This window comes from Scyliorhinus torazame, chromosome 15 (genome assembly GCF_047496885.1).
Source record: "Scyliorhinus torazame isolate Kashiwa2021f chromosome 15, sScyTor2.1, whole genome shotgun sequence".
NCBI classification, from domain to species: domain Eukaryota; kingdom Metazoa; phylum Chordata; class Chondrichthyes; order Carcharhiniformes; family Scyliorhinidae; genus Scyliorhinus; species Scyliorhinus torazame.
The window spans coordinates 42,309,507-42,381,595 of NC_092721.1; positions in this window are offsets into that span (position 1 = coordinate 42,309,507).

Genomic DNA, 72,089 nt, shown 5'->3' on the forward strand with positions numbered 1-72,089 from the left:
CAGCACGTCTTTCGGGACTAGTGGGAGGAAACCGGAGCACCCGGAGGAAACCCATGCAGACACGGGAGAACATGCAGACTCCGCACAGACAGTGACCCAGCTGGGAATCGAACCTGGGCCCCTGGCGCTGTGAAGCCACAGTGCTAACCATTGTGCTACCATGGAACTTGTCACCCATTGCAAGTAGCTACTGGATGCTTATGACCAGTATCTAGCCACTGCTTACTTTAAATGAGCGATACTGACTACCCTCCAGCCAACCAGTTTGGCAAATCCTTCTTCAGGATAGTCAACATTGATGGAACTCATTCAGTTCATCCATCGCTTTTCTTTCAACACCAACCAAAATATGACATTTTGGTTTTCTGTGCCAGTGCTTCTGACTTCACTCATATTTGCACGTTATTTTGTCATATTCACTGCCAACATTCCTTTCGGGGACCAAAGCTAATAAATATAAGATCACCACCAATAAATCCCACCGGGGTTGTTTCCCGGGGTGTTTATTTGCTGTAACCTACTTTGATACAAATTTGAATAAAATGTGTATTTTTAAAAAATTAAAATTAAATAAATCCCACCGGGGATCCAGGGAAACGTCTTTTCCCAGGGAATGTGGAACTCGCGATCACAAGGAGTAGTTTCTTGGGTAGTTTCTTGATCACAGGGTGAAGATGCATTTAAGCTAGGTGAACATATGCAGGAGAAAGAAATGGAAGGTTATACTGATAGGGTGCAGAGCATGAACAATCCCATGAATCAGCCAGGCCAAAAATGGCCTGTTTCTGTGCTGTGCACTCCATACAATTCTGTGAGGAATGCCTTGTCACAAAGGTTCTGCGTTTAATTGTGAACCTTTTAAACTGTTGCATTGCATGTTGCATTTCATAGTCGTTTAACTTGTCGCTGATGGCAAATTACCAAGTGAGAATTCTGAAACCAGCAGTTCTGCTGATGTTTTTCCCATTTTCTGCTTGATTTCAGGCACGTGATAACATTCTAGTGCATGGCTACGCAAGCACCCACTGCCCTCCAGACCATCAATAGCCGTTACACATGTGTGAACCGAGGGATTGAGTAACAGTCAGCATTGTGGGGCGTTACTGTTCTGGTCAAGTATCTGTGCAAATGCAATTTCAAGCAGTGCTTGGAGGTAGCAGCCCTACCTGGATTTCTTTTCCGTATACCAGGATTACTGAGACCAATCGCAACACCAATGCTGAAATGTACCATATCCCAGAGCTTTTCCGACCCACATCGTTCAATAGCACATTTACACCACCAACTAAGCAATTAACAAAGCCCTGGAAAAAAGAGCATTTTCACATTTTCACAGTTCATTAACTATTGTGTGGAGTTCACTCGGAATTAACAATCAAACTGCCTTTCTTCCAAAAGGCACAATGATCCAGCCAAGTAGCCACAATCCTTGTTTTAGAAAGGAGCTCTTATTTTTTAACTAAGTGGACATTTTGAGATGGTTACTCTAAAATAAACTTGCTGTAATATTCATAACTGTGTTAAATATTCATTTGGAATATAAAAGGCTCCAGATATAAAGGATAAAAATTGCTGAGCACATCATATATTATATATTGATTTTTATTGTCACAAGTAGGCTTACATTAACCTGCAATGAAGTTACTGTAAAAATCCCCTAGTCGCCACATTCCGGCACCTGTTCGGGTACACAGAGGGAGAATTCCGAATGTCCAATTCACCTAACAAGCACATCTTTCTGGACTTGTGGGAGGAAACCGGAACACCCAGAGGAAACCCATGCAGACATGGGAGAACGTGCAGACTCCACACAGTCACCCAATTCGGGAATCGAACCTGGGACCCTGGTGCTGTGAAGCAACAGGGATGCCCACTGTGCTACCATGCTGCCTACCCTCATCTTCGTGCCAGAATGTGACAACCTGGCAGCCCTTTACCACTAAGAGTACCTCTTGGGCATGCGCTAACATAAGGAGATTAAATAAGGCAATATAATGTTTCAGTTCTCGGACAGAGAGGGGTATGCATCACCTCCCGTTTCCCTACTCCCCACCCCACCAAAAGTACAGTAGTCTCTTGCTATCTTTGCATGGAGTCTGGAAACTCAAAACAATAAAACTTTTCTGCCATCTTCAGAGGTCCAGGCTGCAATCCAGGTCCCTCGCCATGTGCCAGCTCTTACCTGATGTGTCAGTCACTGATGGTCCATCTAGTAAACATGAGGCCAGGTATGTAGGAACTCATGGCATGTGTGTGCCTATCAGGCTACCAGGCTGATGGTCTTGTTTGGATCTGCAAAGGGTCTGTCCCTTGTGTGACCATCTCGCAACTCTGACATAAGTCCAAGACCCAGTTTCAGCATTATTTATCACGTTCCACAACAGTTTTGCTGGTGTAACCATGGAGGTCCATCAGAAAGGTTATGAGGCTTTGACTGTGTAATTTTTTTAAAGTATTTTTTCAGAACATAATTATTGTAATGAAAAGGAATATTCAATTTTTGGAACCCATTTGTAATTGGTCCACATCTTTAGCTATTTATTTTGGTACAAATTCAAGACTGCAAGTGTTATTTTGTATTTAAAACAATCGTGTGATTTCGATGCATATTATATTCATCACAACATGTATATCATGTGAGACCTGTAGATGTTCAGTGACATATTTGCGCATGATAGGGTGAAATTATGTATCCATCCCAAATCCATAATAAGACATTAGGAAATGTGAGAATCAGAAAGCAGTAATCGATAATGGAAATCAGAATCCAAGGACCAGCTTTCATTGTCTCTATTGGAAGAGGCATCAAAATAAAAATGGGGCTGGATTCTTCGCTTCAGCGGTGAAGTGCCGGCGCCTGTGGAGCATGTGTGGTCATTTAGGACCGAAAACCCTGACCAATTCCAGCACCGGTGAGGGTTCTAGCACCGGCGGCAATTGGAACTCCCTCCTCCCGTGCTGAAAATAGCCAGAGAATGGCCGGGACCCGGACCGCGAATGTGCACGGCTGACGACCTGCAGCGGTCGTGCCGTACAACATGGCACTGGCCGTGCGAGAACCCAACCCGCCATCCGCGGCCACACAGCCCACCCCCAGGCCACCCCCTGGCCATCCCCCACAAGTCCCCTCAGTCCTAGCAGAAGCAGAAGCCCCCCCCCCCCCCCCCCCCCCGGCCAGCGGCATGGATCCTGGACCAGTGTGGCGGCGCAGGACACGGACTGCAGCCGGCACCCCGGATTCCCGACCGCTGGGATGACACTTGTCCTGCGCCGTCGGGCACTTGGCCCATCGGAGGCAAAGCATCGCGGGTGGGCCGACCAATGACACACCAAAGGCATTGAAGTGGTGTGCGCCGCGCGTCACGATGATGCCAGTTTGGAGGTGGCGGACCGGCGTCAAACCGATGTTGGCCTTGATTTCGACAAGAAAATCCATTCTCCGCCCGATCACTAGACAATATTTTGGTGTCGGGCTACGGAGAATCCCGCCCATGATCTCCGAACTGAGTGGCAGGATCGCCCCTCTGTTCCCACGCTCAGTTACTTTGACAAGGGCCGTGTGGTAAACCACTGTTTCACCTGAATTGGTGATGTAAGGTAGGACCTGTACTACAGGTTCGCCGGTAGTCCCTGCCTGCTGGCTCCGCCCAGTAGGCAGAGTATAAATATGCGTGTCCACCATTCAGCAGCCATTTCGCCAGCTGCTGTGGGAGGCCGCATGTCTTAGAGCAATAAAGCCTCCGTTGTATCCAACTCTAGTCTTTGTTCAATTGATCGTGCCTCAGGCAGTAGAGCACAGGCTGCCTGCTCCTGTAAAGGATGAAACTGACAGCATTTTGGCCTCATTGAGAGGTCATTCCATGTACATCTCATTTTCAATTTTCATGGAGACATCCAGCCTTTAGTTGCTGTTGGGTTTCTCAGTAGCTGCATGGATGGATGAACACTGGATTAGAGGGCGAAAAATGTTCAATAGGCCTGCAAAATCATTTCCCCTCCTTTTCAGTCATCATTAAACATGGTAACATAAGTTGTATCTATGTTCAGTGACACTGGTTATAATGGTGCTGTGATTGGAAGGTGTAGCTACCCCTTAAACAGTGTGTTTGCCAGATTGTTACTTCTCTTAACTGGCAGGTTGCTAAATAAAAGTTCAACATTGTAAATGGGAGGGCAGCATATGGTGTAGTGGTTAGCACTGGGACTGCGGCGCTGAGGACCCGGGTTTGAATCCCGGTCCTGGGTCACTGTCCGTGTGGAATTTGCACATTCTCCCCATATCTGTGTGGGTTTCACCCCCACAACCCAAAGATGTGCAGGTTAAGTGGATTGGCCACGCTAAATTGCTCCTTAATTGGAAAACTAAATAATTGGGTACTCTAAATTTATTTTTAAAATATATTGTAAACAGGGAGAAATGTTCAGAAGATTTGTTTTTAAAGTTAATCTAATGGATAAAAAGGTTGAATATATTTCACACTATGGAAAGGGTAGGCTAGAGTGATAACCAAGGTCGGCATTTTAGCAAAGACCTGGGGCGTCATTCTCCGAACCCCCAGAGGGTAGGAGAATGGCCGTTGGCCGCCGTGAATCCCGCCCCCGCCAGTTGCCGAAGTCTCCGAAGGGAGAAAAGTCGGCGGGGCGTTAATGGCGCCGCTGACGTCGGAGAATGGCACGGGTGTGCGCAAGGCAGCCGATTTTGGGCCTGCCGATATTCTCCCTTCCGCATGGGCCGAAGTCCCGTCGACGTGATGACCGTTCACGTCGACGTAAATCAAACCTCCTTTTCATCGGCATGAACCTGTGCTCCAGGTTCACGCCGACCAGCGTGGAGGTGAGTGACGGCCTGGGGGGTTGGCCGCTGGGCAGGCGATGGCGTGGCCGCAGTCTGAATGTGTGGGGAGAGGTGTGTCTCGGGTTGTGTGTGTGTGCGGCGGGGGGGGGTGGTTAGAGTGGGCTGGGCTCCGGGGGAGTGCCGGGAGGGGGGTCCGTGCCGTGGAGGAGGATGGGGGGTCCGTGCTGGGAAGGAGGTTGGGGTCCGTGCCGGGGAGGGGGATGGGGAGGGGGGTCCGTGCCGGGGAGGAGGATGGGGGGGTCTGTGCCGGGGAGGGGGATGGGGGGTCCGTGCCGGGGAGGAGGATGGGGGGGTCCGTGCCGGGGAGGGGGATGGGGGGGTCCGTGCCGGGGAGGGTGATGGGGGGTCGGTGCCGGGGTGGGGGATGGGGGGGGTCCGTGCCGGGGATGGGTATGGGGGTCCGTGCCGGGGAGGGGAATGGGGGGGCAAGTGAGTTGGTCCACCTGGCCAGGTGCCAGCCTCCAACAGTTGGACCCATGCGGTCCATGCCACCTGGCTGGGGGGAAGGAGGGGATATGGGCAATGATGACATGTCGTCGTACCCGCCCCCCCCCCCCAACCAGGCGGTCATGTTTTCCGATCATCCAGCGATGTTGGCCGCCGTGGCGGCAGCCGCTAATGTCCATGTTGCCCTGGATGAGGAGGAGGAGCGTGCCAGAGAGGCGGCGCAGGCTGCCGCAGAGGGGCAGGCGGCAGCCGCCCAGGCTGGAGGGACACCTGACTGACAGGACGAGGAGGGGGAGGAGGACGTCGCGGCCCCACGGCAACGGAGGCACCCGAGGGCGCCCCGTGTGTACCGGCCCCGGCAGTCATACCAGGACCTCACGGACCGGGAATGCAGGAGGAGACTCCGGATGAGGCGGGAAACTGTGGCACACATCTGCCACCTGCCACCTGTCACCGCGTGGCACTGGCGGGGGACACCCTCTCCCCGTGTCCGTCAAGGTTACGGTTGCCCTGAACTTTTATGCAACGGGGTCATTCCAGGCACCGAGTGGGGGCCTGTCTGGCATCTCGCAGGCATCAGTGCATCGGTGCATCCGGGCAGTGACAGATGCCCTATATGCCATGGCGCACCGCTACATCCGCTTCCCTGTGGACCGGGCCAGCCAAGATGCCTGGGCCGTGGGCTTCTCTGCCGTGGCCGGGTTCCCCATGGTCCAGGGCGCGATCGATGGGATGCATGTCGCCGTGCGGCCACCTGCAGATAACAGGGCCGTGTTCACCAATAGGAAGGGGACCTATTCGATGAACATACAGGTGGTCTGCGACCACCGCATGATGATCCTGCAAGTCTGCGCCCGTTACCCAGGCCGTGTATATGACTCATACGTGTTGTCACGGTCATCCATCCCCGGCATGTACGAGGGACACCATCCCCGGCTGAGGGGCTGGTTGCTGGGCGACAGGGGCTACCCATTGCGATCGTGGCTGATGACGCCTGTACGGAGGCCACGCAATGAGGCGGAGAACCACTACAATGATGCCCATGTAGCGACAAGGGGAGTGATAGAGAGGTGCTTTGGCGTGCTGAAGATGCGTTTCAGGTGCCTGGACCTCTCTGGGGGCGCCCTCCAGTATCGGTCAGATAGGGTCGGCCGCATCATTGTGGTGTGCTGCGTCCTGCACAACATAGCCCAACAGAGCGGTGATGTGCCGCAGGCAGAGGAGGGCGGAGTGGAGGAGCAGCAGGAAGAGGCGCATTCCTCCCCAGATGAGGGGGATGGGGGCAATGGTCAGGGCAGACGGGCTAGACACAGGCGGGTGGCTGTCCACCGTTACCGGCTGGCCCAGCGGGCACGGGACAGACTGATATCCGCCCGCTTCACTGACTAGATGGGCGTGGGAATCGTGTGGTATGGCCACAGACCGCACACCATGGCAACAGCCGCCCACCCACACCCCCCACCCATCCACCCACACAGCACCCTCACCCCCCTCCCCAACCCCACCCACCCCACCCGCATGCACACCACCCCCCCCCATTGCCGATCCACCTGCGGCACAACGGCCGGGCTCACACTGTTGCGGGTGGGCGCGTGTCTATTGCAGGTCTATTGCGGGCCCTTTGACTACGTCTACGTGGTTCCCCAGACGTTAAAGCAGAACTGGAGGTGGACTCCTGTGATTCCTGCCCTCTGACACTGGGGGCGTCATTCTCCGACCCCCCAGAGGGTCGGAGAATGGCCGTTGGCCGCCGTGAATCCCGCCGGGACCAGGCGGTGTGGGCGGCTCCGGGGTCCTGGGGGGGCGCGGGGCGATCTGACCCCGGGGGGGTGCCCCCACGGTGGCCTGGCCCGCGATCGGGGCCCATCGATCCGCGGTCGGACCTGTGCCGTGGGGGCACTCTTTCCCTTCTGCCTCCGCTACAGCCTCCACCATGGCGGAGGCGGAAGAGACTCTCCCCACTGCGCATGCGCGGGACACTTTCAGCGGCCGCTGACACTCCCGCGCATGCGCCGGGAAACTGTAAGCGGCCGCTGATGCTCCCGCGCATGCGCCGCATTTCCGCGCCAGCTGGCGGGGCAACAAACGCCATTTCTGCCAGCTGGCGGGGCGGAAATCCCTCTGGCGTCGGCCTAGCCCCTCAATGTTGGGGCTAGGCCGCCAAAGATGCGGAGCATTCCGCACCTTTGGGCCGGCGTGATGCCCGTCTGATTGGCGCCGTGTTTGGCGCCAGTCGGCGGACATCGCGCCGTTGGGGGGAGAATTTCGCCCCAGGTGTGGACGGCGCCGGGGGGAACCCGCCGTTTTGGCCTGGCCGCTCGCCCCATCCGGGCCTCAGAATAGCGGGGGTGCCGGAGAATCGCCATTTTGGGTGTCTCCGGTGATTCTCCGGCCTGCGGTCCGCAAAACTCGACCGGGCCGTTCCCGCTGCTTGGGAGAATCGCGGGAGGGCCTCGGACCGGCGTCCCCGGAAATTTTGGCGGCCCAGGCGATTCTCCCAACCGGCGTGGGAGTGGAGAATCGCGCCCATGAGGGGGATTTTTATAACAATTTGAATGCTCTATTTTTACGAATGGATCGGATTTATATTTAACAATGATGAATGCCAACCAACAAGTCTTAGAATCAGATTTGCATGAATTCCAGTTTTCATTGTCTCTATGAGTATTGATGCACTCACTATTATCCAAAAAGTGGAATAAATATGAAAACAAAATCATGCAATTATGTACTATCATAATACTTTACTGACAGTAATCACATATACCATTAACTGTCGTATTGTGATGTTGAGATATTTTTGCTGCATGAGAGTTTTTGGGAAATCGAGATCTCCTTCGCCTTAATGTATAAAATCCAACAACGTATCTCTTTAAATTTACAATTTGAAGGAGCTGCATTAAAGCAACCTGATTAAGATTTATTGCATAATTGTGAATACACTGAACCCTTTCATTTACTTCCATCCGGGTGTTACTTTTTCTTTTGTCCTTGCAGATTCCTTGTCACCATACATCTAATTTCAGTCAGGGGTAGGATTATCTGGGACAAACCTCCTAGTTGACTACCATGACGCTATATATAATTTAAGTTGCACTCATCAAAGGAGGGAGAACGTCATCTCAGGCAGTCGTGCATGAAAAACAAGGCAAGGCACAACACATTATTTTTCAACAAGTGCTTGTTTGATATGTTCAAGTTTCATTTCTCCAAAGAATGATTACTTAAAAAAATTCAACTGCTAATGCCAACATATGTTTCTTTAAATAGATAGTTCACTTAATTTTATACCTCTAGCTGCAATAGATTTCTATTTTCCAATTACTTTAGTCGAGCATTAATATCTTATCAAGACAATAGGTACTTGTTGTGAGCGGATGCTATGTAGTTTATAGGTATGCAATCCCATTTTACACAATTATGTGAAACTGCCATTGTTGACTCATTTATTCCATTGATAAATACTAACAAGTGTTTAACTCTGAAAGTTGCAATTAAAGACTCAATTTTATAATTATTGCATTACTGATTGGTATAAGCAGAGGGACATGCATAAAACATATGCTTTGCAGTAAGTAAGCAGTAATGGATATCAAAGAATAATGAAGGTAAGCTTAGCCAAAATTAGTTTTGGATTTTCCCACAAGTAAAACCCACATCTACCTAATCTAACCCATTTAGAATTTTGAGCACCTCTATCAGACCAGCTACTCTCAGGAAAAAAAACCCAACCTGTTCAATCTTTCCTGACAGCCTCATCTCTTGGTTCTGGTATCAGCCTTATAAATTTTGTTTTGCACTTTCTCCAGCCATCTACATCCTTTTTATGACATAGGGAGCAGGACTGTACACAGTGTAATACACGGTTAAAATAACTTCACAACTTTTGAATTCTAAGTAATGATTTGATTGAAAGAAAGAGAGTCGTTATGTCTGTCAAATGATTTGAGCGAAGTCTCGGTCAACATTTTGGCGTCTCTGGGTGGGTTCGACTAAAGTAGGCAGTTTAGCCATGGTCTAATCAGAACCCCAATTATTGACAGACAGAAATAATCAATAAATAAACTACTACAAGTGACAGGGAAAACAGTATAGACATTTTAAAAGTTGACTGTGAATATTTTTGATGTGAGAAGGGAGTATTTGGTAAACACGGACACAGGCTGTGTCGGATTGCAGCTTTGTGGTCAGTCAGGTATTTTAGGAATACCTAAATCGTATGTTCAGGAGCCGCACGGTTAAGAATAAGTAGACTAGTGGATCGTCACAGAGAGCCAACCTTGAGGGGTGTCCAAAATAACATGTCTCCTGGAACACCGGAAGAGTGTATAGGGTAACACATTTCTGGTGTGCATGACTTAAAGGGACCGGATGGGAATTTAGCGAGGGAAGACTGTCAGTAAGGGTATCTTGGGTGGAACAAGGTAGTAATATGGGAACTGCCTTCTGAACATGACCTGCCGCAAAAAGCGGATTGCTGGAGCCCACACCTGGTAAAACATCCTGTGTCATTTGGCTAGATCACAAAGTAAGTGAAATCACTGGGAGGACCGTGGGTATGAGGTACTTGAGAAATATTTACAGGGTACGAGTGTACAAAATCTCTTAGAGTCCAGTTCGATGCCCAAGATGACGTCTATGTCAGGGATCCTTAGGGAGTCAGTTATGAAAAGAAATGCTGAGCCTGTCTATACAGTGACTATCAGTCAAATACAGATTAGCCACTTAACAGAAGTCCAGTCGTACAGTTGCCCCTTAATGGTCAACTTCATTGAAGTCCTAAAACTAAATTTAGAATGCCCTGAACAAGAAGGGGATCCTGAAAATGGGAGATTCACGTTAGGAGAAATGGATTAATCAGATTATTGATCAAGTCCAGAAAGTAGAGCACAGAAAGCAGAACCGAACGCTTTGTAGCATATATGGAAATCGTTGAAAGATCAAATGCGGGAAAATTTAGAAGAAGTAGAGCAGGGGATACTACCATCATGGATTAACAATGAACAATGAGGACATTTGACTAACTGAAGGAATAACGTAAACATCATTGTGTGTCAGTTAAGAGAATTAATGCGTGCCTGGTTTAGTAAGGATTGTACAGGGCCCACTGACAGATCTATAGGAATGGCACTGGGAATGTCTATTGTACCCAAAGGATTGAAAATCTTCACTGTTCACAACATAGCTTAAACTGATAATGAACAAACAGAAGTCTTGAAGCAATTCTACCATATGGGATAGAAAAGAATGGGGAACTGTTCGGATCCTGGCTTGCTCAATGCCAGAAAACTGACCTGGGGGTCGATAATATTTCCCAACCCTATATATGATGCTGACAAGGCAGAAAATGCACTTTTAAGTCAGATAGGGATTTAAACTGCACTTGGCGGGTGGAAAGGAGCAGAAAATGTATGTGAAAATAGGAAACATGGGAAATGAGATGTACTGTGCAAACACCAATGAGCAGATATGCATTATGGTACAGGAATAGGCTGTATAGTTTACCTGATAGTCTGCTTTAAACCTGAAATTCCAGCCAGAATTAGACAGGTCGATTTTATTGATACCCATTCCAGAGAACAAGTCACAGTGAACGTAACCAAAGAATTAAAAGAAACCATGGGAAATATTGGGAGATTGGAGGAGTTAAAATGAAAACTAGGGAAAATATTTGAAACGTATGTAAAGGTCAAACAGGAAACAAAAAAAGAGATTAATGAAGAAATCCAAGTCCTAAAGGAAACTACATGGTAGGATAATGTATTGAATTGGGGAAATAATGTACAAATATGCACATGGGTTCGTTTGTCGTCCTTTGCTATCTTCAATTGTTTGAAATTTTAATGTAATGCTTCGCAATTTTGATAGAAGGTAGAATTTGCCTCTTGAAATCTAAGCATAATAATGTATTATTACATACTGGTAGCAATTGTAAAGTGAATCAAGGATAGTTTAACGGTTGCAGAAAGGTAGTTTGAAGGGGATCTTGCTACTGAGGTAATATGGGCCGAAGTTAGAAATAGGAAAGGAGCGGTCAGGTTGTTAGGAGTTTTCTATAGGCCCCCAAATAGTAATAGAGATGTGGAGGAAGAAATTGCAAAACAGATTATGGATAGGTGTGGAGGTCTCAGGGTAGTTGTCATGGTTGACTTTAACTTTCCAAATATTGATTGGAACCTCTATAGGTCAAACAGTTCGGATGGGGCAGTTTTTGTACAGAGTGTGCAGGAGGGTTTCCTGACACAATATGTGGATAGGCCGACAAGAGGGGGGGCCACATTGGATTTGGTACTGGGTAATGAACCGGGCCAAGTGTTAGATTTGTTTGTGGGAGAGCACTTTGCAGATAGTGACCACAATTCGGTGTCTTTCACTATTGCAATGGAGAGGGATAGGGCCATACGGCAGGGCAAAGTTTATAATTGGGGGAGGGGTAATTATGATGCGATTAGGCAAGAATTAGGAAGCATAAGATGGGAACAGAAACTGTCAGGGAAAGGCACAAATGAAAAGTGCAGCTTGTTCAAGGAAAAAATACTGCGTGTCCTTGATAGGCATGTCCCTGACAGGCAGGGAGGAAATGGCCGTGTGAGGGAACCATGGTTCACAAAAGAGGTTGAATGTCTTGTCAAGAGGAAAAAGGAAGAGTATGTAAGGATGAGAAAACAAGGTTCAGTAGGGTCGCTTGAGGGTTACAATGTAGTAAGCAATGAGCTGAAAAAAGGGTTTAGGAGAGCGAGGAGGGAGCATAAGAGGTCCTTGGCGGGTCGGATCAAGGAATACCCCAAGGCATTTTACTCTTATGTGAGAAATAAAAGAATGACCAGGGTGAGGGTAGGGCCGGTCAAGGACAGTAGTGGGAACTTGTGCATTGAGTCAGAAGAAATAGGAGAGGCGTTGAATGAATACTTTTCTTTGAGGAGGTAACTAAGTGTGTAGATGAAGGGAGAGCAGTTGATGTCATATATATGGATTTTAGTAAGGCATTTGATAAGGTTCCCCATGGTCGGCTCATGAAGAAAGTAAGAAGGTGTGGCATAGAGGGAAATTTGGTCAATTGGATAAGTAACTGGCTATCACATAGAAGACAGAGGGTGGTGGTGGATGGAAAACTTTCAGACTGGAAACCAGTTACCAGCGGTGTACCACAGGGATCAGTGCTGGGTCCTCTGCTATTTGTGATTTTTATCAATGACTTGGAGGGAGGGGTTGAATGGTGGGTCAGTACATTTGCTGATGACACCAAGATTGGTGGAGTAGTGGATGAGGTGGAGGGCTGTTGTAGGCTGCAAAGAGACATTGATAGGATGCAGAGCTGGGCCGAAAAATGGCAGATGGTTTTTAATCCTGATAAGTGGGAGGTGATTCATTTTGGTAGAAAAAAATTAAATGCGCATTACAGGGTCAACGGCAGGGTTCTGAGGAACGTGGAGGAACAGAGAGATCTTGGGGTTCATGTCCACAGATCTCTGAAGGTTGCCACTCAAGTGGATAGAGCCGTGTGTTAGCGTTTATTAACAGGGGGCTTGAGTTTAAGAGCCGTGGGGTTATGCTGCAACAATACATGACCCTGGTGAGACCACATTTGGAGTATTGTGTGCAGTTCTGGTCACCTCACTATAGGAAGGATGTGGAAGCCTTGGAAAGGGTGCAAAGGAGATTTACCAGGATGCTGCCTGGTTTGCAGGATAGGTCTTATGAAGAAAGGTTGAGGGAGCTAGGGCCTTTCTCTTTGGAGCAGAGGAGGATGAGAGGCGACTTAATAGAGGTTTATAAGATAATGAGGGGGATAGATAGAGTGGACGTTCAGAGACTATTTCCTTGGGTGGATGTAGCTGTTACAAGGGAGCATAACTATAATATTCAGGGTGGGAGATATAGGAGGATGTCCGAGGTAGGTTCTTTACTCAGACAGTGGTTAGGGTGTGGAATGGACTGCCTGCTGTGATAGTGGAGTCGGACACTTTAGGAACTTTCAAGCGGTTATTGGATAGGCACATGGAGCACACCAGAATGACAGGGAGTGGAATAGCTTGATCTTGGTTTCGGACAATGTTCGGCACAACATCGAGGGCCAAAGAGCCTGTTCTGTGTTGTACTGTTCTATGTTCTATGAACCTATGGATGGTGGAACACACAAGCACATTGATACGTGTGATCCAATATTCTAACTTGAATAATGGATTGAAGTGGGGACTGTAGCGAGACCAAATTGCATGATGGGAATTTTGGCCAAGTAAAAAGATGTTTGGACTCAAGTTTAAACAAATGTGCACATGAAAAATAACAGGTGTCCAGCCAGGAGACATGTCGTGGTAAACCACAAAAATATCATAAGTGAGAGATGGCAAGTTCATAGATGGGAAGGGCGAAAGGACAGTTGAAATTAAACAACTGCAGACCTTTATCTGACCAAATCAAAAGAGGAAGTGGGACTAGTTACGTGCAGAAGTGTATGCGGACAGCTGGGACACTTGGAAATAAGAAAAATATAAACACGTCACAGAGAAGGTTGAGGTAGCGACAACCTGGTGACGACCTGGGTACAACCATCACAGAAGAAGACCCTAAGCACAGAGTGTGAATAGAGAATCCAATCATTGTTCATGCTCGGCCAGTGTGATTAGGTAGTGACACCTCTTCACAGGTTTATCAGATAAGTTTCATAGTCTGGCTCATACTTGTGGACTTGCTTACAGTAGTAGTCTTAGTGGAGGACATTACTTCTTATTTGTTATCAAGACAATGTGAAATGAAAATGAAATGAAAATGAAAATCGCTTATTGTCACGAGTAGGCTTCAATGAAGTTACTGTGAAGTATCCGGCCCGTCGAGCCTGCACCGGCTCTTAGAAAGAGCACCCCGCCCAAGGTCAACACCTCCACCCTAGTCCCATAACCCAGTAACCCCACCCAACACTAAGGGCACTAAGGTCATGAGGCAGCAGTGCTAACCACTGCATCACTGTGCTGTCCAGAGTTGTTCACTTGTATCCCTAGATTCCTCTGTTTTTCTGCCCCATTCAATAATTTATTTTCTCCTGTGTTGGTGATGTTCCTATTTCTCTTACAAATTTGAAATGTATCTGTTTAGGTTTTTTTGCCACTTAGCTGTACAGTCAAGTTTTCTTCTATTATTAGGATTTAATTGTCTTCTGTTGCATTCTTTCTCAGTATTAGCTAAACCCACAGATTGATATCATCTGCAAAGTTTGACATGAGTGTTTTGTCCAAATCATTCATGTAAATTATGAATAATAGTGGTCCGATGACAGATTCTTATGAAAACCCATTTTCTATCTTCTAATCTCAATAAGTGCCCTTAACCCCCCTCAAATGCTTTCTATTTTAGCCACTTTGTTATCCATTCAGCAATGTGTCTCTTGACTTCATGTACTCTAATCTTTGTCATGCGCCTACCGTGTGGAACCTTATCAAAAACATTTAGAAAATCTAAGTGTAAGATATCTACCACGTTGCCCTTTGATCCTCTTTGTGGAATTTTCATTCTGTCACCATCTTTCAACTTGCAATAGATCCCATTTCCACATATATTACTTATAGGAACATTGGAGCAGGAGTAGACCATTCAGCCCATCAAGCCTGTTCCGCCATTCATTATAATTATGGCTGATCATAGACTTCAATGCCTTTTTCCCACGCTATCCCCATGTCCTTTTACATCATTGGCATTCAGAAATCTGTCAATCTCTACTTTAAATATACTCAACGACAGAGCTTTCACAGCACTCCAGTATATCCCAAAGATCCCTTTAAGTATTCTATACGCTTTATTGATATCTCCTCGCATTCTTCAAAAATCTAGACAACGCTGACCCAGTTTCCCCAACCTCCCTTCATAGGACAGACCCACCATCCTGGGACCAAGTCTGGTGAACCTTCATTGCACTCTCTCTATGGGAACAATTTCCTTCCTAAGGTAAGGGGATCAAAACTTCACACAGCACTCCAGGTACGGTCGAGCTAAAGTTCTCTCGAATTTACGCAAGACTTTGCTACTCCTATATCTCAGTTGCAGAGTGCATTGCATGACTTTGATGTTTCATCTTTTTCAGATAGATCCTGCTAAGGAGACTGCCCACCTCTACAAAAACAAGATGTGGAAAAGCGTAAAACCGAAAGCAAGAACTGATGACTCTTTAATAATTGAGGGATTGACTCCTGACCAATGGGTCAGGTGTCTCGATTAAGGTCTCCCATGTATTCCAGTTCACCAGGATTTTGGAACATCTTTTTAAACTCTTGGTTCTACCACATGAATGGGTCACATGGTTGTTAATTAGTTCAATAGGGTAATAAGGAGGCATTGCTTTACTCAGAGAGGTTGGAACATGAAACTTGCTGCGACATGAAATTGTTGAGGCAAATAGCTTGGTTGCTTTCAAAAGAAAACTATATGAGAGAAAAGCGGACAGAAATATATGCTGGAAGTCAAAGGTGAGATAGATAGAATGTGAAGGGTTTTGTGCGCCATGTAACATCAGCACATACTGGTTGAGCCAAATGGCATGTTTTATTGCCTTATCTTCTGTGTAATTCATTGTAGTTTCACAGGCCTCTTACATATGTCTATGAGGAGCCTATTGTCTACCTTAAGGCACAAGAAGGAAATTGGACTGCTTTGGGCAAAATAGGCACTGGGTATGGCCACCAATGTTCCAGGTGTGAATGTCAGTGAATAAGTCGCCACCTCTCAGGATACTTCTTAAAAAATGAAATGTAGAGTCAGTAACTCAAGTAACAGGATATGCTGTCCAGTGTGTTGCTGGATATTATTGTACTCTTAATGTAAGTTTCATGTGCATGAAATATTTTATTGAGCCATTAGCTTTTATGAATCTGGGTGCACCCACGGTGGCACAGTGGTTAGCATTGTTGCCTTACGGCGCCGAGGGCCCAGGTTCGATCCCGGTCACGGGTCACTGTCCGTGTGTGGAGTTTGCACATTCTCCCCATGTCTGCGTGGGTCTCTCCCCCACAACCCAATAAGATGTGCAGGGTAGGTGGATTTGCCACGCTAAATTGCCCTTTAATTGGAAAAAAAGAATTGGGTATTCTAAATTTATAAAAAAGAAAGCTTTTATGAATCTGCAGTGCTGCACCTACTTGACATTTGTGGATTTGATTATTTTGTAGTGAATCATCTCTGAAGTTCAAACTCTAGGCTACAAAGTAGTATGCAGTGGGTCCCACCATAATATTTAGCTGGCGAGCTACAATGATGTGAATAAATGTAGCAACTTCGGAAAATTATGACATTGAAGGAAACCATTAGATTTATTCTGTTGCCAACCGGCACCGGAGACGCCAATAATGTTGCTCTTTTTAACTGGATACTGATAGTTATTAATGATAATATTGCTTTTCAGAGTCGCCAGGTATCAAATGATACCTCCACAAGGCTTTACCGGGTATCGATCAAAGACCAAACAACCAGTTAGTTAGTTCAAGTTCAATGATAGTTTATTTACACACAAGAATTACTTCGACATGCAACATAAAACACTACAAGCTAAATTACACCGAACGCGACAACATTCTGTACTTAACTTCAGGCACCCGGCTTTATGCAGAGGAACAAGGCCTTTGTTCGGATCTTGCGTGGCTGGGTCTGGAGAAGTTACTTCATTTCTGCTGGGCTCATCCATCCGGTAGTGATTGTTGATCTTGAACTTGCTTCTGGTCGTGATGCTGCAATTGGTATCAGGCATAGGCCGGGCCAAGAGAGTGCCGGGGCCAAAAGAGACTGAACACATGTGTCTCTTTTTATCCTTCAGGGGTTTCACGATCCTTTGGGCGGTACTTAGCTTTGGACCCAATAATTTAGCGGGCTTCGATTACTGCCTTCAATTTTAGCCAATAAAGGGGCGAGTGCCTTGATGGCTGGGCGTGTCCTGAGCGGTCATTGACCTTGGTTGTTTGGGCTTCCTGGGTGAAGGGAGTGGCGCTGATGAGTCTGTATCTGTATCTGATACCTGAGTACAAGTCTTTTGTTCTGGCGAAATGGGCCATTAGAATGCAAATTGGCTGGGGGTTTCAATAGTGTCTGGTTATCTGGTGGCCAATATACACTTACGTTCTGAGTTCATCTAGATACTGCATTGGCCATATTTCCCGTGATTCTTTGCAAGTGGCCATACTTCCCTTGTACGTGGCTATGTTTCCCTTTGTAAGTGACCATCCCAAATGGCTACATCCCGTCCTTTTGATCCCAAACGCGAAGCATGGTGGATCACACTATTGGTCCTTCATCCGTCTTTGGTGCCGTTAACCCTTGGTCAAGGACAGGTTCTACACTACTCTGTCCTATGTTTTCGGAGCATTTACCTAAGTTTTTAATACATCACGCATTCATAAATTCGAAGGGGCCACTATAAACATTTAATCATACATTTAACTTATTTACACCAGAGAACCTCTAACTGACATTACCTAAGCTACACTCATGCTGCTGGCAAATATCAAACGGAACTTATGTACAATGCAAAATTTTAAACAACAACAGCAGCATCACATCTCTACTTAATCCATCACAATCATAGAAAAATACAATCTTTATTTTGTCAGAAAAAAGGCTTAAAAGGTTTGTGGGGTTTGGTGGATTCCAAGGAAAGGGGCTCGGAGTGTGTATATCGGGGAGCGGGAGGCTCTCCTTTGCCATTTGCGGAGTCTGAGTCTCTGAACAACACTGCAGAGTATTGCTATTACCAAGAGGGCTTCTACTGTATAGGAGAGGGAATACCACTTTACAATGTTTTCACACCATGTAGGGGTATCAGTATTTATTTTCATGTGAGGTGTGGTGTCCGGGCTAGGGTTCTCATATTGTATGGTCATGTCCGAGGCCGGTGTGGTGCGGGGCACAAAGGCTGTCAATGCGCGCAACTGTAGAGATCCAACGATGATCATAATAGAGATCATCAGTTCTGTCTTCATCTTCTTTTCTTTGTGCTCTTCGTTCTTCGTATATTCCTGGGGGTGCAAGCATAATATCTGTTATACTCTTGGTTAACATCTTGTTTTGTTTGTCTTTGTCTCTTTAACTTCAATTACCCAATAGAATCGTCACCACGTGTGACTCTGTAATTTAAAAAAAAAACCATTTTAGAGACAAGACATCTGAAAAAAAAATTCTGTTTACGTGCAAGGAATCCCGCAGTTTGTGGTCGATACGGTGAGTGGGCAGACACTTTCTTCGACCAGTCTGTCTTAAAGCACAACCATGGGAGGTTGAGGCTTATCTTAACCAGCCGAAATTTGGGGCGGCCAGTTTTATATATTTGTTATCCGCAATCACATTTGGCCTGGGGTGTGACTAGCATATGGAGGGAGTGCAGCGTGACCAAAGAAGAGAGGAAGGAGGAGAGAAACAAAAATGAAGTGACATTGCTGGGGTGTCCCTGCCATGAGAGGTGGCGGGTAAGCGCTCACAGTTTGCCTGGGGCAGCGGGAGCTTTGCAGCTGCTGTGGGTGGTGTTCTCTTTCATATCTTGGGGCTAGTCTAGCTGGTGGTGGGGGTCTCCTGCAATCTCGGGCGAAGTGTCCTGACTGCCCACAGTTGTAACATGACCCCGGGGCATGTAAGGTGGAGCTCTCCGGGGTATTGCTCCCTTGGGTATGGTTCCCTGGGATATTGGACTTCTCCTTTACCCTCGTGTATCCATGCGGGTCCCTGGTTAGTTCTAACTGGATGCATATTTGCTTCTGCCTTCTCCAGATCTGCCTTTCTATGTAGGGATTGTTCCCAAGCTCTGGAGAGTCTCTTTAAAACCCACACTTCATTATGTGTGGCGTCTGCGGGGTCATAATTCACACAGGCTTTTTGACCTGCTTCTGTGGCGTGGGAGACTAAAGTGCGGGCCCATTTGGTTATGTTGTCGTTATCTAAGTGTGCGCGAACTAAATCCCCAAAGACTGTTTTAAAGTGTATCCAAAGGCGTCCTGCGTATGCAGTCGGATGCTAGCCCTTTTGTCTACATTGGTTTAGACCTTCTACAGGGTCTCCTCTGCTATAACCAATCGCGTCTAAAAGAGTTGCCTTCATTCCCTGGAGGCTTCCTCCTCCTACATTCTGTGGATCTGGTAATGCTGAGCTAACGGACGGGTCAAGGCTCATGACTATAAGCTTACCTTCCTCCCTTTCGTCCAGACCGTACATAACCATTTGCTGTCTTACCCGCTCAAAGAAATTATGCGGGTCTGCTGTGGGTTCAAATGGTTCAATTTTGGCGCAGGCATCTCTCAGTTGTGTGACGGTTAGTGAGGTGGTGCAAACGAAACGGGCTCATCATCAATCGGTGACTTGTGCTGCGTGGTGACTGGTTTCATGGGGTTGTGTGCTGCCTGTGCAATCGGTGGTGCAGGTGCTTTCCTTTTCGGGAACTGGGGGGCTCTATTCTGATTCTCAGTGTCTTCTACATATCTATGAGCAGTTTCATTGAGTTCCTGCCAATCGGGGCCATTTTCCTGATCTAAATTCGGCCCAAAGGTGTCTCTGAACCCGTTGTGCACTGAGAGCAGTGACTGTAACCTGGCTATTTGTTGCCTACATTTGGCGTGATCTACTGAACTTTGCCTTTGTTCCATTGTGGAACTATGGAGAGCTCGTAAAGCTGCCTTCAAATCTGCGCATTGCTTCTTTAACTGTTCGACCTGTTGTTCCGTCTCTTCTCTTACCAAAACAGTGCATTATGTATCTTGGTAGGCCTTATCGTATTGTGTCTGAGAGCTGCTTCGGTGAACTATACAAGATTGGTGTGCCCGTGTGCCATCTCCTTGGATTTAGCTGCTAGCTGCTCTCGGAGTTGCTCATTAACTTTCTTACATTCACTAAAGTTTCCCTCACTCTTCTCCTCTTTCTCTACAAGCTGTCTGCGGAGCGTCCTCATGACCTCCTCTGTGCCTCGCAATTGTGCCAGACAGGACACGATTGCCATCGGCTTACGAACTTTCCTCCATTCTTTTTATGTATCTCGGTTAGGTGATCTCACCAGGTTTGTCCTATACTACCTGGACCTGACTCGTCATTCGAACAAAATTCGAACCAAAGGGGCCATCCTTTCCCCTTCAAGTACTTTCTCAATTCCTCTTCCCCTATGGGGCACTGCTCTGCTCTACTGGTCACTGCGAACTCGGGTTCCTGTGGATTCATTAGGCGTTCCATTGCCTTTGCTGCCATTGCTATTAGTATCTCTTTTCCTCTACCGTACATTTGGGACAGGGGGAATAGGGCGGCGATTCGAACAGCAGGTATGGCCTCAGCTATTTTCAAGTTCACAATACTTCCGATAGTTTTACGCAACAAAATCTAACGAGTTTACCTTATATCCCTGTTAGTACGCATGCAAGTTAATACACATTTCCGAATCTTGGAGATTTGATCGATATGGGCCTTACACTTGTGGTTCCTTGCACTTTTCTCAATTGGATTTCTAATTCAATGTTTTGTGGGTTCTCTCGGAGTGACAAAACCACTTCTAAGTCGAGTCCCACCAGAGTCGCCAATAATGTTGCCAATCGGCACCGGAGACGCCAATAATGTTGCCCTTTTCCTGGATACTAATTGTTATTAATGATAATATTGCTTTTCAGAGTCGCCAGGTATCAAATGATACCACCACAAGGCTTTACCGGATATCGATCAAAGACCAAACAACCAGTTAGTTAGTTCAAGTTCAATGATAGTTTATTTACACACAAGAATTACTTTGACATGCAACATAAAACACTACAAGCTAAATTACACCGAACGCGACAACAACCTGTACTTAACTTCAGGCACCCGGCTGTATGCAGAGGAACAAGGCCTTTGTTCGGATCTTGCGTGGCTGGGTCTGGAGAAGTGACTTTGTTTCTGCTGGGCCTATCCGTCTGGTAGCAATCGTTGGTCTTGAACTTGCTTCTGGTCGTGGTGCTGCAATTGGTATCAGGTGTAGTCCGGGCCAAGAGAGTGCGGGTACACCGGGGCCAAAAGAGACTGACCTTGGGTAGTGTGCTCTTTCCAAGAGCCGGTGCAGACTCGATGGGCCAAATGGCCTCCTTCTGCACTGTAAATTCTATGATGACATGGCAGTGTCTCTTTTTATCCTTCAGGGGTTTCGTGCTCTTTTGGGCAGTCCTTAGCTTTGGACCCAATAATTCGGCAGGCTTCGATTACTTTTTGCGATTTTAGCCAATAAAGGGGCGGGTGCCTTGATGGCTGGGCGTGTCCTGAGCGGTCATTGGCTTGTTTGGCTTCCTGGGTGAAGGGAGTGGCGCCATGAATCTGTATCTGTATCTGATACCTGAGTACAAGTCTTTTGTTCTGGCGAAATGGGCCATTAGAATGCAAATTGGCTGGGGGTTTCAATAGTGTCTGGTTATCTAGTGGCCAATATACACTTAAGCTCTGAGTTGGTCTGGATCCTGCATTGGCCATATTTCCTGTGATTCTTTGCAACTGGCCATATTTCTCTTGTAAGTGGCCATCCCAGATGGCTACAATTCCCCACAAGCAACTCAATTTTTTAAATGTGCTTTTCAAAATGTATGATTTTAGAAAAAAAAACATTGGTGCTATTCTTTCCATTGGGAAAAATATTCACATTTTGGGTTTATAAAATCAGCATTGCAAATGCCCTTCATTCTAAAAATACCAGCAAAGCATTAACCATTGAAAATTAAGCCTTTATTATTTTAGGTGTGAAGGTTTGTCAGCACAGAATCTAATAATGTTTTATTCAACGCACAGAGTGACAATGCCTGATGCTTACATTAATAATTCTAGAACAGTCATCTAGTTATTAATCATTAATTGCCTAAATTAGACTGTGAAGAAAGCTCAATATTTATTTTAAGCTATTCCATCTTCAAAACAATTCAATCAAACTTGTAACAACTTACTACGAAATCCCGTGAGAATCAGGAAATGTGACTCTCGCCGGTGAGATCACGCTTCCCGATTTTCCATGCCCTTCGCCGATGACAAAATGAGGTTCCCATCCAGGTAGGTCCTCCCCCCCGCCACGGAGGGGTGAGGGGGTGTGTGATCCTGCCCTGGGTGGAGGGTGGGGGGGCACATAAACCTGTCATGGGTGGGAGCTTGGGGTGGGGTCCGCACCAGGAGCAGTGGGGCATTACTACCCCATCAGTGTTGGAGATGGGAGATCCATAGCACTGCCATTCTCTTACTGCCAAGAGAGGAACCAGCAAGTTTGCGCAGGATTGGTGGACTATGACATGAGAGAATGGAAGCTCTTTATGAGTGATCAATGTTATTAACTTGGTGACATATCTTCACTAGTGCCTGGGTTCACCTGATTCCACTTGGTGCCTATTTTTTTTTAGCCTTCCTCCTGCTATTTCTAGGTGTACCCCATGATCCACAACTGAGGATGATGCGACCTGCTGTCTTCCACACCCTGTTGCCTATGATGAACTTTGCAGCCCTTTCCTGGACATTGAGAGTCCGGGCCTGCTTTTGGATAGCACAGTGTTGCCTTCCTTGGTGTGCAGACTGCAGTTGTGTCGCTCACAGAGAAGGGGATGTCAATGAGCTGGACACTCCCAGGTTCTCCTGGGTGGAAGGCCCCAGGCTGAACTCCTGCTGATCGTCTTACCTTTGGGTGCTTTGGGGCCCCTGGGATCCTACATGGGATAGAGGGAGCCCACGCAAACACTCTGCTGATGTCACTACATGTCATGTGACGCGGAACCAGCAAGAATGTATTCCCAGATACATAATACCTTCCCTCTTTACTTCATTGGTGAAATGAGACAAAGTAACGTTTGTACATCCGATCCCCTGATGTGTTATTTCGATACATATATAGAATTCAATAAGACAATCTCTGTGATGGGCACCTTTTCCTTTTTGGTAGAATTTGGCAAACTTGAAATCTGCGACTTACCATAGAAGTGTCCTCATTCCTTTCCGTAGATGGTACTACTTGAGTCGTTATTTCAGTATTTGTCACTCTAGGCACTGAAAAGCCCTCAGAAACAGAATCTGAACTCGTCTTGGTCTCTGGTCTCCATTCCAAAGTATAGCTCTCTCCACCTTCTAAAGGTAGAACCCCTTGAGAGGTTTCTGCAAACTCATTTTGTGCAGCGAGTCATTGATTAGCATGACGTTGCCAAACACCTTTATCATCTGTCTGTATGGTGAATGATATTGGAGCTGTCTCTGCTAGAATCATAGCTAGTACCCATTTTCCATTGGTGGTGAAACTCCTTGCTAGCACCCTCACTTCCTGGTTGAATACTCCTTGCCTTTTAGAGATTTTCTCCTTTACGAACAATTTGTGCTTGTTGTTGTCATTTGACAATCTCTGAAGTATCAGGTGGAGTTAACAAATCAAACTATGTTTATAGTTTCTACTTAAACAACAGCAGTGCTGATGAACTTGGCGTGGTAGCATGTACAGTGTTCTGAAAAGATATAGCAATCTTGTTTACTCTTCTTGATAATGTCCACCGATCCTTCGATGCTCTGATAGAATGCTTTAATGATTGCACAAAATGTTCACCCAATCCATTCATTGCTGGATGATATGGAGCTGACTTGATATAGTGTATTCCATTCCCTTTCAAGTGCTACTCAAACTGCTTCAAAGTAAACTGCGTACCGCTATCACTGACAATCTGCGCCGTGGTTCCAACTCTTGGGAATATTTTGTCTACTCTTTCAAAGGTCTGCTCCATCGTCATTGACTTAATTATCGCCACTTCTGGCCATTTTGTGTGCCGTCCACAATCACTGAGAACATATGTCCTTCCAGTGGACCAGCATAATCGATGTGTATTCTTTGCCATGGCTGTGTCAGCCATTCGCATGGATGTAGTGGTTGAGTGTTCCTTAATTTTGCACAAGATTGGCATTGTCCAACTTCCTCTTCAATTTGAGCATCTAATCCTGGCCACCAAAAATAACTGTGTGCCAAGTCATTCATCCTCACCACACCAGGATGTCCCTCATACAGTTGGTCAAGAACTTCACTCCACAAGCAAGGAGGAATAATCAGATTCCCCATAATAGAACTCTATTCTGTACTGTCCACTCAAGTCATAGTGTGATGTAGGGCTGGATGTCTGGATTTTCGTTGTGAACACCTGGGGCGGGATTCTACCCCACCCGGCGGGGCGAGCGATCTCGGCGCCGAGGAGTGGCGTGAACCACTCCGGCATTGGGCCTCCCGGAAGATGTGGAATCCTCTTCACCTTCAGGGGCTAGGCCGGCGCCGGCGGGGTTGGCGCATGCGTGGGAGCACCAGCATGTGCTGCCGTCCTCCCAGCGCATGCGCAGGGTGGTCCGTCTCCGCACCAGCCATGGTGGAGGTCCACAGCCGCCGATGCGGAGGGAAAGAGTGCCGCCACGGCACAGACCCGCCTGGCGGGACCGGCCTAAAATGGGCAGCCATGGGCCGGAGAATCGCTAGGTGGGGGGGCTGCTGCTCACGGCCGCCGACCGGCGGGGTGCGATTCACTCCCTCGCCAAAACCCTGGCACCGGAGAATTCGGCAGCCGGCAGGGGCGGGATTCACGCCGCCCCCCGGCGACTCTGGCCTGGCGGGGGGTCGGAGAATCCCACCCCTGAAAGCTTTCCATTTTAGACCAAGTCCATCACCTTCTACCTTACTGGATCGGTTTATATCTCCTTTGTTGAACTTGAGATGAAGTGACAGGAACACTATCCACAAGTGAGAAATACAAAATATTGACCAACTTTTTTTCTGGATGATGCTTGACTTGTAACAGCAATCGTGATAAATAATCAACATTGTATGCTGCTTGGCCTTGCGATACTGCATATCCTATGTGTGTGCCAACAATATCAATGACCATCTTCGCAGTCTAGTTGCTGCCAAATAAGGATTACCTCGATACGGCCTAAAAATTGTCTTCAAAATTCGATGGTCCACCTGAAGGGTAAAATGACCCATAAAGATAATGGTGGAACCTTCTTACACCGAAAATAATGCTTAAAACTTCTTTTTTAGATAAGCGTAATTCATTTCTGCGCTGGTCAGTGATGGGCAACTATATTTGCAGGAAGTCTATCTAATTGCAGCTCCTCACAGTCCACATGGATCAGTTGGAGCAGCAGTTGGATGGACTGAGGAGCATGCAGGTAGCAGAAAGCATCATTATCAGAAGTTTAGAGACATGGGGTGCGATTCTCTGATATCGGAGCGATGTCCGCTGACCGGCGCCAAAAACGGCGCGAATCAGTCCGGCATCGCGCCGCCCCAAAGGTGCGGAGGTCTCCGCATCTTGAGCGGCCGAGCCCTCACCTTGAGGGGCTAGGCCCGAGCCGGACTGATTTCCGCCCCGCCAGCTGGCGCAAAACTGACTTTGCCGGCCGCTGCATGCGCGGGAGAGTCAGCGGCCGTTAACGGCATCCCCACGCATGCGCAGTGGAGGGGGTCTCTTCCGCCTCCGCCATGGTGGAGACCATGGCGAAGGCAGAAGGAAAAGAGTGCCCCCACGGCACAGGCCCGCCCGCGGATCGGTGGGCCCCGATCGCGGGCCAGGCCATTTGGGGGCACCCCCCAGGGCCAGATCGCCTCCCCAGGACCCCGGAGCCCGCCCGCACCGCCTTGTCCCGCCGTCCCAAAGGTGGTTCAATCCACGCCGGCTGGCGTGGGTTGACAGCGGCGGAACTTCGGCCCATCGCGGACCGGAGTATCGCCGGGGGATTCCCGCCGTTGGGGGGTCGGAGAATTGCACCCATGGTAACACCCATCGTGCAGGCAGATAGACGAGTGACCTCTAGAAGGGGCAGTGAGTGCAGGAATCCCCTGTGGCTGTTCCCTTCTCTAACAAGTATACCATTTTGGATACTTTTGGGGGGGAATGGCCTATCAGGGGAAAACAACAGCAACAGCCAGGACGGTGGCACCAGGGCTGGCTCTATGGTTCAGTAGGGAGGGTCAAAGTGCAGAAGAGCAGTAGTTACATGGGACTCTCTAGTCAGGGGCACAGATAAGCACTTCTGTGGCTGAGAAAGAGGCTCCAGGATGGTGTGTTTGTTACCTGCCTGGTGCCAGGGTCAAGGATGTCCCTGAATGTGCACGGGGCATTCTGAAGGGAGAGGGTGAACAGCCAAAGGCCATGGTACACATTGGTACTCATGAGATAGGCAGGAAGAATGAGGTTCTGCAGGGGGAGTTCAGGGAGTTAGGTAGTAAGTTATAAAACAGGACCTTTAGGGTTGCAATCTCAGGATTACTCCTTGTGCCACTTGCCAGTGAAGCTGGGAATAGGACAATAGTACAGCTAAAAACATCGCTAAAGAGCTGATGTAGGAAGGAGGGTTTCAGGTTTCCAGATCATTGGGATATCTTCTGGGGAAGGTGGGACCTGGACAAGAGTCTGGGTTGCACTAAACTGGAGAGGCACCAAAATCCTTGGTGGGAGGTTTTCTCGCGTCACTTGGAAGGATTTAAAATAGTGTGGCAGGGCAGTGGGAACCAGAGCAATAGGTCAGCAGGTGAAATAACTGAGGGAGAACTAGGGACTAATGCCAGTAAGACTAAGGATGGGCAGCAGGGAGAGGTTGCTGAACACAGTGGGACTGGTGGTCTGAAGTGCATTTGTCTCAACGCGTGAAGTATACAGGTAAGGCAGAGGAACTTAGAGCTTGGATTAGCTCTTGGAACTACAATGTTGTTGCTATATATTGACTTGGTTTGGGGAGGGATAGCATTGGCAGCTAAACGCTCCAGGATTTAGATGCTTGAGGCTGGATGGGGGTGTGTAAAGTGGGGGATGCAAAAGGGGTGCGGGAGTTGTATTACGGGTTGAAGAGAATATCACAGCTGTACTGAGGGAGGACACCTCAAAGGGCTCATTCAGTGATGCAATACGGGTAGAGTTCAGGAATAGGAATGGTGCAGTCACAATGTTGGGGGGTCACTACAGGTCTCCCAACAGCCAACATAAGATAGAAGATCAGATTTTGGAAAGATGTAAAAACAACAGTGTTGTTGAGGTGGGTAATTTTAACTTCCCCTACATTGACTGGGACTCACTTAGTGCTAGAGATTTGGATGAGACAGAATTTATCAGGAGCATCCAGGAGGGTTTCTTGAAACAACATGTAAATAATCCAACGAGGGAAGGAGCCATTCAGGACCCGATATTGGGGACAAAGGTGATCAAAGTTTCAGGAGGGGAGCATTTCAGGAACAGTGACCATAATTCCGTAAGTTTCAAGTTACTCGTGGATAAGGATAACAATAGTCCTCAGGTGAAGGTGCTAAATTGGGGGAAAGCTAATTACAACAATATTAGGCAGGAACTGAAGAATTAACATAGGGGATGGCTATTTGAAGGTAAGTCAACATCTGACATGTGGGAGTCTTTCAAACGTCAGTTGATCAGAAATCAGGACCTGCATATCCCTATGGGGAAGAAGGATAAGTATGGCAAGTTTCGGGAACCTTGGATAACAAGGGATATTGTGAGCTTAGTCAAAAAGGAAAAGGAAGTGTTCGTAAGGTCTAGAAGAATGAGAAAGACAAAGCCCTTGAAGAATATAAAGAAAGTAGGAAGGAACTTTAGCATGGTGTGAGGAGTGCTAAAGGTGGTCATGAAAGGTCGTTGGAAAACAGAATTAAGGAGAATCCCAAGGCATTTTATACGTATGTAAAGAGGATAGCCAGAGAAAGGGATGTCCACTCATGCATGTCAGAGGAAATGAGTGAGGTACTAAATGAGTACTTTACATCAGTATTCACCAAAGAGAAGGACTTGGTAGACGATGAGACTAGAGAAGGGTGTGTAGATATTCTGGGTCATGTTGATATAAAAAAGGAGGAGGTGTTGGGAGGTGTCTTAAAAAGCATTAGGGTAGTGACATCCCCAGGGCCTGATGAGACCTACCCCAGAATACTGAGGGAGGCCAAGGAAGAAATTGCTGGGGCCTTGACAGAAACCTTTGTATCCTCATTGGCTACAGGTAAGGTCTCAGAGAACTGGAGAAGAGCCAATGATGTTCCTTTGTTTCAGAAGGGGAACAGGGATAATCCAGGAAACTATAGGCCGGTGAGCCTTATGTCAGTGGTAGGGAAATTATTGGAAACGATTCTTAAGGACAGAATTTACTCACACTTGGAAACAAAAGGACTTATTAGCGATAGGCAGCATGGTGTTGTGAAGGGGAGGTCGTGTCTCACTAACTTGATCGGGTATTTTGAGGAAGTGACAAAGATGATTGATAAAAGAAGGACAGTGGATGTTGTCTACATGGACTTCAGTAAAACTATTGACAATTTCCCTCAAGGCACACTGGTCCAAAAGTGAAATCACACGGGATCAGAGGTGAGCTGGCAATATGGATACAGAACTAGCTTGGTCATAGAAAACAGAGGGTAGCGGTGTAAGGGTGATTTTCTGAAAGGAGGGCTGTGACTAGTGGTGTTACACAGGGATCAGTACTGGGACATTTGTTGTTCACAGTATATATAAATTATTTGGAGGAAAATGTAGTTGATCTGATTCGTAGGTTTGCGGACAACAGAAAAATTGGTGGAATTACGGATAGTGAAGAGGATTGTCAGAGGATACAGCAGGATATAGATCAGTAGGAGACTTTGGCGGAGAAATGGCAGATGGAGTTTAATCTGGACAAATGTGAGGTGATGCATTCTGGATGGTTTAATACAGGTGAGAATTACACAGTAAATGACAAAACTTTAGGAGTATTGACAGGCAGAAAGATCGGGCGTACACGTCTACAGATCACTGAAAGTGCCAATGCAGGCGAATAAGGCAGTCAAGAAGGCAGAGGGCATGCTTGCCTTCATCAGTCAGGGCATTGACGTATAAAAATTAGCAAGTCATGCTGCAGCTGTACAGAATCTTAGTTAGGCCTCATTTGGAATATTGCGTACAATTCTGGTCGCCACACTACTGGAAGGGTGTAGATGCTTTAGCGAGGATATAAAAGAGGTTTACCAGGATGTTGCCTAGTCTGGAGGTTATTAGCTCTGAGGAGAGGTTGGATAAACTCAGATTGTTTTCACTGGAATGAAGAAGGTGGTGGGACGACTTGATAGATGTTTACAGAATTATGAGTGGCATGGAAAGGGTGGTAGTCAGATGCTTTTTCCCAGGGTGGAAAAGTCAATTATTAGGTAACATGGGTTTAAGGTTGAGGGAGAAAGTTTAGAGGAGATGTGCGAGGGAAGCTTTTTACACAGAGGGTGGTGAGTGCCTGGAATGCGCTGCTGGAGGAGGTGGTGGAAGCAGATACTATAGCAATGTTTAAGAGGCGTCTTGATGAATACATGAATAGGATGGGAATAGAGGGATACGGACCCCAGAAGTGCATAAGATTTTAGTTTTGAGAGGCGTCATGACCGACGCAGGTGTGGAGGGCCGAAGGGCCTGTTCCTGTACTGTACTCTTCTTTGTTCTTTGTGCGAAGTGAATGCTCTCAGTCGATCCCTCTCCTGAAGGCATTATGTACGAGGCGACTGCACCATCCCCATAGGGTGAGGCAATGTGAGCTTGTTGCAATTTCATTTTTGGATTATGATGAACCAACAGCTCTGACTTAAGTAAAGCTTCTTTGACTTCATTGTATGCATTTTTACATTCTTCTAATCAGTGCCATGCCTGTTTGACACATAGCTTTGACACATACTGTACACATAGTATGTAAAGGATTCAATCATGTTGCTAAATTCGGCAAAAATATATTATCAAATTGATCAATCCTAAAAACGACCTGAATTGTGTCACATTTTGAGGACATAGTGCTCATAAGGTTGCTGACAATTTCTTTGGTCCTTTATGTAAACCTTTCTTGTCGATGACATGACCAAGTTAATTTGTGGATGCCTTGAACAAATCACACTTTTTCTTCATAACTCGCATGCTGTTGCACTGTAATCATTGCAGGGTAGCTTCCAATTCTCCAAATGTTCCTGTTCACTCAAAACGGTGAGTAGAATGTCACCTAAATAACATTGCACTCCATTCAATCCACTTAGAATTTGATCAATGGATCTTTGAAAGAGAGCAAGCGCAGATTGCCTGAGCCGTCCCATTTTAATACAGGAATGATTGGTGTCACCCAATCATTTGTAGCGACAGGTTCAGTTACCCATGTCCTTACTAATCTGTTTATTTTTTTCTCCAGCTTTAGGCTTGATGGCAAATGATACGGTTCTAGCTTTAAGGTGTGCTACCTAGCTTGATTTTTAAGTGCACCTCAACTCCTCTCATAGAGCCCAGCGAATCTTCAAACTCCTCAGACGTCTTTAGAAATGTTGCAAGTTGCTCTTTGAATCCACTAATTGATTGACTGTTTCCCAGTTAAGCCAAATCTTCATTGACCGTGCTCTGACAAACACGGACAACATGAAGAGGCAACTTCGTCGTCTGACATTTGCTTCTACTTTCACCATAATGCATCATTTTGATGATACAATCTCTTCAGTGTACATCTTTAGGATCACATTTGATGGTTTTAGAGGCAGATGCCTCAACTTTTGACGATAAATTGTCTCATGTACCAGTGATACTGCTGTGTCTGTATCCACTTCCATTTTAATTTGTGTTCTTCAAGTTTTGGATATGCCCCAAAATGTTGTTGATCTCCCTGCATTGGCAAGACACTTAGCTTTAACTCTTGTGGTGGTTAGCTCTGTTGCTTCACAGCACCAGGGACCCGGTTTGATTCCCGGCTTGGGTCATTGTCTGTGTGGCGTCTACACATTCTCCCTGTGTCTGGGCGGGTTTCCTCCCACAAGGCCCGAAAGATGTGCTTGTTAGATGAATTGGACATTCTGAATTCTCCCTCAGTGTACCCAAACAGGCACTGGAGTGTGGTAACTATGGGATTTTCATAGTAACTTCATTGCAGTGCTTGTGTAAGCCTACTTGTGACACTGATAAAGTTTATTATTCTTGTTATTTTGAGCGATCATGAGCTTCATCCACTGATTTGTAGACACGACTAAATTTGTACTTGTGTGTTCTTCTTGTACCTTCTTGGTATAAGAGAGGTTTACTGAACTCAACATGCTTTGGCAATATGGCTCTTCTTGCCACAGTTCTTGCATGTATTCTAGTTATTCCAGCATTTCCCCACTAAATGTCCAACCTGTGTACAACGGTGACATGGTTGCACCTTTGCAGCCCTGTTCCTTGAGGTATTTATTTTGTGGATCTTCGCTGCAGTCCTTATCTGCAAAGCTTCTCTCGTAATAAGCTGCGTAGATGTGGAGACTGCCACAGAACTTTTCGAGTTAAAACACTTATAGTAAGCAGCTTCCACTGAAATCCTTCACTGTAGAGCCCACAAACCAGCGGTCTTGATGAGTTTCAACAAGTGTTGTACCAAATTCACAATAGCGAGCTCATCTTCGTAAAGACGCTATAAGCTGTAAAATGGTTTAGCAACTTGCTTACCGACTCTTTGAAAATGGCATGCAAAACCACCTCATCACCCATTTGCTCAAGTTCTCTTTGATTTTTGAAAATATTTGTAAAAATCTTCTTTCAATTTCTTTTTGTTAAATTGCATTCATCTCCTTGTTCCACTTACACTTTCTTCCATATTTTCTATGGGATTCTGCACTGTGATCAGAAAACTATTGTAGTGAGCCACCCTCTTTAGGTGATCTGAGAATAAGGTAGCCAAGTGTGTATTTTCTTAGCCAATCTGATTGAAAAATCGATTATGCGCTGTATTTGAAATTATTTAGATGACAAAATATGGAGCCATATTTCTAATTTTGCTGATGACACCAAGGTATTTATCATTTCAAGCAGTGTAGACAGTAGCACGACTTATAGAGATATTAATAGATTAAGTGAATGGACAATGCAGTGGCAAATGGATTCAAATGTAAGACAATCTGAGATGATTGATTTTGGACCAGAAAAATGCATTCTAAAAGGTGAAAATCTTGAAACAGTACTGGTCCAAAGTGACTCAAGAGTCCATGTATATGAATGATTAAAGCGATAAGGATGGGTACAGCAAATAAGCAAAGAAGTTTATGGAATAATGCCCTTTATATAGATAGAAATAGAATATAGTTGAGTAGAAGTCATGCTTGAGCTTTACAACACACTGGTTAGACCACATTTGAAATACTGTGATCAGTTCTGGACACTGTACCCTAAGATGAATAATAGAACAAAGAACAAGAAAATTACAGCACAGGAACAGGCCCTTCGGCCCTCCAAGCCTGCACCGATCCAGATTCTTTATCTAAACCTGTCACCTATTTTCCAAGGATCTACTTCCCTCTGTTCCCCGTCCGTTCATATATCTGTCTAGATGCATCTTAAATGATGCTATTGTGCCCGCCTCTACCACCTCCACTGGCAAAGCGTTCCAGGCACCCACCACCCTCTGCGTAAAAAACTTTCCATGCACATCTCCCTTAAACTTTCCCCCTCTCACCTTGAAATCGTGACCCCTTGTAATTGACACTCCCACTCTTGGAAAAAGCTTGTTGCTATCCACCCTGTCCATACCTCTCATAATTCTGTAGACCTCAATCAGGTCCCCCCTCAACCTCCATCTTTCCAACGAAAACAATCCTAATCTACTCAACCTTTCTTCATAGCTAGCACCCTCCATACCAGGCAACATCCTGGTGAACCTCCTCTGCATCCTCTGTAAAGCATCCACATCCTTCTGGTAATGTGGCGACCAGAGCTGCACGCAGTATTCCAAATGTGGCCTAACCAAAGTCCTATACAACTGTAGCATGACCTGCCGACTCTTGTACTCAATACCCCGTCCGATGAAGACAAGCATGCTGTATGCCTTCTTGACCACTCTATCGACCTGCGTTGCCACCTTCAGGGTACAATGGGCCTGAACTCCCAGATCTCTCTGTACGTCAATTTTCCCCAGGACTCTTCCATTGACCGTATAGTCCGCTCTTGAATGATATCTTCCAAAATGCATCACCTCGCATTTGCCTGGATTGAACTCCATCTGCCATTTCACTGCCCAACTCTTCAATCTATCTATATTTTGCTGTATTCTCTGACAGTCCTCCTCGCTATCTGCAACTCCACCAATCTTAGTATCATCTGCAAACTTGCTAATCAGACCACCTATACCTTCGTCCAGATCATTTATGTATATCACAAACAACAGTGGTCCGAGCACGCATCCCTGTGGAACACCACTAGTCACCTTTCTCCATTTTGAGACACTCCTTTCCACCACTACTCTCTGCCTCCTGTTGCCCAGCCAGTTCTTTATCCATCTAGCTAGTACACCCTGAACAACATACAACTTCACTTTTTCCATCAACCTGCCATGGGAAACTTTATCAAACGCCTCACTGAAGTCCATGTATATGACATCTACAGCCCTTCCCTCATCAATTAACGTTGTCACTTCCTCAAAGAATTCTATTTGGTTTGTAAGACATGACCTTCCCTGCACAAAACCATGCTGCCTATCACTGATAAGTCTATTTTCTTCCAAATGTGAATAGATCCTATCCCTCAGTATCTTCTCCAACAGTTTGCCTACCACTGACATCAAGCTCACAGGTCTATAATTCCCTGGATTATCCCTGCTACCTTCTTAAACAAAGGGACAACATTAGCAATTCTCCAGTCCTCCGGGACCTCACCCGTGCTCAAGGATGCTGCAAAGATATCTGTTAAGGCCCCAGCTATTTCTTCCCTTGCTTCCCTCAGTAACCTGGGATAGATTCCATCCGGACCTGGGGACTTGACCACCTTAATGCTTTTTAGAATACCCAAAACTTCCCCCTTCCTTATGCCGACTTGACCTAGAGTATTTAAACATCCATCCTTAGCCTCAACATCCGTCATGTCCCTCTCCTTGGTGAATACCGATGCAAAGTACTCATTAAGAATCTCACCCATTTCCTCTGACTCCACACATAAATTCCCTCTTTTGTCTTTGAGTGGGCCAATCCTTTCTCTAGTTACCCTCTTGCTCCTTATATACGAATAAAAGGCTTTGGGGTTTTTCTTAACCCTGTTAGCCAAAGATATTTCATGACCCCTTTTATCCCTCTTTATTGCGTGTTTGAGATTTGTCCTACTTTCCCGATGTTCCTCCAAAGCTTCATCAGATTTAAGTCGCCTAGATCTTATGTATGCTTCCTTTTTCATCTTAGCTACTCTCACAATTCCATCCGTAAATAGCATAGATTGACTAGAAAACCTCCAAGGCTAAATTGCCAAGGCAAGAATTCAATTTAGAGCATTCACGGGTGATTTGATCAAAGTTTTTAAGACATTAAGCCGAACTAATTGTGTAAATAGGAACTACTTCTGCTAGATGAGGAGCATAGGACCAAGGGCATAGCAAAACATTTCAGGAATAAAGTTAGAAAACACTTCGACATGCAAAGTGTGTTAAGTTTGTAATTCTCTTCCACAACCACTAGTTTATGCTAGATCAATTATTTATATTGAATGCCAAACTTATAGATTATTACTGACTGAAGATATGAAGCAATATGGGGAAAGGGGGTTAAGTCACAAGTCAACTATGATGTCATTGAATTGCAGAGGAAGCTAAAGGAACTAAACAGCCAATTTGTGTTCCAGTGTTCCTTTGAGAATGAGCAAAGCAGAGTCTGAACCAGGAAGTGCAAAATAGAATAATTAAATCAATATCAAATCGAACACAAAAAGTGAAATCGAGAGAAGGTAAGAAAGATTGAATCACGACAGAAAGAAAGAAACAGAAATTTAAAAACAAAAATAATCCATCTTTCTACCAAATCAGAAGGCATGAGACTCTGGACTTATAAATGTTAATTTTCAATGCGAGGTAGCTTGTTTCTGAGTAATTCAAAATGCTCACACCATTAATATACATGCAACAGAATGGGTACATTCTATCCTTTTTTTCTGGCATATCAGATCTGGAAACCAACTTCACAGTGAATTTCAGCTGAGTCAGAGGACGAGAGAGCACTTTCTCATGTGTGAAAAAGCAGGTGGCACTGTGGGTTAGCTCTGTTGCCTCACAGCACCGAGGTCCCAGGTTCGATCCCGGCTCTGGGTCACTTCCCGTGTGGAGTTTGCACATTCGCCCCATGTTTGTGTGGGTTTCGCCCCCACAACCCAAAGATGTGCAGGTTAGGTGGATTGGCCACGCTAAATTGCCCCTTAATTGGAAAAAATGAATTGGGTACTCTAAATTTATAAAAGAAAGCAGGTGACTTCCAAGTTTAGGCATTTAACTGCACATGTCTAATTGCTGAAAGATGTTTCTGATATACATTTTAATAATGTGAGTACTGTTACTTTTAATATAAAATTAGGTCCAATATGTTCACAATTTTATGTAATTTGTGTTTTATTGCAAACAGTTTTGTGCTTGTTAATTATGTTAATTATTAAATTAATAAAAGGTATGGACTTAGAATATGTTATTAGCTGTTTGTTTTTCTAAGCAAGCAGTAGGCTTGCATTTCAGTCATCCAGAACTGGTCTGGATCCTGGTGTGTGATGTGACATTTTCATTATTTTCAACCGAGCCTATCCAGAGTGAACATCTCTTTCTGAATATCCGATTAGAACGATATAATGGAGAGAACTGTGAGACTTGCTTTTTTGCTTTGTGGGAAAATATATTTTCCCCCCCTTCAGTCAAACAATGTCAAGTTATATTTGTTGCTCCTGTCAAAAATGCTTGATTAGGTAACTGTCAAAATCACTATGAATGGGAGATTTAGCAGCAACTTCATTTAATCTCCTCAGGAAGTGAATGCAGCCCAGTAGGTCATCTTACAATGAAAGCAACACTATTTTAACTGTCTCTTAAATGAGAAATGTTTCTGATCCTGCTCTTGTTCTCCCCTGGTACATCTACAGATATTTTTTAAATATATATTTTTTAAATGCACACCTTATTTGACCCTGACGTAATGTGATTGCATTGTAGCTGAAGTGGCTCTGTAAACATGCCACAACAGCAGGAGCAGCCCGTTAATAGCTGGTTTGCTGTAAGCAGGGCAAGGTAGGAAGCACATGCAACAAGGCCAAATGGGAACCAGAGATAAGTTACACCAGGGAGTGGTGTGGGATTAACTGGCGACCAATGAGCCGGCAAAGCCATGAGAGGTCAAGGACCATCCTTCTGTGCTCGATAATCCTATGATACCATTAATCTATTCTGTACTGTTGTCTCACAATTATTTGCCACATCACTACAGTTCTCATAATTATAGTACATTTGGGTCCGATGTAATTCCTGCTTGTGAAGAAAATGTGAAATATGATAACCTATACAGTTTAAGAGAAGTAGCTGAAAGCCAAAGGCTGAAGAACAGTCCAGAGTATAATACATCCTGATTTGAGGCAATAGATCAGATTGCAGTAGATTGGGATACTTGATTAGCAGACTAAGAATTGCCTGCATGATAACACAATTGGTGTCGGCAGACAGGCAGGCGTGGCCATCCCCATCTTTGAAAGATCATTTATCTGTATTAAATAACTTTAGAGTGACAATGAAACAGTAGACACGCAAGAAAAAGGAGAAATGATGGAATTATTTTGTCCAGGAAAATAGCACAGTGCCTTGATTTCCAATCATGTATCAGGGATTTGGCAAATGCTCCTCATTATACTGATCAGATTAGTTTGGAGCCACAGGTAAGTTGTTTGGGTTGAAAGGATTGGTGTTAATAGATCACAATACAAGTATAGAAGTCGGTTTGTTAATGTAAGGCAAAGGTATAACATCAGCGAGTGATACAATCCACATGTGGAAAGATTGGAAGTGATTGAGTACAAACTAGGAACCACCAAGGAGAAATGGCCTCAACCTCACCAACTTTCCTGCTGCAGGTGCAACTATCCATGGCAGTATTGGTAGGAGTGACCGCCGCACAGTCCATGTGAAGACAAAGTCCCATCTTCACAATGAGAATTTTATCCATCGTGTTGTGTGGCACTACAACCGTGTTAAATGGGATAGATTTTGAACAGATCTAGCAACTCAAGACTGGGCATCCATCAGACACTGTGGGCCATCAGCAGCAGCAGACGTTTACTCAATCACAATCTGTAACCACATAGCATGGCATAATCCCCACTCTACCATTACCACCAAGCCAGGGAATCAATCCTTCCTTCCACCACAAGCTCAGAGGTTGGGATGTTTGCTAATGATGTTCAATACCATTCACAACTCCTCAGATATTGAAGTAGTCCATGTTCAAATGGAGCAAGATTGGACAATAACCAGACTTGGACTGACAAGTAGCAGTAACATTTGGGCCACACAAGTGCCAAGAAATGATCGTCTCCAATAAGAGAAAATGTAACCAATTCCCCTTGTGATTCAATGGCATTACCAACACTGAACTCTCCACTATCAATATCCTGGGGTTTACTTTGACCAGAAACTGAACTCGACTAGCCATATAAATACTGTAGCTGAAAGAGCAGATGAGAGGCTAGGAATACTTTACGGGTAACTGACCTCCTGAACTCCCAAAAGCCTGTCCATCATCTACACGGCACAAGTCAAGGGCAGCATGGTAGCACAGTGGTTATCACAGTTGCTTCACAGCTTCAGGGTCCCAGGTTCGATTCCCGGCTTGGGTCACTGTCTGTGCGGAGTCTGCACGTTCTCCCCATGTCTGCGTGGGTTTCCTCCGGGTGCTTCGGTTTCCTCCCACAGTCCAAAGATGTGCCGGTTAGGTGGATTGGACGTACTAAATTGCCCATAGTGTTAAAAAAAAAAGGTTAGGTGGGGATAGGGTAGAGGTGTGGCCTTAGGTTGGTTGGTCTTTCCAGTGCGGACTCGATGCTCGCAATGTAAATTCTATGATACTCTAAGAAGCCAGGAGCGCGATGGAATACTCTCCACTTCCTGGATGAGTGCAACTCTATCACCATTCAAGAAACACAACATTATCTTGATTGGCACCCCTTCCACAAACATTCACTCCCTCCACCACCGATGCACTGTGAAAGCCATATGTACCATCAACAAGATGCACTGCATTTCGGCGCCACTCCCTGTCCAAGCGAAACGCAAACAACGGGGTCAGTGACAGCTTGAGACACGCCCAGTCATCCAGATCCCCGTCCACTTATTGGCTAAGGAATCGAACGGAGTGATCAGGGATCACCCAATTAGTAAGGCCCAAATCGAAGGACCGCCCAAAAGAGCGCAAAAACCCCCAAGTATAAAGGAACAGTTCGCCATAAGATGCACTGCAGGAACTCACCAATAAAACCGTAATTTCCTGGCTCCCCACCGCAGCAAGGGGATACGCCAAAGATGAGCAGGCCAATCTCTCCGGGAACTTCCCAGGCAAGGGTTTACCTGGCAATTGTCCAGAAGGGCTAACCTCCTCGAAACAAAAGTACGGCGCTGGGAATCATCCGACAAAACGATTAAATCGCTAACTTCAGATGGTTAAGCCAGTATTACTCACATAGTTACTCAGAAGAGTTCAAAGGAAGAAAAACACTTCTAACTTTAGCGTAACTATTTTAAACACCCCAGGCCAAGCCCCACATGGGACATTCCCCACACTCAGGAGCCCCTACCTCCTGACTAATCACAGCAATGGGATACTTGCAGAAACTTCCCTCCCACCTCCTCCCCATGTAGGCCTGACTTGAAGTCCCCCAACTTGATCCAAAGTCCTCAACTCCCAACTGTCCCCAAACTCCCACAGCCTCCATCTCCCCCCCCCCCCCCCCCCACCCCCTACCCACCCTGATCCTCCCGGTGCCTCCGCCTCCCCTGGATCTGACCCGACTCCACCCCCACACGCAAGTCAGAACCGACCCAACCTGACACCCCAACCAGTCAAATCCAATCCTCTTACCTAGCCACTAAACCTCTCCCTGACCTGTCAATTTCACAAGTCCTTTAAAATAACCAACTGTCCAGCAGTCAGTGAGATAAACACATGGGCATGGCCTCCCTGAGCTCGCTGTAATTACACTGCGCTGTGGTCTGCGGGACGTCTTTCTCTGCGTGTTGCAAGCAGCTCCAGCCAGCAGAGGTTTCAACAATGTCTTTCAGAGCTGTATGTGTCCTTTAAACTCCTTTCATTCTAGCGGGACAGCACATTACACCGCTGGGTGGAAGCCCAGCACCTTCCAAACGCATGACCACTACCACCAAGTAGGACAAGGACAGCAGACACATGTGGACACCACCTGCCTCAGGTTCCTCCCAAAACCACTCACCATCCTGACTTAGAAATATATCGCCATTCCTTCACTGTCGCTGGGTCAAAATCCTTCAACTCCCTCCCTAACAGCACGGCGGGTGCACCTACACCATATGGAACTCAGCAGTTCAAGGAGGCAGCTAACCATCAGCTTCTGAAGGGCAATTTGCGACAGGCAATATATGCTGACCTAACCCTTATCCCATGAATGAATAAAAAAATTGTGGGTTGCTTTCTCCTGATGCTGTCAAGTTTCTTCAGTGTTATTGGAGTTGCACTCATGCAGGAGGGAGAGAGAATTCTATCACACTCCTGGGTTGTCACAGGGGACACAGGCTTTAAGGAGAGAGGAATTGAGTTACTCACCTCAGAATTTGAGGTCCCTAAACTGCTCTTTTTGCCAAAGTATTTCTATGGCTAGTCCAGTGCTATGAAATCCACTTTGCCAGCTTAGCTTCCTGCAATTATAACAGCAAGACCCATGGGCTGAACATATTGATGTGTATCACCTAATTATACAGCGAGCAATGCATGTTATAATTTAAAATTTAAATGGATTTTTTAGCTGCTTTTGTAGCTTGATACACTGATCTGGTGTAATATGCAATGCTAAAGGGTCAAATATGCTCTGGGTACATTGATTGATGACATAAATAATCATAAATGTTGTGTAATTTTTTGGAGAAAACATTAATGGAATGATTCTTTGCTCACTGCTTCTTTCCATATTCTTCAAATTTGGAAGCAAGTAAATGGTTTTCAATTATTTGACTATTGAACACTACAGCCTTACCAGAGGCACCTCATGGAGACCTTTGGGTAAGTAGCGACTCTTTGGATTCCCTGTCTGAACTATTTATATTGCTTACAGAAACGTTAAGGAAAAAAATGTTGGGGACCATCAAGACAATAGTGACCATAATATAACACATTTTAAGAGAACAATTGAGAAGGTTGTACCATAACGCTCAAGGTCGGGGCAGCACATGCAACAGTGATTAGCACTGCAGCCTATAGCACTGAGGACCTGGGTTTGAATCCCGGCCCTGGGTCACTGTCCGTGTGGAGTTTGCACATTCTCCATGTGTCTGCGTGGGTTTCACCCCCACAACCCAAAGGTGTGTAGGTTAGGTGGATTGGTCAGGCTAAATTGCCCCTTAATTGGGAAAAAAAAAATTGAGCGGTCTAAATTTATTTTTTAAAAGACAAAGTTCAACATAATGCATTGGAGAAAAGCCAATTTCCTTTTTCAAGTGGGGAGGGTTGGAAAAATAACTTGAGAAAATAAAATGGTTCACGATGGCCCGTAACTTTCGTTTCTTTTTTTCGTTTGTGGAGATTCTCCACCGCACATGTGTGTCGGGACAATGCGGAATTCCTGACGCACGGACATGCATGCTGAGAGCAGGCTGTTTTTTTTAAAGCTATTTTTCCTCTACTGCTGCACTGAACTGGCTGACTGAAAACTCAAAGAACAGCGCTAACTTGGCCGAATTGCCCCGATGTTGTCCCTTTTTTATTTGCATGTTTTGTTCGGTCCAAAATCATCGAGCAGAAGCAGGAGACATTGCAGACCATTTTTTTGGTGGGTTTATGTCGTTTAATATTAGTGTTTAATGTTTATAAATATGTTTAAAATATAGATAAAGTGAAAGAAAGATACTTTTTGTTAACTTTAGTTTGTCACGAGGCTGTTAATTCCATTAAAAAGAACTTTAATGTATAAAATGAATTTGGAGTCACAGAAAGTGAACAAAAGTTTTTTTTTTTAACTTTGTCACCAGGCTGTTGATTCCTTTAAAGGACCTATAATGGATAGAATGGTTTTGGCATGTATGTAATTTTTGGCGATCACTCACGCATAAGTACGATTGTCCACCTGAGATCATGTTACTGATCAAGGGTTCTGTGGGTCCTTGCATGGCCAGTGTCATCTTAGACACTTGGCAGGTGTTTCCAGAAGGTGGGATTGGTCCTTGGAGTCTAGATCATTGATATTCCATTCTCGGGCTCCTTTTCCACGACTCCTCTTGCTGCCGGGTCTCCTTGAAGATTTGTGTCCCTTCAATCAGAATGTTCCTTCAAGCAGGTCTCCTCGTGGCAAGGGTCTCCCAGGTGTTGTATTTCTTGAGGTAAGCCTTCAGGGTGTCTTTGAAGCAGTTCCTTTTTCCTCCTCTTGTTGGAGATCCTTCCTCGAGTTGGGCCAAGAAGATTTTCTCTTGGCACTTGGGTCTCTGACATCGTAGGCATATGGCTGGCCCAGTGGAGTTGGTTTTGAATAATCGTAGTTTCCATGCTGGTGCTCTTGACTCCTTCAAGGACACTAATGTTAGCATGCCTGTCCTCTCAGCTGATGCAGTACATTTGTATTTCGCAATTGATTTTAAGCTGTGTTGGTTAAGATTCTCCCTGATGTAATGTTGATTCTTAAAAGCCTCAGTGATTACTTCAAATGTTTTAACAAAGTTTAATGCCTCTGTTGACGTATGTGAGCCTCCTGTAAGCTAATGTGAACTATCTCTCTGACGTGCATTGCAGAATCCAGTACAGATTCAAAATCTGTAGTCATGTTCCACCACTGCTCGGGGCAGCACGGTAGCACAGTGGTTATCTCTGTGGCTTCACAGTACCAGGGTGCCGGGTTCAATTCCCGGCTTGGGTCACTCTCTGTACGGAGTCTGCACGTTCTCCCTGTGTCTGTATGGGTTTCCTCTGGGTGCTCCAGTTTACTCCCACAGATCAAAGACACGCAGGTTAGGTGAATTGGCCATGATACATAGATACATAGAAGATAGGAGCAGGAGGAGGCCTTTTGTCCCTTCGAGCCTGCTCCGCCATTCATCACGATCATGGCTGATCATCCAACTCAATAGCCGAATCCTGCTTTCTTCCCATAGCCGTTGATTCCATTCTCCCCATATAAATTGTCCCAAAAAGTCAGGAGGAGTTATTGGGTTACGGGGATAAGGTGTAAGTGAGGGTGTAAGTGGGTCGGTGCAGACTCGATGGACCGAATGGCCTCCTTCTACATTGTATGTTCCATGTTCACTGCTGGGTATCACACGGATAGCTTGGCTTCTTAAAATCCTTGAAGTTCTTTTGAGATTTCGACGTAGGCGCAGGGTACATAAGAGAAGAGTCAAACTACATCTCCACCTGGTGAGGAAGCAAGTCAATTACTCATCCCTAAGAATGTACAGGCAAAGGACATCACATGAAATGATTTCAGAGGAGATGTGTGCCTGGAAACTGCCCTTCAGCAAGGAAGCAATGTGAAATATTGAAGGAAGACCTGAAGCCAAACTATATATGTCACATGTCCGTAACAGTGGAAATGAAACTCAGGACAAAGTTGCATTTTTTTGCATCCGGGTCTTTTCAATATGGCATTAGTAACATCTCCTTTTGAGGTTGAAGATCTTCTCCTGGCTGGCTATAGAGCTTGTAGAAAGTAATTCTTCTTTGTCATCAGGGTCTCAGTAGTACGTTCTACTTTCTATTGGCTTTCATTCCAAGAATTTTAAGGTGTTGTGGTTTCCCCGAATGAAATCCCCATCTACCTCAATCCCGTGTGACCTTGGTTGTGCAGTTTTTTGAATCATTGTGCCTTCTTTCTGTTAATCTCAGACCCATACTCTCTCCCTTGAGTTCAGCACCGGTAACTCGTGCTCTACACCTGTGATTAATGTTCCGAACCCAGTTGTTTCTCCATTCTTCCTCGTGCAGTTTTACCCTCTTGTGGTCATTAATGGTGAGAGTTTGCTCCGGAGATGGAAGTTGTCTTTTCAATCTCATCCCCATTAGTACCTCTGATGATGAAAAAACATTCTGTGGTGATGAGTTTTATTAACTCAGAAAAAGTAGATTACAGTCTTTATTTTTCTTTGGTAAGTTTTTGATTGTGCCCCTCAGTCTCTCTATTCACCTTTGGATAATGATGGGAACTGGTTACATGAATGAAGCCATATTCATTTGGGAAATTCTGGAATAGTTCATGAGCAACTTGCAGCCTATTGTCAGACAGAGTTTGTGAAAAGGATGTATCAAACAAAGGCAGACACACTGGGGGTATTTTTCTGCTCCCATTTTCAGGGGAAGGTTTTTACCCACATTGCCATTTGTGCTTGCGGTGAATGCAGGTGCAAAATGACGGCAATTGTCAGGAAAGGTGGCCACATTATATCCCCACTAATCTGAGATAATATCAGTACTTTTAACAGCTCAAGCACCTCACAGTCATTGACAACTTACTCGTCTTCAATGAGAGAATAGGGACATGGAAAACATTTTTGGTTTGATATTCTTCAAAGACTTCACCAAGGCCATCTGGGAATGGCAAAATGTTGTGCAAGAGCCTGGTGGCCAGGCATAACCTGTGCTAGAGAAGAAATAATTTCCATCGTACTTGTGTCGTAAATAGCTAATAATAATAACAATTAAAGCACTATTACCTTCCACATTTTCATCAAGGCCATGGGAATGGACTTAAGGACCCAGAGACCCAGGGTAATGCTCTGGGGTCCCAGGTTCGAATCCCACCGTGGCACACTGTGAAATTTCAATTCAATAAAAATCTTGAATTAAGAAAGCCTAATGATGACCATAAAAGCATTGCCAATAGTCATATAAAAAGCTCATGTGGTTCACTAATGTCCTTCAGGGGAGATAATCTGCCATCCATACTTGTCTGGCCTACATGTGACTTCAGACCCACACAGCGATGCGGTTGACTCTTAACTGGCCCCCACTGAAATGGTTCTAGCGAGCCACTCAATTCAAGGACAATTAGGGAAGGGCAATAAATGCTGGCCCAGTCAGCGATGCCCAGATTCCAAGAATGAATATAAGAAAAAGAATGATACCTCATCTTTTTCTGATCTGTTGGATTCTGGGTAGCATCTTTACAATTTATTTCATGTTCAGAAAAGTGACTGCTAGCTTATGGTCTGTTTCAATTTTGAAATGCAATCCCATACAATAGTCTGAAATTTTCTTTGCACACCTGCGGTGCTGTCAATGCTTCTTTTTCTATCATAGTATATAATTCTTATTTTTCTGTTAGTGATGAAATGGCATAATAGACCAACCTACACTTGCTGTCTCTTTGCACTTGAAATAGACCTGTAGACGATCCATCTACTGCTACTATGGTCAATAATTATGGGTCCTTGTGCGCCAAGAGTTCTGAGAGATTAAAAGCTTTCAAAAAGGGCTGATGCAGACTCGATGGGTCGAATGGCCTCTTTATGCACTGTAAATTCTATGATTCTATGATTCGAAAATCATTTTACTGGTCTAAATTCCAGCATCACTGTTGACCCAATCTCAACTGCTGTCTCAAGGGCTCACCTCTGCTAAATTTGCCAGGAAATTGTCTTCTTGGTTGACCTTCCCAAAAAATATTTGAAACTTGTAGCAATCTGACATGGCCACTTCCAACTAAGCACAGAGCAACTCGCAAAGGGTAAAATGGACAAGCCAAGAGTCAGACAGGTTCTGAGGCTGAAATGCATACCTGTCAGCAAAGTCCAGACAGTACCGAAACCCCGTCCATTAGCATGTTAATCAGGCCGATTAGCAGGTGATGGCCCATCTCCCCAACACAAAGGACTGGTACTCAAGCAACCGGGACAGTCCCAGACATTTCGGCGCCACTCCCTGTCCAAGCGAAACGCAAACAACGGGGTCAGTGACAGCTTGAGACACGCCCAGTCATCCAGATCCCCGTCCACTTATTGGCTAAGGAATCGAACGGAGTGATCAGGGATCACCCAATTAGTAAGGCCCAAATCGAAGGACCGCCCAAAAGAGCGCAAAAACCCCCAAGTATAAAGGAACAGTTCGCCATATGCTCGCTCTCTTTTGGCCTTGGTACCCCGGTCACGGCCATCACCAATCGTAGCAACACCAAGTTCAATGCCCGCTACCAGACGGATGAGCCCAGCTGAGCAGCAGTTACTCCTTCGAACCTGAGAGATTCAGAATTTAACAGCGGCCACTGTTTTCTGACCTAAGCCGGGTGCCCGAAGTTAAGTACAGGTTGTCTTACTAATAGGTGTAGTTAACTAGTAGTGTTTATGTTGCATGACTAATTGTGTGTAAATAAAGTATCCTTGACCTTGAACTTACACACTGGTGTTTGGCTCTTTGATCGATAGCCGGTTGAAACTTGTGGTGGTATCATTCGATACCTGGCGACTCTAAGCATTCGGACATAGACAATATAGAAAGAAGGTAAATCCACTGATTGCCCTAATTGGAACAGAGCCAGAGTAAAGAGCATAGTAAAGAGAAATCGCACAACAGTTATTGGCGACATCTGACGGGACTCGACCCAGAAGTGACCCTATGACTCCGAGAGAACCCACAAAAGCATTTGAATTAGAATCCAAATTGGCAAAGTAAAGAAACCACAAGCGAAACCAGTATCGATCACACCTCCAGAATTCGGAAGTGTGTAATTTGCATGCGTACTAACAAAGGGATGTAAGGTCAACTCGATAGATTTTGTTGCGTGAAACTTTCAGGAGTTGCGTAAACCGGAAAATAGCGTAAGCACCACCATGGTGTTTGCACCACCGCTTTATTCCCCTTGTTCCAAATTCCCGGTAAGAGACAGAGTATTTGTCGGGATGGCCATGAAGGCAGTGGAACGCCTTATGCATCCACAAGAGCCCAAGGTCGCAGCGACCAAGAGATCAGAACAGTGTCCCATTTGGGAAGAAGAGATTAGGAAATACCTAAAGGGGAAAGGATGGCCTCTATGGTCAGAATTTTGCTCGAATGAAGAGACAGGTCCTGGCAGCACAGGACAGACGTGGTGGGACAGCCTGACCGAGATCCATAAAAAAGAGTTTAGCTAAGGTTCGTAAGCCGATGGCAATCGTGTCCTGTCTGGCACAATTGCAACACACAGAGGAGGTCGTGAGGACGCTCCGCAAGCAGCTTGAGGAGAAGGAGAAAAGTAGAGAGGGAGATTTAAGTGGATGCGAGAAATTAAATGTACAGCTCCAGGAGCAGTTAGCAGCGAAGGACAAGGAAATGGATGATGTCAAGTGGGCACATCAATCCTGTCTCGCCCACCTTAGCAGCTTCCAAATCCAATGTGATAAGGCCTACCAGGACACCCAGCATGCTGTACTGGTAAGAGAAGAGACAGAGAATCAGAAACAATGCGATGATTTAAAAGCAGCCCTCCGAGCACTCCACAGTTCCACCATGGAACAGAGGCAGAGTTCGGTGGACCATGCCAAATGCAGGCAGCAAATTGCAAGGTTGCAATCCCGGCTATCAGTTCAAAATGTGTTTAGAGACACCTTTGGCCCACAGCTAGACCAGGATGGTGGCCCCGATTGGCAGGAACTCAGCAAAACAGCCCAACGGTACGTAAGTGAGACCGAGAATCAAAATAGAGCCCCCCAGGCCCCGAAAATAAAAGCACCCGCCCCACCAACTGCACAGGCAGCACCCAACCCAATGAACTCCATCACCACACAGCGCAGGGTGACCACGGAAGACCAACCCGATTTTGTATACACCAACCCATTATCGATCACCCAGTTACGAGATGCCCGCGAGAAGATAGAGACATTCCACCCCACATCGGACCCACATTACTTTTTCGAGTTAGTAAAACAGCAAACCCTGATGTATGGTTTACACGAGCCGGAGTAGGTTAAGCTCATAGTTATGAGCTTAGACCCGTCCATTAGTTCAGCCTTCCCAACCCACAAAATGTAGGAGGACGTAGACTCCAAGAAATGAAAACGGACATTTTAGACACCATAGGATATAAGAGGAGATCCGGTAGACAGACTCAACCGTTGCAGGCAGAAAAAGGGAGAGCACCCAACAGCGTTTGCTGGGCGCCTTTGGATCCATTTTACTGCGGTATTCGGTGAGTTAGCCCGCTCCCATTTGTCAGCAGACAATACGGCCAAATGGACCCGTAGGTTAGTGTTCCATGCCACATAGGCAGGACAGAAGGCTTGCGCCAATTATGACCCCTCAGACCCAGCGCACAATGAAGTGTGGGTTCTGAAACGATTGTCCAAAGTTTGGGAACACTCGGTTCTGAAAAAGACAGAACATGAGAAGGTAGACGCCACCATGAACCAGTAAAGGCACACCAAGACCCCGCATGGGTAAATGAAGGCAGAGGTACAGCGCAGCACCCCAAGACACAGGAATGCTACAATTGTGGACAGAAAGGACATTACGCCCGAGAATGTCAAGCCCCCCCCGAAGCAGCAAAGGAATCAGCACCCAAACGCTACCCCTAGAAACAATACCCGACCATTCACAGCGTTAGCGCCCGACCACATAATTCGGCCATGAATGGCACTGATTGACGGTGTTCGGGCTCCCCAACTTGGGTCTGCGAAACACTTTGGGACAAGTCTGGAAGACCGGTCGTTGCAGGCATAGTCCGGGGACACCCCGTAGAGTTCCTTTGGGACACAGGAAGGTCTCGAACCACGTTAAACTCCTCCACCATGTTCCAGAAAGAGATATGGCCCACTACGGATACCATTACCCTTAGTGGCTTTACAGGTCACCTCCAGGAGGGACACATCACAGCCCCTGTGGACGTACAGTTCGGTAATATCAAGACAAAACACTCGGTTGTTTCAGTAGATTTGCCCCAGGCAGCAGAACACATTCTAGGTATCGATTTCATGAGTACACACAACTTCTCATTCGACCCAGTTAACCGATGCATCTGGAAAATGGCTAGAGCAGCACGAGCCCCCGCCACGCTCACTGTCAGAGATTATGTCCATAGAATCAGCTCAGTAGGACATTAACCATTACCACAGACAAAGCACAGTACGAAGTCTTACAACACCAGGTTAAAGTCCAACATGTTTGTTTCGATGTCACTAGCTTTCGGAGCGCTGCTCCTTCCTCCGAGCAGCGCTCCGAAAGCTAGTGACATCGAAACAAACCTGTTGGACTTTAACCTGGTGTTGTAAGACTTCGTACTGTGCTCACCCCAGTCCAACGCCGGCATCTCCACATCACAGACAAAGCAGTTAGAGAGGTCCTGAAAAGACATAAGACAACATTTGCCCAGCACAAGCACGACTGCGGCAAAATCGCAGGTGTTGTAAACATTACAGGTCCCGATCCCAAGCCCCAGAAACAGTACGGCTTCCCCCAGCAAACCGAGGGAGAGATAGCCAAGGTAATTCAAAGTTTATTGAATCAAGGCGTCATTCGACCCGTTGCATCGACAAATAATGCCCCGATTTGGCAAGTAAGAAAACCCGATGGATCATGGCAACTGACCATCGACTTCCGGGAATTGAACAAAGTAACCCCCCTAGCAGCCCTTTTGCCACGAGTCCCAAGACCATGTTGAGTCAGGGACTCCAGTCGAAATTTTTTTCCGTTTTAGACATCAGTAATGGCTTTTGGTCCATACCACAGGACAAAGCATGCCAGTATAAATTTGCGTTTACCTTCCAGGGACAGCAGTACACATGGACGTGCCTTCCACAAGGCTTCCACAACTCCCTCTCCATTTTTCACAGGCAATTGGCAAATGGATTATCTAAATTTTCCCACCCTGAATGCCTTGTTCAGTATGTGGTCGACTTGCTCCTACAGACTGACACCAAGGAAGAGCACATCTCGCTTCTTTTGGAATGATTGGAACTCCTTACAACGGTTGGATGCAAAATTAACCCCAAGAAAGCCCAAATTCTTCAGGAAAAGGTCACTTATTTAGGTACAGTCATCACGCATGAGAAACATGAAATAGAACTCAAACGGATTGATTCCATCGTAAATTTTCTCTTGCCTCAGAACGTTACAGCCCTCCGGTCATTTTTAGGACTGGTTGTCTATTGTCGGAACCATATCGACGGATTCGCCACAAAAGCAACCCCACTCTCCGATTTACTAAAGAAACAGGCACCATGGAAATGGCTTCCACAGCAGATGGATGCCGTGGATGCGTTGAAACACGCCCTGAGCACAGACCCCGCTTTGCAAGCTTCAGATCCCCACTCCCCGTACGCGATAGAGGTAGCGAGCACAGATCGCACACTTTCGGCCGTACTCCTGCAGGAAAGGCACGATCGTCTGGGACCCGTGGCCTCCGCCTCACGAGTCTTAGATGCGGTCGAACAAGGATTTTCAGCCTGCGAGAGGCACCTATTGACAGTTTTCTGGGCGGTACAGGACTTCTCGTACATAACCGGACTCAACCCAGTCACCATTTTGACCATGCACACCCCGACACAGCTTTTATTGGACGGCAGACTAAAAGACGGCACAGTAAGCCAAATTCGAGCAGCGCGATGGACCCTACTCCTACAGGGACGCAACATAATGGTAAAACGGACCAAAATGCATACGTTTCTGGCCGATAATTTGCACTATGCAGGAACCCCACATGAGTGCGAGATCATAGCCCCCAAGCACAGCACAGACCCCTTTGTTCCCAGGTCGGTACCAAGAATGACAGGTATCGGACCCCAGCCCACAGACAAAGCCCTAAGAATTTATGTAGACGGATCCTCCACAGTCCTTGAGGGAAAAAGGGTAACAGACTGTGGTATTTATGTAGAGGACGCGCAGGGACGCGCTTTAGAAGAGATAGCTTTAAAGTTGCCTGGACACTTTGCTTCGCAGGCAGCCGAGTTAGCGGCCATTGCTTACACTGTCCAGCACCGCGATTCATTCCCGACCCCTGCAGACATATATTCGGACAGTTTATACGTCTGCAACAGCCTTGTGAAATTCCTACCCCTGTGGGAATCGAGAGGATTTATTTCCGCGGACGGAAAACCTCTACCCTCAGCCCCACTACTCAAACATGTCCTTCAGACAGCTAAAGGCAGAGAATACGGCATTGTCAAAGTAAGAAGTCACCATCGCTCCTCCCCACCCAGTAACATGAAAGCTGACGCCCTAGCGAAGGCAGGCTCATGACATAGCCACTTTTGGCAACCCCCCGAGAGTGCCCCAGTACACGCAGTTCAGGTTTCACAGACCAACATCCAAGACCTAGCTCAGGCACAAAAAGAAGACGAAGCATTAAAGGAGATTTTAAAAGGAAACTTCCCAGCCCCCATGAAAGGTTTAGAAACTCTTTGACGGTCCATGAGGGAATCGTTCTAAAAGATTGAGTTTATGCAGTCCCCACCCAGGACAGGAATTAGATAATTTGCAAGTTCCATGATGGACATGGACACCAAGGGATTGAATCCACCCTTGCCCACCTCAGACCCCTCTGCTGGTGGCTTGATTTGAAAACCGACGTGTCCCACTACGTCGAGAATTATTTAATTTGCGCCCAAAACAACCCCGATAGGTATGCGAGGAAAAGTCGAGCTACGACACACCCGCCCTGTAAATGGCCCGTGGACAAACCTCCAATTAGATTATATTGGCCCTCTTCCCCCCTGCAGAAATGGTTACAAGTACATCTTAGGAGTGATGGACACATTCATGAAATGGGTCGAAGCGTTCCCAGTGAGAACAAACACAGCCAAGGCCACCGCAAAGGTCTTAACAGAACCGATTTTTACAAGATGGGGACTCCCCCGTTCTATTGAGTCGGACTAAGATTCCCACTTTACGGGAAGAGTCATGAAAAATGTTATGACAGTATTTGGAGTTAAATAAAAGTTCCACATTGCCTATCATCCGCAGTCTAGCGGCATAGTGGAGCGCATGAATCCTCCACTAAAAGCCACCCTTAGGAAAATGGTGCAGCAGCACAATACAACATGGGACACAGTGCTCCCATTCGCACTGATGTTTATTAGGAACACAGTGTCGAGCTCTACAGGATATACCCCCCATACCCTCATGACCGGACGATCCAGGAAGGGTACTGAATACTTATTCGGACTTGATTTGGCCAGCCCCGCAGTCACCGCCCTGACCCATGAGAAAGCAGTCCAGCACATGGTAGAGAATATTAAAGCAGCACAGCTCGCTGCAGCTGTTCGACTAGGCGCTAAACGAAAGCAGAGTAAGGCTTGCTTTGACAAAACAGTACACCCAACGGAGTATACAGTCGGACAGCAGGTAATGATCACCTTGTACAATCCGAGTTCGTTCCTCTCCCCGGAATTTGCAGGACCCTATTCAATTTCAGACAAGGCAAGCCCCTCGGTTTACAAAATCAAGTTTCCAACGGAAAATCAGGATGGTTCCATGTAAACCAGCTTAAGGTTTATGGAACTCAGTGCAGCCACTCGCACCATCTCTCATTGACGATGGCAGACAATGAGGACCCGCCCACTGACAACCCGAGTTCCCCCTCCCCCAGCAACAGCAGCACGTCCACAGACATGGCCTTGACCAAGCCCCCAGAATCAAATTTCACCCTGACACTTGATTCGGCTGCTAGCGATAGCGACAGCAACAGCACCACTGAAGCCCCTGAGAGACCCGAACAAAGATGCCTCAAACCAGGCCCCAGTCATTACAGGCCCAGAGAACCCGATGACGATACAGTCAGCCGCTTTGAAACAATTTATCTGCCCACTCCGGAACCTGACCCGCCACCCGATGATAGCGACACCTCCCTGACAACCTCCCTACGGACCATGAAGCACTGGCACCGTGACAATTCCTGTTGCTTGATGAGAAATGACGAAATGGACCCCACATCGGCACATGCCGCGTTAGCACGCAAACTCCATGAAAGAGTTTGGCACCCGGGAGATGGAGACAGCTACGAGTCGGACTCCCACCATGGTAACCGCTTTGCATATCTTTTTGGAATGGAATCTTGAGGTGTCCAGATGATGAGAGTCAGGAACCGATTGAGAGTTACGGTGTCCTGTACCCTGATGGAGCCTGCATGTTTTTTTTTCTTTACTTTGTTATTTTTAAATGTTGAATGTTTGTTCATTTGTGCAACGACTCGTGTCAATCTCACTTAATTTCTTGATACGGTTTCTTCTTTCGGTCTCACACCAACGTTCTTGATACAGTCATAATTACTCGTGTGGCGCCACATGGCAGCTGGTGAAACAAGTTTGTCGGCATCCCATATTGTTACAAATTCGTTCCGCTCTTGGAAGGCCACTCAAGCAGTGGAGTAACGGCACAGATCCCAGCCCTGCCTGGGGACGCCCTATACATTTGGTCAGCCAAGCTCGGGTAGTGGAGCAACGGCACTGATCACCGCCCTACCCGGGGATCCTACCCATTCTTGCCCTGCCGCGGTTCATACGCACCACCCCATTCGACTACTTGGTTTTAAAACTCTTTCTGTTCTTTTCTAGTCCTGTGGTTTAAAGAATGTACTTTGCCACTACTTTTGCCCTTCCCAGCAACCTTTCGGTTGCTATTCCCCCCACATACTATTTACATGTAAGAAACACTTGGTTGGAAAAACAAGTTTGCAGAGGACGGAGAAATTGTCCGCCCACTCAGCTCATCGACCACAGGCTGCGAGAGTGCTCACGTTGTGACACAGAACTTTCGGAATGTCTTGTCTCCACAAATGGTTGTTTAAAAAAAAAATGAGGGAGTCACATATGGTGACGATTATAATGGGAGAATTGACGTTAAGGAGACACAGACGGATATACGACATATTAAACAACACGATGATAACAGACACTATGCTTGTTCCCTTAGAGAGATACGAAGACACTCGACGGTAAAGGAAAACCAAAACAAGATGAAGACGACCCTGATGATCGGCATCATGATCGTCGCTGGAACAGTCCAGTTGCGCGCGTTACCCACCTCCACCCCCCTCAACACACACGCCCCGAACACGACCACCCAGCACACACACTCAGCCACCGATACCCCAACATGGTGTGAGAACCTCTTCAAGTGGTATTCCCTGTCCTACACAGTGGAAGCCTTACAAGTAATAACCATATTGTACAGCGTCATTCAGACAATTAGATTGCGGAAATGGAGACGGAGAGCCTCCCGCCCCCCAGTATATACATTCAGAGCCTCTTTCCTCAGACTCCAGCAGACTCTTTCTGAACATTTTCTTTAATAAATTCCGCGGTTGTTGTTTTGCGAATAAAGTTTATTTTTCTGTGTATGTAAGTCTCAGTGATAGGAAGAAATGCGATGCTGCTATCGGATATTTTTTGTATTGTAACATAAGCTTTGGATTGTAAATAGCAGCATGAGTGTAGTCCAGTTAGAAGCAGTTCGAGGTTCCCCTTTTACTGAATGTTAAATGGCCTCCGAGAGATTCTTAGACATGTGTTGTTTAGGGAAATTAGGTCAATGTTTTTGGACCCATGGGACAGAGTAGAGTAGAACCTGTCCTTGGTTAAGGGTACCCGGCATCCCAAGAGTACAAAGAAGACCCAGTATTGTGATCCTTCAGCTTCGCGTTGTGGATCAAGAGGACAGAGTGTAGCCATTTGACATGGCCACTTCCAGCTAAGCACAGAGCAACTCGCAAAGACTGATGGACAAAATGGACAAGCCAAGAGTCAGGCAGGTTCTGAGCCTGAAATGCATATCTGTCAGCAAAGTCCAGACGGTATCGAAACCCCGTCCATTAGCATGTTATTCAGGCTGATTAGCAGGTGATGGCCCATCTCCCCCAACACAAAGGACTGGTACTCCAGAAACCGGGACAGTCCCAGACATTTCTGCGCCACTCCCTGTCCAAGGGAAACGCAAACAACAGGGTCAATGACTGCTTGGGACACGCCCAGCCATCCAGATCCCCGCCCACTTATTGGCTAAGGAATCGAATGGAGCGATCAGGGATCACCCAATTAGTAGGGCCCAAATCGAAGGACTGTGCCATATTTTCGCTCTCTCTTGGCGCCCTCTTGGCCTTGATACCCCGGTCACGGCCATCGTCAATTGCAGTAACACCAGAAGCGAGTCCAAGTTCAATGCCCGCTACCAGATGGATGAGCCCAGCTGAGCAGCAGTTACTCCTTCGAACCCGTGAGATCCAGAATTGAACAGCGGCCCCTGTTTTCTGACCTAAGCCGGGTGCCTGAAGTTAAGTACAGGTTGTCTTAGCTGATAGGTGTAGTTAACTAGTAGTGTTTATGTTGCATGACTAATTGTGTGTAAATAAAGTACCCTTGACCTTGAACTAACTAACTGGTGTTTGGTTCTTTGATCGATAGCCGGTTGAAACTTGTGGTCGTATCATTCGATACCTGGCGACTCTAAGCATTCGGACATAGACAATATAGAAAGAAGGTAAACATACTGATTGGCCTAATTGGAGCAGAGCCAGAGTAAAGAGCATAGTAAAGAGAAATCGCACAACAAACTCAATTAGGTTCCAGGATTGTGCAAATTCTCTGATTACTTTCACTTTTTGTGGACCAACTGTGATTCCAGTGACTCATGCTCCGTAACCGAGAAGCATGATCAAAGATTTAGTGAACTCATATTTTCCAATTAAGACTTTAAGGACAGCTCTGATTCTGTGATTTTCTCTCGTGGAGCCATGTATAAGTATGCTGTCCGTGTAGTTCGGGGTGTGATACATACAGGGTTAATGTGGGACTGAGTACAGTACCACCAAAAAGGGACATAAGAAGACACATGATTCTAATCCTGTTTGGTACTTGGGAGACCGTAATCTACTTTTTCTGAGTTAATGAAACTCACTGCCGCAGAAAGTTTTCTCATCATCAGAGGTACTAATGGGTATGAGATTGAAAAGACGACTTCCAACTCCAGAGAAAAAACTCAAACTCAGTATCACCATGAATGACTACGAGAGGGTAAAACAGCACGAGGAAGAATGGAGAAGCAACAAGGTTCGGAACATTAATCACAGGTGTAGAGCACGAATTACCAGTACTGGTGTGGTCCGTGTGTTGCTGAGTGTTTGACATGGGGACTGTTCCTTGCCTGTACCATTTACTGTCTGCAAAAACAGAAAATGCTGGACAATCTCCAGCAGCATCTGTGGAGAGAGAACAGAGCTAACATTTTGAGTCTGGATAACTCCCAGTCAAATCATAGGTACTGTATGTATGTATATGGCTCGAAGTAGTTGACAAATACTTGTTGTTAACATACAGAAGGTTACAAAGAATTCTTGCACATATTCTGTAACCATTAACATACCAAACCTCCGTATGCCATATTACTCCTTCCATGCCATCTAGACATTGGCCGGATTCTCTATCCCGCCAGCCCCGTTTTGCAGTACGGCGCACCCCTCTGTTCCCGCAGCTGGCCAATGGAGGTTCCCATTGTGGCCACCCCCACACTGTCGGGAATCCCGCAGGCATGGGTGCACTGCCGGCAAAGCGGAGGACCCCGCCGATGGAGAATCCCGCAGATTGTTCACTGGAAGGTTTCTGAAGTGGACACTATGCCTAAGGGCAATCTATTGAAAAAATAATGTCTGACTGGTATTCCAAATGTGGTCAGCAATCTGGATTCTTTCTCCAGAGTCAGCTGCCAGAGTCCACTGATCACATCCAATTTGTTAAATAAAGTACTCTTGGCCAGTTTGACAATGTTCATACCCACTGAGACCCATGTTTAGAGTTCACGTCCCACTGATTTGTTTTATTAAATCCATACAGATTCCTATCGGGCCATTTGGCGTTGGGACCATAAACATTCCTGAACTCCATTTGTTGGTATGGTGACCAGTGAGGTAACCCCTTCTTGCTGCATTTCTTCAATTTCACTATTGATTTTGTCCAAGAGTGGATGAGGGTCTTTCCTCAGTGTAAAGAGGCAAATTTGTTTGGCAACATTTCGTAGTGTGATCTAGCACGATATTCAGTCATTATCTTCACTAAGCCTCAAAAGAATTTTTCAAATCAACTTACAAATGTGCTGCTACAGTAATCATTCGCAACTTTATCCAATTTATATATTCATTTCAATTTTAGGCATGCCTTTTTGTCTAGTAGCGAGTGCTCTTGATGTTGAACGACAAAGAAAAGCTTGAGGATACACAAACATGAATTAGGCGCAGGAGCAGGCCACTCGGCCCCTCGAGCCTGCACCACCATTCAATTAGGCTATGGCTCATCTGATTGTAAATAAACTCCACATTCCTGCTTAATCCCGAATAACCTTTTACCTCTTACTTACCAAACATCGACCTACCTCTGACCTGCAAATATTCAATTTCTACTGCCTGTTGGGGAAGTGAATTCCGAAGACTCTCTGAGAGAAAATAGTTCTCCTAATCTCTGACTTAAATGAGCGATCCCTTATTTTTAAGCAGTGACCCTGAGTTCTAGGTTCTCCAAGAGAAAACCCCCACAACTCAAAATGTGCAGGGTAGGTGGATTGGCCATGATAAATTGCCCCTTAATTGGAAAAAGTTCACTGATTTCGAATTGCATTGTGCAGGGACGACAACAGCATAGTCTAGAGAAGCTAGGCATCATTGATAGTAATTTCTGCATTTCCACAGTTAACTATGCATGTGCAGAAGAAGCTGTCAGTTTCTGAGATGTAATGAGGAAGTACACTCACAGCTTTGTTGTCAATTACGACTGCAAAATCTGGCAAATGCTGCGAAATTATGTCTTCGTCATGCAAATAATATCAGCAACAAGAATAGCTCAGATCAACAGGCAGCACCCACGTAGTTTGCCTAATTATTTATATTATGAGGCAATCAAGCATGCCACTGTTCCGTCCATAATTATATATTCTGCAGTGCAACAAAAGCTGATGATGCCTCTTCACAATATCACTGCATTTGTATTGAGCAATGAGACCCTTGTTTAAACAGAGCTCTTTTTCAAGAATGATTTGTGGGTTTAAGCAATATTTCTGGAGCTTGAATTTGCTGGGTCATCGTAAGGTAGAAAATATTGGATGCTGGATAATATTGGAGCTACTATCCATGAACGAAGAGGAAGGGAAAGCTGAACAGTTAGCTCCAGACATAGATCAGATCAGTGTTCATCACTTCTTTTCTGTTGAACTCTACAAATAGGCACGATTGCTTTCCATCGAACATATATCTAACATTCAATGGAACTACTGTTTGCTTTATCTATAATTTTTTTGCAGTGAATTGCCTGGATTGACTTATCACCGTGTGATAATTTTGCTGCACAGTAAAGATTAATTGTCAGTAATAAATCCACAAAATGTATTCAGTGTAGCACTGTATACAGTGCAGGAATTGAATGGAAATGCTGGATTGGTGATCATTTCATAGAATCATAGAATTTGCAGTGCAGAAGGAGGCCATTCGGCCCATCGAGTCTGCACCGGCTCCTGGAAAAAGCACCCTACCCAAGCCCACACCTCCACCCTATCCCCATTACCCAATAACCACACCCAACACTAAGGGCAATTTTGGACACCAAGGACAATTTAGCATGGCCAATCTACCTAATCCAATGCACATCTTTGGACTGTGGGAGGAAACCAGAGCACACGGAGGACACCCAGCACACGCGGGGAGAACGTGCAGACTCTGCACAGACAGCGACCCAAGCCGGGAATCGAACCTGGGACCCTGGAGCTGTGAAGAAATTGTGCTAACCACAATGCTACTGTGCTGCTGTTGTGCTTTTGTATGTCACGGTGTTCCTCCGGATTTCAAGACGTGTGACTCCTCCAATGAAAGGTGCCTATACTGCAGATTGTGTTATGAACTGATGGGCTGAGTGTGGCAATGACACTGTGCGATCAGGATGAATGGGTTCACCTGCCATCTCAATCATGGCTTGTGTAGGCATGGTACATGCTTTTGGAGGTCCATAGTGCCATTTTGAGCAGAGATCGGTAATGGCCCTGAAAGGTCACCAACCTGAGTAACATCAACTGTTCCTGTTCTACCCCACATGCAGGGAGCCACATCCTCAATAACCTGCATAATCAGTATTCCCACAAAACAATGGCCATCGATGTTGTTTCGAATGAGAACCATCATGATTGTCAGTGTATTTTCTCCAGTGTGCTGAGTTCTTTAAATCTTGACGTTGAGACCCTGAGGGGATAAAATGGAGAGCTGAAAAACATATATGGAGATTGGAATGCACGATTAACCCACATCCTTTCAATGGAATGGGGCAGAAGGCCAACATTGGGCAGTCTGCTCCTTATTGTGATTGCTACGTGCAACCTCCTCGAACCAAGCTCTTGGCGAAGACAACTGCAGGGTACAAGAGGGGTAATGGAGAAGGAGTGCCCTGTCTTCACTGAGCGTGACGGGGTGTGTTGAGATGTTAGGAAAGGAGTCAAGACCCCTCCAGACACATGAAAAGAAGTATGTGGGAACCGGTAACCATGGAGGTCAATGACAGGAATTTGTCCCCGAAAACATGGACTCTATATCACAGCAAGCTTAGAGATTCTAAATGAGTAATCAGTGCCAATGAATACATCTTTAAATAGTGAATCCTACCAGCTGCACTGCTAACCTCAGCCACTATTCAAGTCACCACAGCCCTTCACTTACCTACCAACAATCTCCACCAATCAGTGCTCTTGATTAACATTAACTTGCCTTGTTTCACCTTCACGCTCAAATTCTTAGCACTGTTGCAACCCTCACACCTACATCTCACAGCTTGCAGACACAGTCTACTATTCCACCATGAAAGCCACACATCATAAACAAATTGTACCAGCACTCACTTCAACACTTTCCTTTCTCCTACAGAACAAGGTGGCACATACATTGTTCAAGGAGAACATCTGCATATTCTAATGTCCATGGCATAATCAGTGCTGGAAGGGTTACTGCCAAAGCCCTGGTCACCAGTGTGGCTGAATCTGTGAAGAAAGTGATATCCTCACCCCTAAATCCTCCTCCTCACACCCCACCTCACCCTCATCCCCAATGACCTCTGACTGAAAATCTGCAGATGGTTTCACCAACAGTCTCTTACTTTGTCCTCTTCCCACACCACAATCCAACTATTGACCCATTTATATTTCAGATACCCAGAACCTGCAAAATGTCCAGGGATTGGTGAAAAAGCAGGAAAAAAGCGGGGAAGAAGACACACCCTCGCCCGATTTCACATTTGCAGCCACTAGCGCAGAGGCTGACAATGCCCAGGTTGTAGAGGGTAGCACTGAGGCATTGGCACAATGACACTGCGTTGTACTGCGGCCAGGGCAGAGGCGCAAGGCTGATTTGGGTGCCAGCTTGCCTGTTGGCCAAGGCACAGACAGGTTTGCTGCACAGAACTCAAATGAGAACTTCAAACACAGAAATAAATACAGGAAGTGCTGCAAATACTTGGCAGATGTAACAAGGACACCTGTGGAGAAAGAGACTGAGACAAGATGTACAAACATATGCGATGGAATTCTCAGGGCCGCCAGGGTGAGTAGGCAGCACTGTGCCCCTGGCACCAAACCCTGTCCCACACACTCGTAACCTCCCAACCCCACCCTGAAGGCAGGCGAACCCCCACCCTGCATCACACGCCAGCACCCATACCGGCCGCCATGGCCAGGTGCCCTGGTGACTGAAGCACCAGCTACCCACCCCCTGGGCTGCATGCATCAGACTGTCTAACACTGCCTTTTCAGTCCTCCCCACCCCCCGCAGGAGAAGGGGAGAAGACCAGAAGGAGACCGCCGGAACGTAGGGCCCCTCACCGAAGCAGAACAGAGGGCCCTGGATGTGGTTGGCGGCCCCAAGAAAGGGCAGTCGCCTGGGTGGAAGTCGACATCGGGCGAGGAGGTGAGACCCCGCAGACTAACGGTTGCCCGTGGCATGTGTGTCACCTGCCCCCCCCCCACTCCCACCACCCCCACAGCACCCTTACACCCACAGCACCCTTACACCCACAGCACCCTTACACGCACCCTTACACCCATACCACCCGCACATCACCCTCACACCCACATCACCACCCCTGCTCCCTCCTCCCAAACACATCCCACTTCCCCCACCACCACCCCACTCACCCCAGTCCGCGGTCCAATCATGCATTTTCTATTGTGTCTTGCAGGAGCTTCTGATGATGGAGCGGGTCCTTCTGGTGTCCACCCACCCCCCACACCAGCCACAGCAACAACTAGCTGCACGTTCATCGAGTGGAACCCCTTTTGGTTTGTGAAGAGCGGCCTGTCATTCACAGGTGCTCATAGGGCAACATGCAGCCTGTCAATCACCCCCTGGACCCAAGGCATCCTGGCAGCGACTCCCTCTCCCCAGGCATCCTGGTGGGCTTAGTCCACATTGAAGTTGATTCATTTTGACGACTGGGCATATAGGCCTCCATGACTGCACGGATGCACCTGTGCACTGAGCTCTGTGAGATCCCAGACAGGCCCACACCCGGCGCCTGGAAGAAGTCCGTGGCGTAAAGGTTCAGGGCGACCATCACCTTGACGGTCACAGAAGCAGGTGTCCTCCCCCATTCCCCCGCAGTGCAAGGTGCGCCGTGATCTGACAGATATGTCGCACTGTCCCCTTGCTCAGCTGGAGTCTTTGACGGCATTCCCGGTCTGGCAGGTCCTCGAATGACATGCGCTGCCGGCACACATGAGGCCACATGCGGCGCTTACTTTGCACCTCCTCGGCCTGTTGGGCGGCCGGCTCTCCAACCATAGCGGCTGCCTCCTGTTCCTCTGCGGCAGGCTCCGCTGCTGCAGCTTCCTCCTCTTCGAGCAGCTCCAGCTCGTACAGCCACAGGGCATCCCCCAGGGCTGCAGCGACGAGGAGGAAGGTCACCAATGCTGGTTGTAATCCATTGTCCACAGAGGGTGAAAGACCAACATGCCAGCATGGTGTGTACCCCCATGCCCAACCAGATCAAACGGGCTACAAGGTGGCCCCAGTTGGCACTGCGGACTCTGCCTCTGCATGTCTCCTCCCACCCCTTCCCCTCACCCTTGGCCCCATAGGTGCCCGGCATCGTGGGGGTCTCTGGCCCTGGCACCTGTCCCGCTACCAGGGGTCCCCATCAGCTGGCACCACCCTTGCCAGCAGTACGCTCCACGGCCCCTGTCTGGCATCCCCCGTAGGGGCTAATGTGGCCTTTGCCCTTAGACGGGCCACGTGATGCCTCGCCGGTAGGTGCGACCGGTTGGGGGGGTGCTATTGTGGAGGGTGGGGTGCGGGGATGGTGGGGTGGGGACTCAGAAGTGTGGCTGGTGGGGTGGTGGTAAAGTGGGTGGTCAGTCGGCGCCACGGCAATAGCAGTCCGTGCCTCGGCACCACCCCAGTGCCATCGGGGGTCACACCAGCCCCAGTCCCGTCCCTGCATCACCCCACCTCCGCCCCGACTCTGGCAGCACCACCCCCCCGCCACCCCAGCCAGCCTGACTAGTGTCAGAACCGGCAGCCCACGGTCGCACCTCTCCTGTCCTACTGCCCTCTCTCCCTCAGCAACCACGGCACCTGTTTCTTGATGTTTAAAAGCACAAGTGAACTTCGCTGTCGGGACTTCCCCCAGAAGAGCCAGAGAATGACGGAGGCCGCGGAAAATACCAGGTCAGGCCCGCTAATAATATGCAAACGGCATTTACTGTCTGTGTGGAGTGGACTGCATTGCACCTCTGCTGAGGCACCGAAGACTTGCAATTTGGTGTGAACCCGGTGCCCGCCACAATTTCAGCGTCAAAACCAATTCTCCGCTCAATCTGTTCTTATGTTCAATCGCCTTTCCTGATTCTGCCATCAGCCAACGGAAAATCACGCGTGTGATTTAGAAGCAGGGTTAAGCCATTCGGTCCTTTGAGCTCCATGGCTGATCTGATTGTGGCCTCAATACCACATTTGACCTACCCCCAATACATTTTATGTTAATTTGTTTTCTGTTTTATTTCTACTTTCTAGCATCCACAGCATTTTGCTTTTGAGCAAATCCAATGTTTCCATCCGGGCGGGAGTTGAACATCTGCACCATTTCTGTCGAAGGTGAGGATGTTCCCAATGATTGACCACTCTGCATGGAACATGTGCTATCGAGAGAACTCCAATTAGGCTCTGAGTCCTGATGAAGTTCAGCACAATCTGTCACCCGACGCCAGTGGCTCTGAGGTAACAGTCCTGAATTTATATGCCTCAGGTTCTTCCCAGGTGTCGGTGGAAGATCTTGGAGTGTCTCACAATTAGTTGCACACAGCGGCATCAAGCTGGTCACTGACACTATGTTCCGCTGGGTCAGTTCCTTTAGTCACATCACGACTGATGAGGCCAGCCAGGCTGAGTGAGCCAGAGGATTACTCCCCATCCAGGGAGCCATTGACTGCACACATGTGCCCCAAAAGGCACCAGCAGGGGAACTTTGTAATCACAAAGGGCTTCCACTCCCTTGGCGTTCAGATCATTTGTGACCACAAGAGTCGGACACTGAAGATATGTGCCAGTTATCGTGTGGTATCAGGAAAAAAAAAAAATCAGCACGGTAGCACAGTGGCTAGCACCGTTCCTTCACAGTTCCAGGGTCCCAGGTTCGATTCCCGGCTCGGGTCACTGTCTCCCCGTGTTTGCATGGGTTTCCTCCGGGTGCTCTGGTTTCCTTCCACAGTCCAAAGATATGCACGTTAGGTGGATTGGCTATACTAAATTGCCCTTAGTGTCCAAAAAAGGTTAAGTGGGGTTGTGGGGATAAGGTGGAGTTGTGGGGATAGGGTGGAGTTATGGGCTTAGGTAGGGTGCTCTTTCCAAGGACTGGTGCAGCCTTGATGGGCCGAATGGCCTCCTTCTGCACTGTAAATTCTGTGATTCTATGATTCTATCCAGGAAGCTACCATGATGCCTACACGCTGTGACAATCCCAGGTGCCAAGGTTGCCCATTGCTCCAGCACACTTAGTGTGCTAGTTACTGGGAGGAAAAGGCTAGCCACTGAAAAAGTGGATGATGACATTACTGAGACACCCAAGGACTGCAGCCGAGAAGAACTATAACCACAGTCATTCCTCCACAGGGGTAGTAAGGTGGAAACTTAGATCTAGGACAAACAGAGTTATTACCTCTGGGTTGTTACCCGTGCCACGTGCTAGCGACACGAGGAATAGGGAGAGACAGGAGTTGAACACGTGGCTACAGGGATGGTGCAGGAGGGAGGGCTTCAGAATTCGGGATAATTGTGGCTCAATCTGGGGTCGGTGGGACCTCTACAAATGGGATGGTCTACACCTGGACCAGAGGGGTACCAATACCCTGGGGGAGAAATTTGCTAATGCTCTTTGGGAAGGTTTAAACTAGTTCAGCAGGGGATTGGGAAACTCAATTGTAGCTCCAGTACACAGGAGGTTGAGAGTAGTGAAGTCATGAGTAAGGTTTCAAATTTGCAGGAGTGTACCGGCAGGCAGGAAGGTGGTTTAAAGTGTGTCTTCTTCAATGCCAGTGGCATCCAGAATAAGGTGGGTGAACTTATGGCACGGTTTGGTACCTGGGACTTTGATGTTGTGACCATTTCGGAGAGATGGATAGAGCAGGGACAGGAATGGTTGTTGCAGGTGCCGGGGTTTAGATATTTCAGTAAGCTCAGGGCAGGTGGTAAAGAGGGGGAGGGGTGGCATTGTTAGTCAAGGACAGTATTACGGTGGCAGAAAGGACGTTTGATGAGGACTCATCTGCTGTGGTAGTATGGGCTGAGGTTAGAAACAGGAAAGGAGAGGTCACCCTGTTAGGGGTTTTCTATAGGCCTCCGAAAAGCTCCAGAGATGTAGAGGAAAGGATTGCAAAGATGATTCTGGGTAGGAGCGAAAGCAACAGGGTAGTGGTTATGGGAGACTTTAACTTTCCAAATATTGACTGGAAATGCTATAGTTCGAGTACTTTAGATGGGTCCGTTTTTGTCCAATGTGTGCAGGAGGGTTTCCTGACACAGTATGTAAATAGGCCAACGAGAGGCGAGGCCATATTGGATTTGGTACTGGGTAATGAACCAGGACAGGTGTTAGATTTGGAGGTAGGTGAGCACTTTGGTGATAGTGACCACAATTCGATTACGTTTACTTTAGTGATGGAAAGGGATAGGTATATACCGCAGGGCAAGAGTTATGTCTGGGGGAAAGGCAATTATGATGCGATGAGGCAAGACTTAGGATGCATCGGATGGAGAGGAAAACTGCAGGGGATGGGCACAATGGAAATGTGGAGCTTGTTCAAGGAACAGCTACTGCGTGTCCTTGATAAGTATGTACCCGTCAGGCAGGGAGGAAGTGGTCGTGTGAGGGAACCGTGGTTTACTAAAGCAGTCGAAACACTTGTCAAGAGGAAGAAGGAGGCTTATGTAAAGATGAGACATGAAGGTTCAGTTAGGGCGCTCAAGAGTTACAAGTTAGCTAGGAAGGACCTAAAGAGAGAGCTAAGAAGAGCCAGGAGGGGACATGAGAAGTCTTTGGCAGGTAGGATCAAGGATAACCCTAAAGCTTTCGATAGATATGTCAGGAATAAAAGAATGACTAGGGTAAGAGTAGGGCCAGTCAAGGACAGCAGGGGGAAGTTGTGCGTGGAGTCCGAGGAGATAGGAGAGGTGCTAAATGAATATTTTTCGTCAGTATTCACACAGGAAAAAGACAATGTTGTCGAGGACTAACTATGCCGAGATTCAGGCTACTAGACTAGAAGGGCTTGAGGTTCATAAGGAGGAGGCGTTAGCAATTCTGGAAAGTGTGAAAATAGATAAGTCCCCTGGGTCAGATGGGATTTATCCTAGGATTCTCTGGGAAGCTAGGGAGGAGATTGCTGAGCCTTTGGCTTTGATCTTTGAGTCATCTTTGTCTACAGGAATAGTGCCAGAAGACTGGAGGATAGCAAATGTTGTCCCCTTGTTCAAGAAGGAGAGTAGAGACAATCCCGGTAACGATAGACCAGTGAGCCTTACTTCTGTTGTGGGCAAAGTTTTGGAAAGGTTTATAAGAGATAGGATGTATAATCATCTGGAAAGGAATAATTTGATTAGAGATAGTCACCACAGTTTTGTGAAGGGTAGGTCGTGCCTCACAAACCTTATTGAGTTCTTTGAGAAGGTGACCAAACAGGTGGATGAGGGTAAAGCAGTTGATGTGGTGTATATGAATTTCAGTAAAGCGTTTGATAAGGTTCCCCACGGTAGGCTACTGCAGAAAATACGGAGGCATGGGATTCAGGGTGATTTAGCAGTTTGGCTAGCTGGAAGAAGACAAAGGGTGGTGGTTGATGGGAAATGTTCAGACTGGAGTCCAGTTACTAGTGGTGTACCACAAGGATCTGTTTTGGGGCCACTGCTGTTTGTCATTTTTATAAATGACCTGGAGGAGGGCGTAGAAGGATGGGTGAGTAAATTTGCAGATGACACTAAAGTCGGTGGAGTTGTGGACAGTGCGGAAGGATGTTAAAAGTTACAGAGTGACATAGATAAGCTGCAGAGCTGGGCTGAGAGGTGGCAAATGGAGTTTAATGCAGAAAAGTGTGAGGTGATTCATTTTGGAAGGAATAACAGGAAGACAGAGTACTGGGCTAATGGTAAGATTCTTGGTAGTGTGGATGAGCAGAGAGATCTCGGTGTCCATGTACATAGATCCCTGAAAGTTGCCACCCAGGTTGAAAGGGTTGTTAAGAAGGTGTACGGTGTGTTAGCTTTTATTGGTGGAGGGATTGAGTTTCGGAGCCATGAGGTCATGTTGCAGCTGTACAAAACTCTGGTGCGGCCGCATTTGTAGTATTGTGTGCAATTCTGGTCACCGCATTATAGGAAGGATATGGAAGCATTGGCAAGGGTGCAGAGGAGATTTACCAGATTGTTGCCTGGTATGGAGGGAAGATCTCTATGAGGAAAGGCTGAGGGATTTGAGGCTGTTTTCGTTCGAGAGAAGAAGGTTAAGAGGTGACTTAATAGAGGCATACAAGATGATCAGAGAGGGTGGACAGTGAGAGCCTTTTTCCTCGGATGGTGATGTCTAGCATGAGGGGACATAGCTTTAAATTGAGGGCAGATAGATATAGGACAGATGTCAGAGGTAGGTTATTTACTCAGGGAGTAGTAAGGGCGTAGAATGCCCTGCCTGTAACAGTAGTGGACTCACCAACACTAAGGGCATTCAAATGGTCATTGGATAGACATATGGACGATAAGGGAATAGTGTAGATAGGCTTTAGAGTGGTTTCACAGGTCGGCGCAACATCGAGGGCCGAAGGGCCCATACTGCGCTGTAATGTTCTACGTTCTATGTTCTATGTTATTGAAAGGATCATAGGCATAGTCAGGATGAGATTTTGCTAAAGTAAGCCAAGTCAGCAAAGACCATAGCTGAAACACGAAACTGCAGAACATTGGAACCCCAAAATCGACTATTCACGCGCTGAAGTAAGCACTACTGGAATTTCAAAACTGACTATTCACCTGCTGAAGTCAGCACTACTGGAATCTTGAATCACAATAATCACACCGTTCAATCATCTCCTTCTAACACATCAAGGGTTGTTTTGTATAGTCTTTTTTACTTACTTTGGACTCAATTCTCACTTCTGATCTGTGTGAACGTATATGCATGCATTTTACCGATTTCTTGCCTTAGTAGTTAATAAACTCATTCTATCTTTAACTCAAGAAAGCCTGGTTAAATTGGCTCCTTATAAAACATAAATATTGAGACTGGGAAAAGGGATTTTCGACAGGGAAGTATCCTTTTTAGATTAGTCTTGTGACCAGCAGAGAGAGTTGAATAAGGAAAGGGAGCCTGCCCATTCCTTCTCACACGGGGCATAACAATTTGGGGGTATTCCAGTCGAACAGTAACAAATTGAGGGATCTCACCTGAGATAATAAATTTGGGGAACGTTACCTGGGGATCGATCGGAACAGTACTCACCCTGGCAGAGCATATGGCTCATTGAACATTTTCCTACACTGGATCCAGGTTCTGAGTATAATGTCATGCCCACTTACCAGGGCTGCCACCTCCGTCCAGGCCTACCTCGTCATGCGGGGTGGCCTCCTCAGGCACTCAGTGGGCAGATCGGTGGCGAGTGCTTCCATCACACCTGGCATGAGCTCTGGGTACCAATGACACTCTGGAGACAGTGACAGTCTTCAAACTGAAGTGACGAGTCCAAAAACTTGCCCTTCAAAGCGAGGTCCCTGAGCTTTATTTAAATACCCCATCTACACCCTTACTAGTATGGGCCCCTACCTCTTCCTGTCCTTGCTAGCATGAAATTGATGTCCGGAGCCCATTCTGGATGGGCACGGACCTCACATCCGCTTCCGGTCCCGCCAATCGTGCTCGCTTGACGAGCTAAAAACTCAAGCCTGTGTATATTTTATGCTCTGCATTCTTTTTCAACATCAGCCACTCCATGTCTGCTCATGTCTATATTTCTGCTGCTAAAATTGTCCCTTCATGTGACATTAAGACTCTCACTTGTCTTCAGCTTCTGTCATATTACCACAGAGATTGTATAATTTAAGCATAAAAACAAATTGGTTGGAAATGAAACTACACCTTGTAGTTTACAACGTAAATTACACCTTGTAGCACATTTTCTTATGTTACTTTGGGTACTATAAGTTATATAATCCTTCTACTTCTACTTGTAGTTCAAGACTTATTGCCAATGGTGTTCTCTTTAAGTAAACATCTGCAGTCCATTGAAAATTCAGATTCACATTAATCTTCACTGTTTATTTTGCCACATTTTCTGAAGTGTCGTAAACTTTCTGCCATGTGCTCTTGGCTGCTTAGAACAGCCTTCGTTCTAAGCATGACAGTGCTTCTTCCTAATTGTGTTATCTGCCCCAAGTAAATTATATTTAGACCCGTATCACTCATTGAACAATAATTTTTCAGGACCTTCCTAAATGGCTTTTCCATGTTCACATCAGGGTTTAGATTCTGCCTCGAGTTATATGTTCCACAACGGTATCAGCAAATGTTAAGAATACTTTCAGAGTAAATTTTGCGGCTGAAATATCCCTGCACAAAGTGCTATGCAGCGGGCACACAGATCAGACCATCAGCTGCTGAGACCAGTGTGGCTATTTTGCAGTGTTCTCAGTTTTCTGTTGCCATATTTTAATAATTGGAAAATCCAGAGTGGCACAGTCTTTATGACCTCGCCTCTGGGCCTAATTCTCCGATCCCTTCCAAAGTTGCTCACTCCGAGAGATGCTTCATGAAGTTTAACCTTTACCTTTTAATGAGCTTGTTTGCTGCTTAACAATTGTTAGAATGTCGTCATTGCTGGTGAAAAATGCACGGCTGAGTCGTCCTTCGCCACAACTTTTGAAATTGTTCTTGCTAACTTTTATAGAGCTATCCTGCAAAATTATCACTACGCTGTGAAGAAGAAACTCACAACTCTTCGGCAAAAAGCAACGTTCCCAAAATAAATGTTAACATTTCTTCTCAAGCATGGGTCAATATCAATGATTTGCTGTGTGGCCCAGAAAATGTGCCTCTACTTACTGCTTTGGAAATCTGGTGCTTAAGGTCTGCCTGATCCATAATTGCTGCTTTACCAAATGAGATTTTCCTTTTTTGTTATTTTTTTACGGCATTGGGATTTTGTCTGGGAATTTTAAGGAATGGTGAGCAGTACTTGCGGGAATTAGATTGACCCTAAGCTGCCAATTTATTTTGATGAGTCATATCTACTGGTAACTTGATCCAGTGTGATCGGGATTATTGTCCATAGTGTCATGTGAGAGTACCTTTAAGAAATGGATGTTTAAGCAATGTACCTTTAAGAAATGGAGCTGATCATCTTACTGAAGTGATGTCAGAGGGTGTGGGGTGGGGGGGGGGGGCGGGCGGGGGCGGGGGCCGGGCTCACTTCTGCTTTTTTGTGTTTCAGTTTGAGAAGGCAGCTAGGAGTGTTTGTGTGTTTTGCTGAGTGCTGCAGGAAGAAACACAGAGCTGGTCTGTTGATGTCTGCAATCCAAAGAATATAAATATATTGAATGTAACCTAATGTGTTATTATTTTTGAAGGTTTGAAGTCTTTTGGATGTTTAAAGGAACAGTTTGAAGGATTATTTAGTGTTGTAGTCTTTTGGGGTTATCTTTGAAGTAATGGGTGTTAAGATATTCAATGTTTGTTTTTAAAAGGTGAACTTGAGTTCATAGAATAAACATTGTTTTGTTTTAAAAACCATTTGTCCATTTCTGCTCTATCACACCTGCAGAGTACGCCGTGTGCTTCCCACACCACAATCTATTAAACGTTGTGGGGCGGTTGAACGCCATGAAACACTTTGGGGTTCTGTAAACCCGGACCCATAACAATAGGAATACCATAGTCAGCTTCTCAACCTTTTGCCCCTTCCCTAAATCTATTGAATCAAAGTGTTTATTGCATCCGACCCTATTTTCATACTCCCTGCAGTACACCTTCGATTTTATATTTTTAGCCTTGAGGTGATCAACCTTTTCTATTTGTCTCAAAATATTTTGCTGTTTTTCAAGTATGTGATCCTCTATAAATAGAATCTTTGTTATCAGGAGCTGAAACTATTCTGCAGTCAGTCCCCTGTGATTATACTTGATATTTCAGGGCATAAACTGAGAGCATGACTGTTCTCACACCAATCTTTATGCCTCTTGCAGAAAATTCCATTCTACATTATTTTAATGAAGAGATTAACCTATTTATGTTTGAGGTTAGCAAAGGCGGCAATATATTCAATTCATACAAGGCAAGTTAACTTTCATATGGTAAAAATGCCAGTTCTAGCTTTTACCCATACTACTCTTAATTTTGTCAAGTATTGATTTGTTTCTCCTGTCCGTTTCGAATTGGAAAAACTTTGGTTGCAGGAGTTGAAATTCGAAGCTTTTGCTTTCACCCTTTCATTGATTTGGATTCTCAAAATCCTTTGCTGCTGTAGTGGTGCATTTAATGGATTGGGGAGTGAGGTAAAAATCAATGTCAGCAATAAGCATTGCTGAAAGAAAGCTGAGTGGAGTCAAATTAGAATGCTGTTAAAACTGTGGGGGGAACACATAAAGCAATATGTACTAAAGAGAAGGAAAAATGTTTAAGCTGAATAAACAGGCTGCGATATTGGGTTCTATATTTCTGCTGGTCCAGGAATTATGGAATCACGAGGCACAAAAAGAGGGGCGCGATCTGATGGCCACGTTGCACCTGGCGTGCATCCGTCCGAGACAGTTAGATCGCGGGAGAGGCCTAAATCAGGATCCATGATTGGGATGCTAGGCAGTAACACTCGACTGCAGTATGGCACATGTACCCACGGGAATCCGCAGTCGAGTGTTCTTTTCTAGCATCCCAAACATATTGTGAGGCCTGGACACCTTGCTCGAACACTGGAGGCACCAACACCAGCACAACCAGCTTGTTGGATGGCACCCTGAGAGAAGGCGGGGTGTGTAAGGTTGGGGAGGCTTGGGAGATTCGAGGGTCCTGGGGTGGAACCTATTGCTGACTGCAGTTATTTCACCCTCTCCAATTCCTGACAGAGGTCACATTATGGATGGTATTGTGGATCCCACAGCAGCTGCCCTCATGGTGGGGGTGGAAATCCAGTTGGACAGATGTCAATGGCAGCAGCGTCGACACAGGCAGATCATGTGCAGGGGCCCGCCCCACACCCTGAGGACCCGACCACCCATCAGATTGGGGAGGGACCCAGAGGGGGAGATCAGTGATGGCCCAAAGTGTACAGGCATTGTTGGTCGTTCGAGCATACATCGGGCTGCATGTGCCGCAGGAGGCTCTGCCTCAGGAAGGGGATGGTGCGGCTCCTGCGCCATGTCCTTGCAGACTTGGCACCACATGGAGGACGAGGATACCCCCTCCCGGTGACTGTAAAGGTCCCACTGCCACTGCTAGGATGCCCCAGGTCCAGTGGGTAATAGATGGCACACGTGATGCTAGTGTGCACTGGGCTATCCAGGACTGCCCTTCATTACCAGGAAGAGGTTCCACTCCCTGAACATCCAACTTGTGTGCGACGACAACCTGAAGACCATGCACGTGTGAGCACACTTCCCAGGGAGCAATGTCAGCGAGCGTCCGGCATGTCTGGAGGACCAGGGAGACCCTCATCCTTTCCCCCGTCTCACATGGCATAGCTTCGTCCGTCATCTCACCCTCTTCCCACTCACCATACCGGCCCCCCATTGTGACCTGCCTCTCCCCCTCAAAACCATCCCCCCACCCATTTCCCAGGCCCTCCACCATAACCCCCCCCAATCACCCTATTCCATCCTCCCAGGGTCTGTGCAACATCACTCCATTGTGATGTGCCTACGCTGTCATTGTCAGTGGGTCAATATCCGAGGCAGGAGGGTGATGATCACTCGCGGTCTGGTGCTCCTCAATCTATGCCATAGTTTGACTCCTGTCTGTCTGCTGACAGGGCACTCACACCCATCACCTGCATGTGATATACCTCAGGGAGGGAGGTGTGGACCCAGATCTAGGACCACCATGCCCGGGGGGGCTGTGGCTATGGGAGGACAGAGGACAGAGGGTGGTGGATGCAGGCTGGCCCGTAGTGTTGAATAAAGTGTCAGAGGTTTCACACATCTAACATGTAATGTGTTTTAATGTTGTACAATCGTGACACTAACTGGTTCCTAGCTACCGACGGTGCTGCCCCCACCTCCCCTGCAGTGCCCTCTCAGTGATCCTCAAACTGCTTAGGCTTCTATACTCTGTCGCTATGTCTAGGTGTGTCCCCAAGATGCACGTCAGAGGTGGAGGCAGCCTGCTGCTTACCGTGCCTTGTGGCCTTTGATGCCCCTGCCGTGCATCCCCTGAAGGACAT